General features: G+C 33.2%; 3 protein-coding genes across 3 annotated transcripts; 2 read left to right on the top strand and 1 right to left on the bottom strand.

Annotated features, from left to right (window-relative positions):
* The first annotated feature begins 12455 nt into the window (after positions 1 to 12455).
* On the top strand, positions 12456 to 16171 carry LOC133205754 (uncharacterized). The gene is made up of 5 exons (XM_061341624.1): positions 12456 to 13033; positions 13146 to 13433; positions 13825 to 13940; positions 14097 to 14482; positions 15182 to 16171. The coding sequence occupies exons 1-5, from the start codon at positions 12640 to 12642 to the stop codon at positions 16065 to 16067; spliced, it is 2070 nt and encodes a 689-aa protein (XP_061197608.1). The 5' UTR covers positions 12456 to 12639; the 3' UTR covers positions 16068 to 16171.
* Positions 16172 to 24532: 8361 nt separating this feature from the next.
* On the bottom strand, positions 24533 to 33718 carry LOC133204961 (cyclin-dependent kinase 11B-like). Its single transcript, XM_061340702.1, has 16 exons — positions 33511 to 33718; positions 33210 to 33409; positions 32333 to 32492; positions 31898 to 32052; positions 31522 to 31668; positions 30979 to 31122; positions 30658 to 30741; positions 30232 to 30486; positions 28802 to 28923; positions 28299 to 28404; positions 27953 to 28074; positions 27528 to 27635; positions 27304 to 27420; positions 26460 to 26608; positions 26035 to 26224; positions 24533 to 24933 (listed from the first exon to the last, which is right to left on the bottom strand). The coding sequence occupies exons 1-16, from the start codon at positions 33696 to 33698 to the stop codon at positions 24829 to 24831; spliced, it is 2352 nt and encodes a 783-aa protein (XP_061196686.1). The 5' UTR covers positions 33699 to 33718; the 3' UTR covers positions 24533 to 24828.
* A 15505-nt stretch (positions 33719 to 49223) lies between these two features.
* On the top strand, positions 49224 to 68834 carry LOC133172274 (multifunctional procollagen lysine hydroxylase and glycosyltransferase LH3-like). Its single transcript, XM_061307129.1, has 20 exons — positions 49224 to 49506; positions 50539 to 50627; positions 51671 to 51807; positions 52145 to 52259; positions 53534 to 53585; positions 53940 to 54052; positions 55748 to 55811; positions 55922 to 56019; positions 56157 to 56258; positions 56423 to 56554; positions 58145 to 58266; positions 59621 to 59722; positions 59865 to 59990; positions 62112 to 62244; positions 62576 to 62689; positions 62896 to 62970; positions 63157 to 63261; positions 63435 to 63581; positions 64434 to 64562; positions 66591 to 68834. The coding sequence occupies exons 1-20, from the start codon at positions 49395 to 49397 to the stop codon at positions 66744 to 66746; spliced, it is 2223 nt and encodes a 740-aa protein (XP_061163113.1). The 5' UTR covers positions 49224 to 49394; the 3' UTR covers positions 66747 to 68834.
* The last annotated feature ends 3255 nt before the right edge of the window (positions 68835 to 72089 follow it).

The raw sequence follows: 72089 nt of genomic DNA, 5'->3' as shown, positions 1-72089 counted from the left end.
GGGAACTAGGCTAATTGGATCTGCACATTCAGCCATTTTAAATTTCAGCAACGTTGTTGTGACGTATTCCTACGCACCGTCTTTGATGCTTAAATTAATAATTAAATGAAAGAAAGTTTCATTTTATTATTTTTAAGTCATAATTAAATGATAAGAAATGAAAGTAATATTTTTTTTCTTTGACCGACGTATTAAACAAAAATTTGGACGGAAAACTTTTTCATCAATGCGCTACATTCATTTCTTAAATAATACACGTTTTAGTACACGTACGAGTCTAAAATTTAGGAAATAGATTGTGTAAAGATAACCAAAATGGAGTACCATCGCTTCAGACTATCTGTCACTTAACGCTTCTTTATATTTTTGAATGTTTAAAGTTTTACCCTCATACCCTCCAATCAAAGCTTGATTAGCCGTACGGATTTAACCAAACTGCTGTGGAGGCTGTGTGGCATCAAAAGTAAAAGTCAAGTTGATTATGACTTTTATTTTTTATTGAAAAATGATTTTAAAGGGCAAAAATAGGAAATAAAAGTCAAGTTTAAAGTTGGGCATTTTTTTTAATTAAAAGTGATTTTAGAGAGCAAAAATAGAGAGCAAAAGTTAAGTTTGATGATGAGTAACATTAATAAAAAAAAACTTATAGGTCAAGAATGTACAAGTATAAAGTTTGCGAACATTTTCAAAATTAATTAAGAGAATTAAACTTACAATTTAACACCTATAATTTCCCAGGAACAATGTTTGTACGGGAACTGGTCAATTCATAAGCTGTAAAGACAATCCTGTTAAAAGTTATTTAATGAATGAATTTAATAGCTACCCAAGTTATACTGCATAATCGGGATTGGGGCAATTTTTGGCTTTAAAAACCGCGAAGCGGTTTTTAAAAAGCGAAAACTGTTCCAACCCAGGTTATATCAGTATACCTTGAGTAGCTTTTGAATTCATTCCTTATAATTTAATTTTCCATCATTAAGTGTAGAAAATAAGACAATTTCTCCTACAAAAATGCCTTCAAATTGTACATATTTAAAATGTAACGCCAAGCGGATTGATGCGTTTTTGACGTGTCATTGTGACGTAGGGAACACGGGTTATACGATATAAACAATTTTTTTTTATCCAATATCCATCAAATGACGCGTTAAAACCAAAATCGGGTTTATATATATATATATAGAGAGAGAGAGAGAGAGAGATTTGATAAAACATTTTAAACCCTGGTTTCATGTGCAAAAAAGAGCAATAACGCTACCATGGGTTCAAACCCAAGTGTACACTTGAACGATATCGATTACAATATTGTTGTTCAGAAATGTTCGCCTACTCGTCGAATAAGTATCACTCTCGGTAAATTGATTCATTAAAAATTTTCATGAAATTTTTATTTACTTAAAGCTGCGAGTAAGTGCATGATATTTCGATATATATTTCGATTTTAATTAATTTTCCTAAGAAAAGAAGTGTGAAGATAACGGACAGTGATCATTCTCAAAAGACGATTTCAACAATAAAAATGTGAGCAGAGCAAACACGGACCTCCGAAAACAGAGTTTGGATCAGGTGCCATGGAGGAGTAAGCATTCATTCGCCGTGTGTCCATTGTCATGATCAGGTAAACGAAAAAATCCATAGACAATTTGGCGAGGGAATAGTCACTACCTATGTTTACGTCTTAGGTTTGACGCGGCGCAGAGAAAGAGAATCGAACCTGGGCCTCCCGATCAATCAACGAAGGAATAAACATGAACATTGTTAATTCATAAAACGTTGTTGATATACTGGTATCTAAATATGGAATCGAAGGCCACGCCAAGAGACCTTTTTTTCACGTAGAAGTTTTATAATGAATTTTGCTTCATAAGAATACAAAACGGGTCTGCCAATACTGTGGCACAATTAGTACGGTACCATTGGACATTTTAATAGATTGTTGGAAGAAGTGGTTTCCAAACAACTACATATATATTATCAATGAGAAACTCAGGCATCTTTTTAATATCAACCTCGGAGTACTTATGTGTATAATCAGAAAGGATCATTCTCTATAAGGCCGTTTTGCGGCCTACAATGACTTCAAATTTTCAAATAGTATTTTTTCCCTTAAAAAACTGCATGAGTCAGTAGGCTAATGTTCCAATTTAATGATAAATGTTGATTGGTTAATGATACAAAAGTATTTGTTATGATATAGGGTCACAAAGTAAGGTACTATCGGTCCGTATTAGCATTAGGGTAATGGGAAAACTCAAGAGGGTTGGTGTGTTAGGTAACTCCTACACATGTCATAACCACCTTTAACCAACACCAAAATTTGCATGTAAACTTCTTATGAACATAAGAAGTGACTACCAAATTATCAACTTGGTTAAAGGTGGTTATGACATGTAAATAAAAACTTTTCGCTTCATTTTTACGATATTTGCAGGAAAAGCTAACTACTCACAATGAAGGATATCAGCTTATGTAGATTATTTCTTATTATAAACTTCCACTTAGAGTACATGTTTCTATTGATTTACTAAGAATTAATATAAGCCATGCATGTTTACTCAAAAAAGGTAAACTTTTTACTTAAAAAATCTAAAATCAAAGGACTGAAATGACTGGTTGTTATGAAATTACGTGAAGACAAGTCTCATTGAACTATCTGCTAGAAATAAAGAAATTTTTTTATAGACTATAAGGCATGAATATAAGTTACTTATTATAATTATTATTATTTATAAGGATAGTTTAGTTTATCTATGCTACTTCTTTGTATTTGTATTTCCTTAGGAGTACTGCATATTTGTCATTAGTTCTAGAAATGATAAAAGCTATTTTTGTTGTAGCGGGAAGATGCATTTGCTATTTGTGTTATAAACTTAATTTTTCTATGGGTACACAGTCATGTAACTTTTATAGATAGAGAATTACTGATGGGATGGTTTCATAATGGAAATTCTCGCCTCGACCTTTTAGAAGGACACTTTTCCGTATGAGTGACATAGGATCCATGTATTTTGTTAACTGGGTGTTGAGAGGACTCAATCTATTCATCACACTTCTTTGGTAACATCAATATAAGTTATGAGAACAGTAGTTCTGTCTTAGAAAATAAAACGCCAAGGAGGAAAGGGGTTCCTAAATGTCACGTGATTGATAATTGAATGTTGCTTTACGTCATTTTAGAATTTTTCACCCAGATAAAGAGATCATCCACTTAAGGTGAAGTGTCACAATTTTAATTTATGCATGGTCTCAGTATTGACCAACATCTACCGTGGGACAGGACCTCCTTCTTTAAGATAATATCCAAAAGACCCATGACTTTTACTTTCAATGCTGAGGACTTGGCAAGGAACTGTCACTACCCGTGTTAAACACCTTAGTTCTTGACGCAGCACGGAAAGACAATTTAATCCTCAGGTTTCAAGAGTGCGAAAGGAGTGTCATCTCTTACGGTCCATTTTGTACCTGGGATGTTGTAGAACTCTGTTAGTCCATGGATATACTAAAACTTCTGATATGCGTAGTGGAAGGAACTGTTGAAAATCCACTCCATTTTATGGAGTGCCGTGGGGGGGGGGGGGGGACTCGACTTTTATACATACATTTGTGTATTATAGTTTAGATAGCATTTTAAATTAAATATATTTTTTTACATGCGTAATTAAATTGAATCAAAGCAATTCTTACGATGTTATTTCATTTTACGTCGATATATATATTTTTAATACAACCGTTCTGAGTTTTATGTACTGACTATTAACATGTACTTGCATTAATATTTTCATCCTGTAAATTAATGAATTCTTTTTTTTTTTTTTTTTTTTTTTTTTTTTTTTTTTTTTTTGCAAATGTAGACTATATTTTATAAATTACAACTTAATTTTGATTTAATCACAAACAAAATTCATTCATTGCTTTAAACATTTGATACACAACTTTTATAGTTCAATAGAAACTTAGAAATCTCATTTCTTGCATGGGCATTTTATGCGTAAAATAGGTACCACATCTATAGAAACAATACACAATTACAATATAAACATATATGAAATAATACTTTTAATTAAATGCTAATTAAACATTTTTCAACATCATACGAGGTGCATTTTGTAAAGATTTACGTTCCAAATATGCAAAATGTGAATGCATCAAAATTCTTGCCATAAAAAATATCTTTAGCCTTAAATTAAACAATCTTTGCTTTTATTACTTAAGTCTGATATGTTTCCGACATAAATAAACAATTTTTGATCATTTACATCTAGAAACATGCATAGAAACTTGATGTAAATAGACCTACCCTCAATTTTTCTTTACTTGACGGCCGTTTGTGATCTTTAAATCACGCGACTTAGGTGATCAATGTTGAAAAACAAACATCAAAATCATGAAATACAATGATTAAAGTTACATAAAATCACATTTTTAAGTGATTTTATCGTAGGCCGGAAAATGGCCTTATAGAGAATCATCCTTTTAAACGAAATAAGTTTGCAGATGACCAGTGACAAGGGCAAATTTACAAGCTTCATTTTTATTATTTAAAGAGGTAGTCTATGATTTTTTTTTTTTTAAAAAAGTTGTTGTTAAACAATAATCAATGTTTTCAGCTCAAATCATTTGATCAATGACACTTAAAATATTATACAAATATATGATGAGTTCATTCCCTAGATATAGAGATGTTAAAGAAAACATAAATACCTCGGACGAAGTTTAAGGTTCTTATGATGTTCTATAAGGTCAATTTATTAAGGATTGTGCCGAATTAAAAGGCAATATTTGTTTTATTATTTTTTGTAACAGTTAATGAAAAAGTCTTTAAAATCCATGTATCTAATATAAAGTACATAAACAAGTATCAGGCATTGATACTATCTGTACAGTGTATACGTATTTAGAAGCATTATTTTTAGTTTATATTGAGTATTGTGACGTCAACACAATTGTGGCTTCACAGAAGTTTGTTTCCAATTTAGAAACACTATGTCTGCTGGCTTTTTTACAATCTTAAAATAAAAACACCCAGTCTGTATTATATACTTCATACTTTATTATTTGAGCTAATTTGAGCCAATCTTATAGGTGAGAATGATACAGAAAAATACATGACGTCATTTATTTAGTGTTTTTAATGCTGAAAATAAATCAAACACTATCGGCTTTCTCAAGTGAAGGCCTCCAGGGTAAAAAAAAGTTTTGCAAGCTTAATATTCACTTAGCTTTGAAGGTGCATCATTTTAAAATATTTTCAAGTGAGCAGCACTCTGAACTATCCTCTAAATGAAGGAAATACGTTAAGTGTCACATGCACTCAAAATTATTGTTAGATATATTGTATTTTTTCTTCATTTTCCCAATGCATTATACATGTATGTTTATACTCTCCGTGCAGTTGCTAGAGAGGAGACAAGAAGGTGCATTTTTCGTAATTTTTATTGGTGAATTGATTATTTTTACATTGATTGTGGAGCTTTGTCAGTGCATGCCACGCAAATTTTTATTTATGAATTGTGTAGAAGTCATAAAAAAAACTGGGGAAAATTCTGGAAAGTTATATTAGTATTACTTAATATATTTCTTATTTTTAGATGTTAATTCTTCTGTTTTCGTATAAAAAAAAAAAAATAAAAAAAATAAATAAAAAATAGAAAAAAAAAATTTAAAAAAACAGATTGTTCAGATCGTTAAATAAATTTATTTCTCTTCTTGATGATTACCGCTTGACATACAAGTGCTTTTTGATTTGACCGGAAAGATGAAGATTAGTTATTAATGAATATTTAAAATTTACACTATTATGCATGCACTTGAAGATCAATGAAAGCTTAGTGTATATGGCTATATGAAATTGTTGTAAACTTCATTTCATTCCTCCGCCACCTATCTGATTCATGTTGGGTATTTTTTAAGAGATTCTCAGCAGATGAATAAGTGTCCATTGATTTTAACAAAGAACTTATTCATTTGTTTATTTTCTCTGATTTAATATTATATGCAAATTTCAAAATGACAATTATAGTGACTTTAAAACTTGCATTTTAGTACAGAATGCTATTAAATTATGAAAAATAAAATATTAATTTGTGTTACTAGCACTCAAACTGCTCATATTCCGCATTTGACTAATTTTCATGGGGACCTCACATTGTGAGTAATCAGTATCTTGTGATTTGTCACTTGTATCAATTTTAAAGTGTTTAGCATGAGATGTGGATGCATTACTTTTTTGCAAACACGAATAAATGGAATACTGGCGCGGTAATTATTGTATCTCTTCGACGAAAAAGATTATTTTAATTTTTACCACTTTGCCAACATTCACGGTTTTACTTGGTCAGTCTTGAGTATTAAAGATTGACGGTGATTGGATAGATGTTACTGTTTAATTTATGATTGGACATGTCAATCAAAGTAAAGAAAGAGTTTTATAAATATTTAGTAAAAAAAAAAAAATTAGGTAGGTAGTAGAGAGTTAGAACGAAACAGATCGAGTTAAAGACACATTTAGATTAAGAAGTGTCCGTAAAAGCCGTAACGTTTACCTCATTGTCATAAGGTCTATCTGTCTGTCTGTTTATCTAATTTAAATAGCGAGTTTTCCTATATATATTGTAAGGAGTGAAGAGTAACTGATTCCCCCGATTGTTGTTATATATTTTATTAACTTTAATAAATGTGGAAAATATTGCGCGTGTTAAGCTAATTCCCTAGTAATCGCCAAGGTGGAGAAACACGACAAAACGGGTGGTTATAAGTGGTGGAGAATGCGGGTAGAAGGGAATGTTGGCAGTGAAATGAGTGGCGCTGCGGGCCGGAAGAAGTAGTGCCGTATTCTTAGGGTTCTTCCCGAAAACACATATATATAATAAGTCCAACGAGTAATCTGGTTTCCGAATTTATTTAAAGGTTTGAACGATGGACAACAATTTAAACAATAAAGAAGACACAGACAGAAGTGGCAGGTAATGCGTTTGTCCTCCGAACAGACATATATAATTTCGACACTGGTACATAAAAGAGTTCTTTGACAACAGTTAGTGAATTTTTGAGTAATGAAATGACACGTGTTTAGTAAATTACAAAGTCTGTGAAAACTCTGATAATATGGACATGAAAGAAGGCTAAATTCAATAATTACGTGAATCTTTTAATAATATGTTAGAAAGTGTTGAGGGCAATTTACACTCTGTCCCTTTTGTAGTTCACGACAGTTGTCCACAGTGATTACTATTACCGTGCAAAATTGACTCTTTTTACAAATCTTATTTTGAACTTTTGTTTCCAGTTTAAAAATGTTTTATCGGTTATTTTCCTTGATATGAATTCCAAAACTTGATTTATTCCTGGACTACAGCGCCGCTACTTTATTACCCGGCAACATTCCTTCTTTCCTGTTTGCGCTAAAACAACGGATATAGTTCAAAGAATCATAAGTTTCATATCTTATAACAAAATTCTGACAGGTTATACAACCATCACTTCTGAAGTAAAGTGTTCACGGTAAATGCCCTAAAACTGGTACGTGTATTTTTATGGTGCCTCTTTATTGGGAGAGGTCGCAATTTCCATACAGTTGAAAAACAGTTAGATAAAAGGTTGCAACTTTTAAAAGATAACTTTAAGAAGCTGTGTGACTTTAAGATAGATTTTTTTCAGTTGTTGCAATATGTCCATGTAGTTGTAAAGACCAATATAAAACTTGTATCGCATCTCCATACTTACAAATTGATGAATTTTTAATACAACCGGTGGGTAATATCAACTCAACTTCAAACTGGATATTCCAACTATCAAACACTCAACTGGCCATTTGCATACATTGATAATTTGACTCCAGTTTACATGTACTTTTTCTGTGATCAGTTTCAATTTAGGAATTAAATATGAGAGTTTAACAGGATTTCATACGAATATAAAATATGTCCTGTTTCAGGTGTATATTTTGATGTTCTAAATTGAACTTATCTTAAGTAGGTTTGCGAGAGATAACATTACATAATCTTTGTAAGGAAGCATTCATAACCAGTAGTATAGTCAGGTTTGTTATCGTGAAAAACTTGTTGATGTGTATTTTAAAAGATGTAAATTTCAATTTGAATATATATATATATATATATATATATATATATATATATATATATATATATATATATATATATATATATATATATATATATATATATATATATATATATATATATATATATCCACTACGTTTCATTCGCGCAAAATATGAGTATGTGTCAAAGTGTGTATAAAAATCTGATTTGACACATTCAAGGTATTGATTTTAATTCATTGCAACACTACTTAAAGATCCATATTTTCTTCCGTGTACTTTGTAAAGAAATTTAAAGGGCTTCGTTTTAAAACATATTAGGGTCATTTTATTCAATAAAACTATTCATACCCAGTGAAGTTAACCGTATTCAAAACGTGTTATCAGACATTAAACTTGATATTGAAAACACTGAAAAAAACTTAAACAAATTATATAATGGAGCCATTGATTTATTTGGTTCGATCAATTTTGTGAATACGGTGACGAATATTGTCGGGAATTTGCGCTAAAACAGGTAAAAGAAGGTAAAAATATTAATTGTAAAAAGAAAATATAAATGGGTAACTATTATTATCGAATAAGTATATTCCATATCTATTAGAAGCTATTTTTTATACTCTTTTTACTTAAATGATGAATATTTGCTTTTTTTGTATATTTCTATAATAAAGTAATAAATTATGATTTCCAAAAACAATCTCGACATTCCATATCAAGTTGTATTCACATGTTATCAGATGTTGTACAAGTTACCAATGTTATTTTACTAGTCACACAGGCATAAAGGTTAATCATAAACCACGTAAAAGACGTTTTCATCTAACGGATGTCGAGAGAAAGGTTGAATTTGTATACGATTTAGAACCAGAGTTGGCGTGAAGTAAAACTTCTATTCTAACTCAAGCAGTTTTAATCATTTATTTGTTGGTAAAATGACGGAGTAGAAGGGTACCTGGATTTTTTTTAATTTCTGTGTTAATTAATGTGTTGTATAATCTGTCTCAATTCATCGGAACCAAATTTAACATGCAAAGACTTTATGGCAGTGCAATGATCGATTTACTTATTTAAAGCAATATGAGCTGCATTTTTGAGAATTTTATTTTGCTGTTAAAATGTGCCGTTATGATAAATCCGTATGTAATTTAATCCTTTATGATCAATTAGACTTAAATAAAGTATCAATTTTTTTTCAGAAGAAAGATTTCTGTATAGTGAAATATAAAGTATTATATGAGAAATCAATGTTGTGCAGGATGACAATAACGAATTCTGCTTCAATCAAAGCTTATAAATAGTTCTTTTATCACAAATATGAACAACATTAGTTTATAAACATTCTTTTTTCTGTCGTTGAAAGAGTTAATTACAATATTGCAACAAATATTTCCGACATCAAAATTGCAGCTCATATTGCTTTAAGTTGTCAGTGCATAACAATTGGATACAACAGAGATAAAAAGACATGAAATCAGACATATTGATTATGCAACCGGTTTGACAAACTGCCAGGTTTTCGTTTCATGTTTGGCAAATATAGTTATTATCCCCAAAAAAGTCAATAGTCAGATAAAGTTTTTTACTACCTAATACAACTGATTTTGTTGTTTCATTGAATATGTAGTATTTTTGACTATTTCCTCTGTATGTTCATTCCTTTGAACTATTTAAGGAACTTCAGAGTGATCTATTGACCGCCAATCAATGGTTTGCAAATTTTCGGACCGGGGATCTATTGGACCTGCAGTGCCCATATACTCAGTAAAATATTAGGTAAGAAAACAGTTATTTAGGCCTAATTTCTTAGCAGTCAATATACCATAACATTTTCCATTGGTGATGAGAACAGCTCAATGTTCTATTGCCCTCGGCCGTTGCCCTAAATAACTGTATACTTTCATGCTTTCCTTTGAAACTTTAATGCACCATAATGACACTCTGGAACTCTAGAAGAGAAGACGACTAAAAACAGAGAAAAATGCCCATGGTTTGACCAATGGAAAACGCTGTAAAATACCCAGCCTAGAATATCATTTACATCAAAAAAAAATTCTTGCTGTAAATGTATACAATTTGCAGCAATCCATATATTGAACAGATTTGTCTGTATAAAGTAGAATGCACACGCAAGGCAGGGGACAATTGAACATCGCCATGCTTTATAAAGTAATTCTTATAAGTGCTCCATTTTACTAAATGTACATTTTCAAACTATGAGAACAAATATTGATTTTTTTTTTTTGTCAATAAAAACAGGCAGCACGAACCAACCAAATTATTAAAAACCACTTTTTGATCAATCTTTTGTGAAAATACACATTTGAAGTCCAGATATCCAAGCGTCCTATCACAGTAAGCGTTAAATGCCAATAGTTTTGATTAGATGCATGGCTCACTGACAACTGATAGGAATTTTAGTCTTTAATATTTTTTCACCTTAGAATTATTATGCCGACAGAATCTTTCGTAGCAAAATATTGTTTGAAATAAATTAGTAGCAAACACCTTATTGTTAAAAAAACATTGCCTTCAATACTACCTTAACAAGATTTTTTTAATACAATCACAGTTACGGGCATTTTCTATGCCTTATTCCCCCATGTTCTCTCAGGGCAATAATTATAGTAAACATAGGCAATAATTATACTAAACATAGAAATATTCAGACATGCAAAATCGACTTGGTCATATTTTAAAATTTTAATATCAAGCCTCAGTATGCTATGAACATGTATATTTTTATTAAATCATAGAGTTTTGTTTATTGTTTAAGGTTACTTTAGTGAGCGTTTTGGCCCTTCGGCCACTTTGATATAAAATATATCATTTGATTGTACTTATGTCAACTTTAAGGTATAAACAATTTATACAAAACATGAAATTAGACTTATCTCCTCAGTATAATGTATATTGTTAATCTGGATGTAAATTGCAGTATCAGTGTTTATATTGAACATATAATGTAAACACCTAAGTCCGAAAATAAACCAGATAAAAATGCATGAATGTCGATTTGATATCTTTATAGATGAAAATAAGTGATGAAACTGTTTATCCCGAAGGCTTACTGAAAATGACTGAAGGACTCTTATTTCGAATTACCAGTTGAGATAACTACAAAGACATCACAAAAGTAAGTTTTTTATTAAAATATTTTACTCCTTTTTTGCCTCAAGTGGTAGGTACATGTACATGCATAGTATGTCAAAGAATCTCAAATAAACATAAAGATATGTACTTGTTTTTTGAATATGGGACGCATATTCATGCTTTGGAATGAAAACTTTGTCAAATGCAAATGCTTTGGAATCTGAAAAAAATGTGTTGTCATCTTTTTAAAGTTGTTAAGTTAGAACTCTTAATAATAGTCTTTTAGGCAGTAACAAATGAACTGATATCTTTTTGTTTTTATTAAAAGCATGCATTGTACTGTAATGTAGGATTCACTGCCTGAAGTCTAAAAATTAAAAAAAACATATATTGTCAAAAATGTTGTATACGTTCTCATTAAAAAAAATCGCAAAATTTTATTTTAAAAAAATAAAGAAAGAAAGCGTGTATAATTATTCATCAGAATATACCACATCAATAGTTTTTTAAAATAATTATCAGATACATGCATGGTTTTTTTTCTTTATTCTTTTGAAGTGTGTGGCAGAGGGGCTGGTAGATTACGAAGACCCAACTACATCAGAACAAGTGTATATTCGGAGTGTAGTGCAAAATTACAGGAGCACAACATCGTCCTAATCACAGGAGAAGTGGGATCGGGCAAAACAACGCTTGCTAACGAATTATTTAACGAACGAAAAGAATCAATGGGACATTGCTTTCAGCTACAAACACCAGACGAACTTATTTTTGCAACCGGTGCAAAAACAATTTTGATCGACAATATATTTGGGCAAAACGTAGAGGATGTAGCGATGACCTTAACGTGGTATAAAACCATGCAAAAACTTGAACAAATGAGCAAGAGGGTTGCCTTTATATTGACTTCAAGATCAGATATTTATTTTCGATGTAAGGATCGCATAGGGATTGATTTTCTTAAGAAATGCGAAATTGATATTTCTTCTATAAACCTATCACAAGAGGAAAGAGAAAGAGTAGAGAAAGAGTACGAATTTCCCACAGAATCACAAAGTGATCTTGGGTTGTTTCAGAAATGTGAGGTTTGGATTGCGTTAAGAAACTTACCTTCAACAGAAGATGCCCCTACGATCTCAAAAGCAGCATTAGATGATGTGTTCACCAATATAGCGACACAGAGTAGAGACCAGTACTTTACCATTTTAATAACTCTCGTGTTTGGGAATAAAATTTGTGAAACAGATTTAGCGAAGCCCATTGTTTGCGAGATAGCAAAATGCATCAACTTATATGTGCAAAACAAGAAAAAAATTCAAAATTTGATCAAAACAGCTCTCCAACACTTATCCGACTCTTTGCTAGTGTGCATAGAAGGGACATATTGTTTAAGAAGTAGTATTATATTTGAAGCTGCATGCAAGCATTTCATAACACGTCATCCTGAATTATTCATAAAATACTCTGAGATTGCTTTTTTGGACATGGTGTCGACAAATTTTGATATCATTAACGAAGTTCATATTAAAATCTTGTGCAAAAGGTTATCCACAGAAGTAAGAATGTTGACGGAGAAGAAATTATTCAATTTACTGAAAAATGAGAGAACTCTCCGAGAATTCATTGAAGAATTAAAAGAAAAAGAGGACGAGTTAAATGAATTTTTCAACTCGGACTTCTTCAGATTCACTTGTTGGTCGGACAATGTGTTGACTACAGAATTCCTTTTACGAAGAATGAAAGACAAGAGAATTATCATTGAAAATGCCCTCGATTGCTGTTCGGAGACTGTTCGGAGAGCACTGAAAAAACATCTGAATTCAGACTCATCCGAGGCTACCGCTATTCCACCATCACCGACCATCTATGGGGAACGGCGTATGTTGTCATGAATTCATCAGTTATTCATCAAAATGTTTTGTTTCTTGTTTTCACAGTGCCTGTTTGTAAATTTATGATTTAGTTAATCATCTTAACTTTTCATTTTTAGATGGACCATTTGAAAACACTCTAACCTTTGACGCACTGGAATGCCAATGCCGTGAATTTCCCAGACTCCGATATCACAACAAACTAGTGAGAGGGCTGGCAGATAGATTTGCAAAACTGCAGACAGAAATCTCAGAGCTCAAAATCATAGATTTCATTCACTGGAAGCAAACAAATGAAAATCCTGTTATATATGTTGCTGGAAAAAACCTCGGGAAGAGTTTTTCTTTTGTCTCGAAGCGTCGCGAAGAGAAAATAACCATAAGAGGTATTGAGACAAATCATAACTGTATGTCAATAATGTAAAAAAAAAAAAAAAAAAAGGTCTATCTCTCTCACTTTATCAAATATTAAAACTGATAATGCATTATATATATATATATATATATATATATATATATATATATATATATATATATATATATATATATATATATATATATATATATATATATATATCCAGTAAAAAGTCTCAGTGGTCGGAATAAAATACTTAAAGTAAAGAAGAAAAACACGAAAAACCTCGGTAAAGCTTTACTGAGGTTTTTCGTCTGTACTTATATATATATATATATATATATATATATATATATATATATATATATATATATATATATATATATATATGGGGAGGGGGGTGAGGGGGTGTGTGTGTTCATATAAGAATTTACCTTTTTCAGACCGACGTCTATCTAAGCCGACATTCGCTGATTTTAAGGGAAGATCGCCCTCGTGTATTCTATACGATTGTGGAGATGAAGTATCAAAACAAAATCTTCTAACAGAGATCAGAAAGGTAAATACCCAATTGCTTTAAACAAAAGTTCTCTTCCAAATTTCTTCTATATATATATATATATATATATATATATATATATATATATATATATATATATATATATATATATATATATATATATATATATATAAGTGTTTGGTTTTTTATTTTAAGTTATCTATGAATGTTGCTGCTTCAGCTTTGACTTCGTTTGGCCCATGTGTGATAATCGTCTTGAAACACGAAAAGTATACACTATCACCAACTGATCTTAGAGATATGTCAGTAAATGGTGTTCAAATCGTTGCATCCACCGGTGATAGCGATTTACTAGAGAACTTCACTTCAGCTTTTGAAATCATGATGATAGAATACATCAAACTTCTACAATCAAAATTATGTTTTGAATTCGCACCATCTGCAAAACAAATCAGGTCACTGAAGACAGAATCAGATGCTGTTATAAAGCGGCTTCAGCTAGCTTCAAAACTACCTAAACAGAATACAGACACCCCTGCATCCATGTCCATACCCGAAGCAATTCTGGCAGAGTTAGATAAGTATGTATATACTATTGTTATTTTTAAAGTCCAAGCCATGTAATTGATTGGTATTTCTCGATCTATACATTTAATGCATTACTAGTGTCAGGATCATATTGTTCCCACTCTGAGGCCATTCATTGCCAAATCTTGTCAGCTGATATCTTCAGTTCATGAGCCAAAGTGAAGCTATATAATTGAAGTATACTTCATGCATCATAAGTCCGAATCCAATCTTTCACAATGTAAGACCTAGGATCATGATACCCTACAATTTTGAGCATTGTCATGGGGAAAATGTGTCATATCTCGAAAGTAAGTTATGACCAGTTTGGAAGTACATAGTTACATAATCAGATCATATCTGCATCATACCTTGCTTACGCAGTGAATATCAGAGTAATCAATTATGGTCACTTAAATTACTTATTTGGGGGTCGGTGGGAGATATTCATTGGCGCTCAAAAATATAAGTTACGGTCATCTCATAATTTTGGACTTGCATATATGTACCTACACATATCCAAAGCATGTCCAGATTATACATGCAGATCAGCATGTACACAATACGGCTAAGGATCATCAAACTGTCAGTTTGAAGTGTTCTACTGAAAAGGAGATAATGAAGTCCTCCTGAATGCGGATCATGTCCACTTTTAGTTCTTTTTAATACTTTAGAGCAGTATACAAAACAATATCATTTTTTTTATTTTGCAGCAATGCTGATAAAATATATGGTTATGGATTTCGGCCAGATGAGTTTTATGTCCTGATTTGCGACAGCCTTTCTTCTGTTGATAAAGAGACTTTGCAGAAAAAAATCTTGGAATCAAAAGAAAGTGCTAACTCGAATAATGCTACTTCTTTCCTATGGAATATCAAATTTGAAAATTCAAAAGGCGTTAAAATAATGGAACATTTTGGATCTGGAAGCCCTTTATTACCGGATCAAACCAAACCACATAAATTTGGTACACTTGGAGGTTTTGCTCAAATTAACTCCAAAGATGTTGTTGGACTAACAAATTATCATGTTGTTGGTAAAAATATTGTTGCATACGTTAAAGATGGTGACACTTTAGTTAAACTAGGCAAAAGCACATTTGTTCTCGTTCCTGGAGAGGAATCTTTGGCTGATGTTGCTCTTATTGAAGTTGAGAAATGTGTCTTAAACAGGTGCCAAAAGCCACTTGTTGATGACGAAGACGAACCAAAGAGTGCAACAATATTTTTAGGAACACCAGATCAAATTTGTCCGGCAATAGTTCATAAGAAAGGTGCTTCAACTGGTATAACACAAGGAACCGTGGTGGATATAATGACATACAGAGACGTCCTTGGTGAAAGAGAAACTCAAAGTGCGTTTCTGGTAGAAGACACGGAAAAACCTTTTAGTGCTCCTGGGGATAGCGGGTCTATCGTCTTCCAGAATAGCTTGAGTGCAAGTCAAGAAGACATAGAGGTAGTAGCGATTCTAAATGGAAGATACAAAAGGCATGATGAGGAGGAAGAATCGAGCTACGTTCTTTGCTCAAATATGACATATGTTTATGAGAAACTACATAGGATGGGTAAAAAATTGCAGTTTTTTAAAAAAGACTAGCTACATTTCCGGGTAACCATTATATCTCATTCTTACTAATATAGTCCAGAAATGCTTTATTATCAAGAATAGAGGTGACCGTGCTATAATGTGAGTAAATGCAACATACTAAGTATTTAAACTAAGAAGGTGTTTTTCTATCAAATTGATAAATCGTTATACGTATTTACTAAGCTTCAATATTCGTTTTATAAATACTCTGACTATTGCTTTTATATCCAATCCTTTTTCGTTTGATAACTATTGTAAAAAAAAAAAAAATAATTCCGTTAGGGTCAAACCCTTCAAATATAGGGTTCACTTACATGTTTTTCAGTATTTCATTTTGAGAAAATAGGTTTTAGTAAGTACCAGTTTTTATTTCTTATAGACAGTTTTCGTATCATTAAAATGAGGAACTGAGTAATGAGCAGCTTCGGACCGAAAGTATTTATTAATGGGAAAAGAAGGATGACTGCACTTGATACAAAATTAATTTTCAAAGCGAGCGTTTTCTTATTATTGCAGAGATGGTCATCATCCAATCTGCAACTTTATTTAATTACATTAAATAAAAATTTGTATGTACGAAGTACGAATCTGTTTTCATAGGCAGGGGTACGGTCATTACGATTTCTTCAATCTCCATACGATAACATTAGTTGTATATTTGCATTAATAAATGCAAAAGGAGATTAATAGACAAACATGCGCTTATGGTTTAAAAGAGAAGAACTGCTTCTCTCTCTCTCTCTCTCTCTCTCTCTCTCTCTCTCTCTAGAGCGCTCGCTCCATGATCGGAAGGTCGTGTGTTCGAATCACGGCCGCGCCTCACCTAAGTCTATAAAAAGTAGGTAGCAACTGTTCCTTCGCCAAGCTCTCGGCTCTTTGAAGTGAAAGTTGCGGGTCCTTCGGATGAGATCTTAAAAACCGAGGCCCCGTGTCACGATAGGCGTTGGCACGTCAAAGAACCCCCACTCCTCAATGGCCCTGAGTGCGGAGTAAAGGTCTTAATTTGAAGCCCTTCACCGGTACATGGTGACGTCTCTATATGAGTGAAAAATTCGCGAACGTTACTTAAAACAACATACAATCAATCAATTAATCAATCTCTCTGTTCTAACCAAGTGTTTTGACATGTTGAATATTATAATTCACCACGTGATATCTTACCTCAGGAAACTTTGTGAATACTACATTCCGTCATGTGACATGTAAGGTAGCATGTTTTATGCTAACTAGGACATTGTGTTCGAACACGTTTTAAATGTCGGGTATTGATTTAAAAACATCTGTATCTACATGGATGTGTATTGTAAATTTCGTTTTGACACTTTGGTAAAAACAGAGTGTAGTGTACTTGTGTCACACAAAATACAGAGGGAGATGGGGAAAGAGCGGTCACATATTTTTTCATACATGTCACGGGCATTTATCCTAGTCTAATTTTAGACCGATTTTTAAAATGATAGCCCCACCTCTCATGCTTATATTTATCAACTTAATATTCAATCTAAGGCAGGTAATTGTAGATTCTCTATAATTGGAAAGCAGTTGGGGAAAAAATAGAATTATTTTATTGTATCACAGCATAAAATCATTTTAACATTTAAATTTGGTTCCAAATTGACAAAAAAAATTATTGAATAAATAAAATTGAAAATGAGTTAAGGTATAAAATCAAAAGAAGCGACCGAAAATGACCCAAAACCCTGCGTTATGTGCAGTCATCCTTTGCTGATTTTGAGAAATACATCTGTTACTACTTCACACATATTTTGTACGATTCGTTTTAATTTTACATGGAGTAATAAAGGTTATTTGATTGATTGTTGTTGCTTAACATCCCATTCGAGAATGTTTCACTCATATAGAGACGTCATCGTATGCCGGTAAATGGGCTTCAAATTTAGACCTATACTCTGCACTTAAGGCATTTGAGCAGTGAGGGTTCTTTATCGTACCGACGCCTACCCTGACACGGGACCTCGGTTTTTAAGGTCTCATCCGAAAGACCCCTAACTTTCACTTCTAGTACCGGGCGCTTGGCGAAGGAACAATCACTACCTATATATATGTTTACGTCTTAGGTTTGACACGGCTCGGCGAACGAGAATCGAACCCGGGTCTCCCGATAACGAAGCGAGCGCTGTCCATTAGGCTACCGTGACCGGTGAAGTGTAAGTTGAAAGATGGCCAATTTCTGGAAAAAAAAAAAATAAACTTCCAACCTATATTTCTTGGTGATTTCCTCTAAATTTCCCAGGAAAATAGGGCATGAGATAATTAAAAAGTTTTCATTTGGTTGAAAAAGTGAGAGGGTATATGTTTTCATTACTCTAGATTTGTATCATTTCATCATATGTTAAATATTGCATAGGGATAATTTTATTATGTATGTAACATTTGTTTGAATTATAATATAAGTCTAGATACTGGGTCCATCTTATACGTGTATGTTGCATATCTTGGATGGGCGACTATATTTAAAAGTGTTATAAGTAAAAGTACTCAAAACATCCTCACTGGATATTTGGATAATTTGAATGCATTTTTATATATTGTTGATTGTTCATTTTTATAATTTTTTCATCTTTAAGCTTATGTGTGTGCGCTTCTTTTTACATTCATCTTTTTAAAAAATGTAATTATGTGAGAAAAATGCTGATTTGGGAGATGTGCAATAATGTACTGCAGTTGATAAATCTGGTTGTTTGTTAATTGTTGATAAGGAAAAAGAAAAATAATCTGCTTATATTAAGTCACACTGCAAAGTTTCAAAACGCAGAAATGGCAAGGCATACGATACACGTTTTCTTTCTCATCCAATATTTTCCATATCGAGTCACAATAACTGTGTGAATAATATTACATAAAATTTGTAGATAACGAACAATAATCAAGCTCAGAAGGCCATTGGAACAATTTTTGAGCAAAGCAAACACGGACCTCTAAAAACATCAGAAGTGTATGGAAAGTCATATGGGACCCCCATGCCATGTTCTTTATATTTCATTGAAAATCAATCCTGGCCCGTCAGGATGGCAATCATGACCATGTCAAGATTTCAAACATGACCAAGTCATGATTTTTATCATCCTGACCAAGTCAGGATTTATGCATTCCACAGAAGTGGGTTCAGGTGCCGTGGAGGAGTAAACATCTGTCGACCAGTCAAACCCGGTCAAATGTTTTACACAAAATATAAATTTTAAAGTAGAATTGTGTGATTATCTATTGATAGATTGTAGTTAATAGAAGCTTTTATGTCTGTATATGTAAAAAGAGAAAGAAGATTGATTCTGATTAATTGGAAATCAATTTAGCATTGAATATTGCATGTGTTCTTGTACATGGTACATGTACATGTATTAACAGCTGAATAAAAAAGACTCAACGTTTAAGTGTTTAATTTCTGTGATAAATGGGTCTCTTGTTGAAAATATGAATTATTTTATCTCTTCAAATAAAACTTTGTACTTGTTCTTGCATTTTAAATGCGTGGTTTTTTAAAATAATTTTGAAATATGTATTCTAATTATATACGTAATACATGTAGTAAATTATATTGTAGAGCTCATTTACGCTTAACCGTTAATTTTTTGTGACATAGAGCATCACATATGTGTAGAAGAAAAAGAAGAGAGAAAAAAATAGCTTGAGAAGCCCTGAATGTAAATGGGGAAGGGGTGGGGTCATCACTTGTTATTAGCCACACAAGTTAAATCGAGATATGAATCATTTACTTTGATATACATGCACAATAAAGCACGGTTACAGCGAACACTCTTACAATGAATGTTTAGTCTTTTAGCAAAGTGATTTTTTTTTCCTTGTAAATTTACAAATTCCATTGTTCGTCCATGACAATTAGCTATAAAGATGTTTTACTGATCATTCACTTGAAAAGTAAAAGTCATGGAGGTATAACAACACGTTTGCCGTTTTGTACTACGGTGTGCAAAGGGCTCTGCAAGTTGCATTATGAGTTAGCTTTGGGAAATAAATCAAAAATATACGTATGAGAAAAAGAATCTTCTTGCCTTCCATGTCCAAATGTAAAACAGGTCCAGAAGCCACCGAAGAAACTTTTACACCAGGACAAATGAAAATAGGCACACTTGCGCTCTCTAGTATGCTTGATTGATTGTATGTTAATTGTCCTATTGAGAATTTTTAACTCATACCGAGACGTCACCATGTAGGGCTTCAAATTTAGAACTTTACTTGGAACTCAGTACCATTTAGCAGTGAGATCTATCTTTATTGTGCCGACGCATACCGTGACATGGGACCTCGATTTCAAGGTCTCATCCGAAATCCCCGAAACGTTCACTTCAAAGTGCCGAGTGCTTGGCGAAGGAACAATTGTGAACTATATTTTATTGACTTAGATCTTGAATCCACGGAGCTAGCGCTCAACCGACCTCTTTAGTATAAACTCTTTCTTTAATCAGGTCGACCTGTTAAATCATTTAATTGCTGTTGAAAGTAATATTACTTCGTATTAACTGAACGCAATATCTGGGGAGTCTTAAGGATATCCGATCCTCAGCTAGGAAGGATAACTCTTAAAATAATCATTAAATTTAAAAAGTCTCAAAATTAAGTTTAAAATTGAAATCTTTTCGTGCAACAATTTTTATTTTATGCATCTCATTATGAATCAAGATTCTTTGAAGTCTTAGGAACGGTCTTGGTTTTTTTTTTTTTTTTTTTTTTTTTTTTTTTTTTTTTTTTTTGGTTTGTATGTTGTTTAACGTCCGTCTCGAGAATTTTTCACTCATATGGAGACGCCACCACTTGCCGGTGGAGAGCTGCAAATTTTGTCCTATACTCGGCACTTACGGCCATTGAGCAGTGAGGGATGTTTTTCGTACCAGCACCTACTGCGACACGGGACCTCGGTTTATACTGTCTCATCCGAAGGACCGGTCTCCACGTCCCACAGTGGGATTCGAACCCGCGACGTAAGGATCAACACCTTACTTCGCGACTCTAGAGCAGACGCTCTAACCACTGCGCCACGCGGGCGACGGAACGGTCTTGTAAAAGTTTGCATTTCTACCCCCATGAAGTGCAAAAATAAATGCATTTTTATAGAAATCAAATTTCTTCTAATCTAGCCTTAGATACCAATGTTTTTTAGCATGATATGAAATTAGAAGTGATCTATGATGTCTTACATTGATAATACAAACGTTTTACACTATGTAATTTATATAAGAATTGAACTAAATGGAAGAACTAAAGTACCGAATACGTATGAAATACATGCAATTTTTTTTCAAAATGCCTGGATACCTATAATTTTAATTGTGAGATATGTTTGTTGATCAATTTTAAATAGAGAATGCATAGCAGGTACTTTGATTCGCATTTCCTAAAAAAAAATGTATTTGAGATTTGATAATTTTCCCTACATAATACGATTAACTTTAATGATGAAACGTGAAGAAAAACCATGGGTAAATACACATTATTTTAAGGATTCAGAGACATTTTTGTCAGCATTTTTATAACCGAACTCCTGATTTTCAGGACCTGAGGATCGGACTACCTTAATAATTTTTACAGCTAATTCTGTTTAATTACAGCAGACATACGGTACACAGGAAGGAAATAATTTTACATTTCACTTTATCTACATGTTGTTTGCGTTTTATAAGAGTTATAGCAGGCAGATTCTACAGAGAGAAGATGCTTTATATATAAATGATATCATCTATAAAGGGTTAAACCTTCATCTTTACCCAAGCATCGAATGGCTGAGTTCGCAGCCTCTTAATTTCTTTTTTTTTTTTTTTTTAAAAAAATGCTTCATAGTCTAACCTATTATTTGTATCATTGCTGCGGTGTTTTTCTTTTGATGTCCACTGTGTGTTTATTTTTGATACACCATGACTTACTGTGCTCTAACAACTATGCTCTATTAAGATACATGTAGAACACGCCAGAGTAATGATGCAACAATTCCAATGACCCTTGACCTTACATTTATAAAGAAAAAGAATAAAACAAATTAGCTGACTTTATAAGCAAAAAACAAACACATATAAACGATAAACATAGTGAAGGTATGCCTTTCTTTAGGTCTACATAAAAAAATTCTAAATTTTGCACGTCAATTTTTAAATCCAAAATGGAATTCACACAAGCACATTTTTAAATGAATCTTTTCGTCTCTCATAAATTTGAAGCGTAACAAACCACACACAATGTAGTACAGGGAGCGAGGTGGATATTACTTGTTCTCATTCCAACATAAATCGCTGCATTCAATAATTCAGAGAATCGCTGTTCATTTCGGTGGACATTTTCCTGTGCCGCATGCCACTCCTTGATTGGCTTGAACGTTTAAATTGCCCATTTGGTATTTTTACGATTGTTAAGAATTTTTTTGAGACTCTGTCAAAAGCTGAATTTCATGATCGGACACGTGTACAAACCTTTCATTTTTCGTCTTCGTCTCGACCTCAGGACTGGTGAAATTGACGCACTCAACTCAAGTCTCCATCATGTCTAAAATATCTCCTACATCGAAACCCATTATGATGATAGGTTCAATTTTTAGTTACGGTAGATCAAACGTCATACTTCTCAAAGAATCTTCAACTTGTATCTGGTTTCCTAACTGATCTAAGGAATTTTCCTTCATAATTTCGGTTTCCGTGTCTAAGAATTGCGATAGCATAAAATCACAACCGTTAACCATGGCGTTCAGAATTGAATGGACGACGTAAGTTCAAGAAATACAGCGCGCTATACTTTTCGAATCACGTGCTTTTTTCATTGATCATATAACGGTATGGTGAAATTTTGACAGATCATGGCTAACTCATTGCATGAGAATATAGTTGAATCACGTGCTATTAACGTGAAATTGATAGATTATGGGTAACTCAATAACTGAGAACAATGATCCAAAACATATAGAGTACCTTTAAAGTTTTAACTCGTACAGTGTCCAACCCCCAACCCCCGCCGATCTGCACATCCTCTGCGGGGGACACAAATTCTCTGAATCAGCTTGTTCATTTTTTTAACAAAAACCACCAAAAAAAACCCCTAAACGTACTTACAGAGCACTTGATTATACACGTACACATTTTAAACTGAAGTAAATGAAGCTACATCAAGCATGCCTAATTGATTCGATATAAAACAAGTATTTATCAAATGTATAAAATTCATCTCAATATGAGTAAAATACTGCTTTTCTAGCTTTTAATAGGAGATAACTTTATGAATACACGAGGTTTGATGAGCTCATTTATTTTGTATGGATGAAGTGCAACAAGTAATACAATATGTAGATGAACTTCTTGTTGTTATGGTTGAACCTGAAAAATAAAAATTTATACATGTAGCTTCAAATATTTTGTACTTTTTAGCTCATCTGAGTGAAAGTTCAAGTGAGCTTTTCCGATCACCCGTAGTCCGACGTCCGTTCGTCTGTAAACTTAAAACATTTTCAACTTCTTCTCAAGAACCACTGGGCCAATTTTAACCAGGGTCGGTACAAAGCATCCTTGGCTGAAGGGGAGTTTAAATTATTAGAATGAAGGGCCAAGCCCCCTTCCATTGGGAAAGGGGAGATAATCAAGAAAAGACAAAAATAGGGTGGGGTTATAAAAAATCTGGGGCTAGGGTGGGACCACAATAGGGAATCAAAGTTTTATAATGAAATAAATAGGAAAAAATCTTTACAAAACGTCTCAAGAACCACTGGGCCATAGAAGCTGAAACTTATGTGAAAGCTTTCTGAAGTAGTGGAGAATCTAAATTATTCAAATCATGGCCCCCGAGGTAGGGTGGGGCCACAGTAGGGAATCAAAGTTTTACATTGAAATATCTATAGGAAACATCTTTTAAAATCTTCTTCTCAAGAACCACTGAGCCAGAAAAGCTGAAACTTACATTGCTTCCTGAGGTAGTGTAGATTCTAAATTGTTCAAATTATGACCCCCCAGAAGTAGGGTGGGGCCACAATAGGGAATCAAACTTTTACATTGAAATACATAGGAAAAATCTTTAAAAATCTTCTCCTCAGGAACCACTAGGCCAGAAAAGCTGACACTCATGTGGAAGCTTCATGAGGTAGTGTAGTTTATAAATTGTTCAAATCATGACCCCTGGGGCTAGGGTGGGGCCACAATGGGGAATTGAAATATATACTTCTTTGCAATAACAATAGGCCAGAAAAGCTTAGATTTATATGGAAGCATCCTGAGGTAGAGTAGATTCTAAATTGTTCAAATTATGACCCCCAGAAGTAGGGTGGGGCCACAATAAGTATTACAAGGGGGAAAATCTGGTGAAGACCAGCAGGGCCAAAGTTACTCTTATGAGCACTGTGGCCCCTAGGCCTCTTGTTATTTTTTGCTTTGACTACAGAAATAAAATATTGATTGAATTTACTGATAAGTGCATGCTTGGATCTGCTAAGTATTCAAATGTCTTTAATAAAAAGCTTGAACAAGTAATAAGTAATATTCAATTTTTATTTACCATTTCATTTTTTTTTTTGGCAAAACAGTGCCATAATGTGAATGATTTAAAATGTGACATTAAATTCCTTTTGTCTTTATGATTTTAACTGTATATGCTGTCAAGTACAAAGTAAAGATTCCTAATGATTGGATTCACACAAAGTTGATAGTTCTACCATTTGTTTTATATGCTGGAAAGAGCACAATGCACAAATAACTTAGATATGCAGCTGTACTCAAAATGGCCATAGTTGCTTCATTCATCTTATTGGTAAGCACAATCTGTTTTCCTAGAATTTGAGACTGAACCCTGGCCCAGTGGCAGAAACCCCTTTGGCAGCATTAGTCAGATGAAAACCTGCATCCATTTCTATCATCTTATCATCATCTCCTCCCTGAAATATGAACATAGGGAATCAAAGATTACAAAGCTAACCTCAACAAATATTATCAATAAATAAGGCAAAATCTTACACCAAATAAATACTCTGGTAAAGTGCATCCCCAGATGCAACATCTATGCAAGTTTGGTATGGATAAGATTTGTAGTTATTCCAGGAATGGACCTGCTCCAAAAACTTCAACCTGGTCACTCATCTGGAAATTGTAGGTCAAATCCAGCATCTGAAGCAAGTCCAGTAGTGTGCATCCCCATTTACATATGTACATAACCCATACAAGTTTGGACACCATATTCAATTAGGCAGAATATGTTGGTCAGATTCAGCATCCAAAGCAAGTCTGGTATTGTAAATCCCTAGATGCACCATCTGGGCATATCACAAATGGCCTGTACTTTAATTCCAAGAACAGTGTCAATTTGCTTGAGAGTTTCATATGTTAATTATTATATTACTCATCCACTGGATGTTAGGTTTCAGTGAAATAAATACTGCACCACCAATTAATGAGACCTCCATAGATTCTTTGGCCACTTGTTTGAAGGTTAAGATTGTAATGTTAACATTACTGATATACGTGTAAGCTTACTGCTGAATCTATATGACAATTATCTAATGTACAAATTCATGACCATGTTTAAATATTTTTTCATTCTGTACTGTGAATTTTTTATGATTCATTCTATAATAATAGTTGCAATTCAACTTCAATCTTTTCCCTTAATTAAACTAGAAAATTTACTTGTTTGATCTAGTAACACAGTGGTCTAAAAACTCATACATTACAAATATAAATCTTAAAAAATATTCTTAAACATGTATTCAATGAATGAAAAATGTTTTTTAGATTTATAGGGTAATATATAGCAAAACTCCTGTCTCATTTTCACACATGCTCTGTCTCAAAGACACTAAAGAAATGGCACTTGAACAGTTTCTACATAGTAAATTTTCACTAAAGAAATGTCATTTTCATATGAAATTTTAAAGCAAAATGCAATAGAAACAAAATTCTTCATAAAAGCAATCTATCATTATTTTATTCTTGGCCTACAAAAATCTTTAAAAAGCAAAACCAATAGGTTTGATTCATACCAGTAATTTGGAGTAGGCCTTTCCCCCAGATGGGGGTTTGGGGGAGCTTGTATGTTTCCGTGGTTGCTCACTCTTGGCTGGCCAGGTCGGGAACATGGAGGGATCTACTGGTAGTGGAGACTCAGAAAAAAACTTGTGCTTCAAAGAATCCTCTGCAGTAATTCTCTTTGTAGGGTCATATGTCAGAAACCTGTCATTGAAATTAATTGTATATACTCCTACTATCAAACTGGAAAATAACTGATATCAGAATTAGCAGCTAAGTTCTATGCAATTTAATCACAGAGTAATACATTTCTTTGGTTTTTGAAAATGTATTTTTCAGTTTGTCATTGAACAGAGATCATTTAGATCCCCTCCTGCTCACTGCAACCAAATTAAAAAACTAAATGTTTTCTTTTAGGCATACTTTTCATAAACAATACCTGTTCAAAAGATCAAATCCCAGATCTGTGAGATACGACCCAAACCTCTGTCTGAGTGTGTTATAGGGATGATCGGCAAACGTACACTTCTTCATGCCTGGTAATTCTTTGACCCCACTCCAGATTTTCTCTGTAGGAGTACCCATGTCCTGTAACCAGGAAACAAAATAGTTAGAACCCTATCGAATGCTTTCACAGGAAGATATTTCAGCATTCATTATTTTTTTAATCAAAATTTTATTAATGGATCTCTCTTTTGAACTTTGGTTTCAAAATGGAAAGATTGATAGGTCTTAATAATTTTATATTACATTTTTTCTACTTTTCCGGAAAAAATGTGGGTGCATTGGAGCTATTTTGAAAGAAAATATTAAGTTCCTTTCTTTCTTATCAAATATAATAATACAACAATCAAAGTGTGAAATAAACTTTAATACAAATATACATGTGTATAGTATATATAAATAAAGTTTATATTTTAACTGCATTTACAAAACAAATTAAAGGCTCAATGTTTCTCTCATTTCTGAAGTGTTTTGAATTGATAACTTCCAAATGAAATATTTCTTTTACACTACTGTTGCTGGTAAAATATGTCACATCCAGTTTTAGCTATTTGGGGGAGCATTTTATACATAGATCTTACATTTTTCAGTACACCCCCCCCCCAAAAAAAGTTGGAGGTGTATATATTACACAAGTGCATGATAAACACAAGACTTTATGGTATTTTGAAGAAATTATGATCGAGATTGATGTGATATTCTTGCATTTTCACTTGGTAGTCTGTACCTAATATCACTGGAAAGATAAGTTTACATGTTTACATTACAAATTTCATTACCTTGAATATTCTGTTGAGTTCATCAATTTCAGATTTTCCTGGCCAAAGAGGTTTCATCGTCAGGAATTCAGCAAAGATACATCCTACACTCCACAAGTCTATTGGAGTAGAATATTCCTAGTGCAACAAGAAATAAATTCAATTTTATTTTATGATGTGTTTTTTTCTAGGTTAGTAATTCCTCTCATTACTTTTATTTGACCTTTCATTATGTTTAGTTTTACCTTAATACCCAGTAGAAGCTCTGGTGCCCTGTACCAGAGGGTGACTACTACGGGGGTATAGTGCTTCAGAGGGGATCCATACTCCCTTGCAAGTCCAAAGTCTCCAATCTGTAAGACAACAAAAATTACAATAAACACAAATTATAGGTGTCCTCCAACACCTCAACTACATGTAGGAATTGGTATACTTGAGATTCTCAAATGCAATTTCTATTAATAATCATTAAAACAATGTTGCTTTTTTGTTTGTTTCTTTCTCTCTTTTTTTGGTTGTTTTTCTTCATTCCTATCTGCAAGTTTTGATCTGTCAGCATTCAGAAGTAGATTTTCCAAATAAATGTTTCACAGTTTCAAATATTTACAATGACTGATTTGGTAATAAATACAATTAATCTGCTGGATGGGGGTAATAATTGATAACAAACCTTAAGTATGCCTTTGTGACTGAGAAGAAGATTTGATGTTTTGAGATCTCTGTGTATGATCCAGTTGTCATGGAGATGAGCCACACCTTTTAACAACTGTATCATTAATGTCTTCACTTCACCTGTAGTGTCAAATAATCATCTAAGTTGTTGCAATATACATGCATTTGTATTGTACAGAAAAATACAAAGAATATGCTCTTTTCCTCCATTTTCATTGTATATGTATATATATATTTACATCATTGGTTAAAAAAATCATAAATCATGGCAGTCTACTGAATTTCAATGCATATAATATTAGTTGCATGGCTTATTACATGTGAAACAAGAAAACTACACTTACCCATGAGGAATGGTTGCTTCATAGTTTCCATCAGACTTTTCATATCATGTTCTACATAGTCCATTACAATATAGATTTTGTCCATGTTACTGCCAACGACTATTTCCTGAAAGAAGATATATTTTCATATAAAATACTTCTGTATGGTATGTAATCAAAAGATATTTTTCCCTTTTTTGAGATGGATACCAATCCTCCTTCATTTTTTTTCTCTTCATTTACTACATATTTACTACATATTTAGCTTATGCTGCATGTGTTTAAAAAAAACAATGGTAAGAACAAGATTTTACTTTTGTAATGTAAACTGGTTCCATTCATTGACATTATTATAAACTGTACTGAAAGGGACACAACACCCCTCAAAGAATAACAAACTTGTATCAAGCTTCCTTTCAGTGTCTTTTTCATTTTTTTATGTCATTATTTCAGTGATTCACAAAAAATAACCACACATCCTTTCCCACTATCAACAAAAATAAATTCCAAAGTCTGACACTTACTCTAACTGTCACTATGTTCATGTGCTGAGATTTTAGGAGAGTGTTGATCTCTCTCAGAGAGGTAATGGGAAATCCTTCTTTTTCTTTCTCCATCTTTAATCTTTTCAATGCCACAATTTCATCTAAATTTAATAGATATTTTGAAAAACATGTCCAACATATGATTTTTTTTTTACATTTAGTTTAGGTGCTTACAAAGGATGACTGCACTTAAGGACATGCGAAAATTGCGACAAAATAAACTTTCAAAACAAGCATTTTTCTTTTAATTGCACAAATGGTCAACATCTAATCTACAACTTTATGTAATTAAATTAAATAAAAGTACGTATTTACGAAGTACGAAGCTGTTTTCTAAGGCGGGGGTCATCACAATTCCTTGAATCTCCGTACGATAATGAGGACGCCCACCTTTTCACTGACTTTATACATAGTCAGCGCATGTTTGTCTATTGTTCTCCGTTTAACAGTAGTTGTATATTTGCATTAACAATGTTGTGTCAAAAGGAGATTAATAGACAAACATGCGCTCATGGTTTAAACGAGAAAAAACTGCTTCTTCTTACATCGCTCTCTCTATTGTAACCAAGGGCTGTGACATGTTGAATATTATAATTCACCACGTGATTTCTTACCTCAGGTAACTCTGTGAATATTAAATTCCGTCACGTGACTTGTAAAGTAGCATGTTTTGTGCTAACTAGGACAAAGTGCTCGAACACGTTAAATTGTTAGGCATTGATTTAAAAGATACTTTACTTACATGGACGTCGCTCATATTGTTAATTTCGTTTTTGAAACCTCTGAAAATAGTGTTCTTGTGCCATACAGAATAAAGAGGGAATGAGAAGGAATGGGAAAGAGTGATCTCGTATTTTTTAAATACATGTCATTGTTATTTATCTAGTCTAATTTTAGAGCCATTCTTACAATGTTAGCTCCACCTCTCATGCATACCTAATGTTTAATCAAGGGCAGGTAAGTGTAAATTCTCTACACTTGGAAAGAGTAAGGACAGAAAACATAGAATCATTTTATTGTATAACAGTCTAAGATCATTGTAATATTTAAATTCGGCTCGAAATTGACAGGATTCTTTCATAAATATATGAAAATGAAATAAGAGTTTGATATAAAAGCAACAGAAGCGACCGAAAAAGACCCAAAAACCGGCGTTAAGTGCAGTCATCCTTTTTAAAAGATTGAGTAATCTATATGATGCTATCTTTTACATTATATATTTATATCATTTAAATCTATTTAAACAAATTAAAAGAAAGAAAAAAAATTTACAATATTGGAAAATAATTGGAAAATTTGAATAAGAACCTTTTTCAGTGAACTTTTGATCCTCTCACAGATTGCAGTGGATTTCTAGCTTTCCAAAAAATAAAAAAAGCATTCAACATCAATTTTTCCATTTGACCTACCTGTTTTCTTGTCCTTTGCTCGGTACACTACTCCATATGTTCCCTCCTCAATTCTGTTGAGACAGGAGAACTCCTCAACATTTCTACAGCCCTGTATGGCTGGCAGGTAGGGAGGGAGTTCTGGACGCAGCTCCACAGGAGAGGCTGGGGGTGTTTCATCCATGTACACATCCTCATCTTCCTGCTCTGAGTTTCGAGCTGTGTCTGTACCACTTTCATGATCAGAGTGATCATCAAACTTTGACTTCACCTTGCCTTAAAAAATATTCAAAAATAGAGATGATGCAATTCACATGTGACTTTCAGCTGTTTCCATGTGTTTTTATGATAATATGCACTTATACAGTTTTTCTGCTCTATCAAAAGTTTTGACAGTTGGATATATTCCTGATGTATGGTAAAACTAGTTTCATTATAAGTCTTTACCCATGGATTCCTTGTCTTCTGGGCTCCTTTCTTTATCCTCATGATCCTCACTTTCACTTCCACTGCTGCTCTCACTGTCAGACCCTATTACAGAAAGAACGTAAAACACTTATGTCCAAAGATCATCCTACATGTATTTACAATACAGTAACTCAAAACTAAATCTTAATGCTAAGGAAGATGAAGTACAAACTCAATATTTGCTTTTATGTCATTTTTTAACAGGTTGCAGAAAGAAATTTTTTATCCATCCCTTTATTATTCTATGTGAGTTGTTTAAGTCTCGTAAACACACATACATATATATACGTATATATATACCTGAGTCTGATGCTGATTCGCCACTGTCAGATCCAGCACTTTCATGTTGATCAGCATGTTCTTGATCAGGACTCTCTGGTGACTCTTCCACTTCCTCATGTTCTGGTTCAGGTTCAGGAGAGGAGGGAGTCTGAGGTCTGCGTGCTGCACAAAAAAAATTATACAGGAATTGTTGAATTTGGTATCTCTAATATTTAATGTTTAATAGCATGAAAATCTCAAAAGAAGTCAGTCTTTTTTATCTTCTTATACGTAGAGTGTAAGCTTTGCTACTTCAAAATCTCAGATGTCTTAAAGTTTCTGGCAGTCCTAACATGTAGGCTGTCTACCCTGCTTTCTTTGATTACATTCATAACTTTACAATAACAAAAAAAAATCCGTAAGGCTTCCAACTGGCATAATTATTGTCTTACAATATACAGGTACCAGAATATTCAGGATAACATACACAGTAATTTTTACATCTGATTTCTTTTACTTTTAAATTGTAAAAGAGAAGTTATATGAAATTATGAATGTATTTTTGCCCAACTATTTTCTTACGAGGCTCGGGTGAGCGTTGTTTCTTTGGCCTTGACCTTTCCTCTTTTCTCTCTGGCTGACGATGTCTTTCCCTACTTCGACTTCTACCCTCAATATGTCCATGTGTTTGTTTCCCCATTTTTCTCTCTTTCTCACGTCTATATACATCTGAAAACAAAAAGAATGTGGCAATTAAGCATTTACATTTTCGGATAGTGAAAGAATTCTGCAACTAAATTGTTTCCTTCTTTGCAATTATGTATGTTAACTTTTCCTTTATTTTTTTTGTAATTTGTATGATTTCTCTCCTCTTCACATCAGTCAACAATAGCAGATGTTCATTACTATACCACAAAAAATCAGAAATGCTAGTTACAAACAACAAATTATCAAATACCTTCCATTCTCTGTTGTGCAGCCATATATTTTTCTTCTTCTCGTCTTTTCCTTCTTTCAAGTTCTTTCCTCTCTCTTTCCTCTTCTCGCCTTTCTCTGTCCTCTCTTATCCTTTTCTCTCTCTCCCTTTCCCTTTCAATTCTTTCTAATCTCTCTCTGAAAATAAGAAACATTCAATGCATCAAAATGTGTATCTTTTCAACAATAACATTTTAAGCATTGATCAGAAGCTTTAACATCAATTTCTTTCACTGAAAAACATTTTTTATGAGCAATAGCTAGTTAATTAAATATATGTAGATCTACAGGTACTTAGTAAATTCTTTCAATCATTTCATTCTTTGTTTGTTTACATATTTTATAACTATCTCCATTGTTCAATAGTATGCATGTGAATGTAGTAAATTATATGAACCACTGAAATTTCTTTGTATACCTTTCCCTCTGAGATTTTTCTCGTTTTTCTATTTCTTTTTGAACATTCACTCGTCTTTCTTTCTCTCTATCTCTCTCCTTCTCCCTATGGACCTCCCTCACTTCACGAGACTTTGGCTTCTCACTGTGATGTCCTCTCTCTTCGTGAGACCTCCCTACAGCTTGAAGTAAATTCAAATCATAAATCATAAAATTCTAAGCATTAGTCATATAATTCAAACTGATCACTGTTTAAACAAAACAAGACGCCCATGGGCCACAAGAACACATGAAGCACTATGTCCCAGTAGATTTTTCCACCACATATTCCTAAAAACAATATATGATCATATACTGTGGCCCCCCAAACCTACCCTCTCATGAAAGCTTCATTAAATAGTGTAGATTCAAGTTTGACGTAGTGAGGCTTTCATATAAGTTTCATCTTTTCCGACTCAATGGTTTTTGAGAGGAAGATTTTTGAAAGTTCACTAATTCTTAATCATCTCCCCTTGAAATAGGGTGTGGCCTTTCATTTTCTCCCTTCACCCAAGGATGCTTTGTGGCAAGTTTGGTTGAAATTGGCCCAGTGATTCTGGAGACGAAGACGAAAATTTGAAACATTTATGACGACAACAACAGACAACGGACAAATTTCGATCAGAAAAGCTCACTTGAGCCTTCGCCTCAGGTGAGCTAAAAAATAAAATATTTAAAATTTTCTCCGTTTTACTGCTTATGCTAAAAAAAAAATTTGCTAAAATATATTCTTCTTTTTATAAAGAAGGTGAAATAAAAAATTTTATATTGTGAAGTGTAACTTGTCCAAATTTGTGATAAGATTTATAATTTAAAGCTAAGAATATATAATGTGTATTCTATTATGCTTTCATATTTACCTCTTACATCTTTTACTTCTCTGCCACGCCCACTGTCCTTTACATCTCTACTCCGATCCTTATGTCGGTCGTATGCCCTATGTTCCCGGTCCCTCCTTTTATCCTCTTTATGTCTGTGCTTGTGACTTTTCTCCTTGCGACCTGCTTGATTTTGTGGTGGCTTAATGTTTATACCATCATCCTCTTCCATATGCTCGTCGCTATGAACCAAATTAGAATTGAACTACTTGTTATAACAAAACATTGAAAATCACTTTTTAATCTTTTGGATAAATAATTTGTGTAAAAAATAATAATTTACCCATCACCATCTTCATTCTGAGATACTTCTTCATTTTCGTCCTCGTCATCTTCCTCGTCAATTCCTATCCTTTCTTTTGCAGCCACAGAAAAGGAAATTTGTATGTTCTCTACCACATCCATGTCTGGACTAGGGGGTATTTCTCCATGTTCAAATGGGCTTCTGCTATCATCTTCACTGTCTGACATACTAACTGAAATAAACAAAAAAAGTAATGTCTAGATTTCTGACATGTAGTTTCATTTCAGACCACATGGTGTATACACTATACTTCATCCCTGCTTGTTGAAAATTCTTCAATTTTAAAGCTTTTTAGTTTTGTACCATACAATAAAATAACAAGTTTTCATGTTCATCATAATTGGTTTCCACTATATATACTTCCTGGAGTAAGATTTTACCAACACCAGAACCCAGAACCTATTAACCTATGCAGGCAGATCGAGCTGTAAAGCTAGTTTTAGTGATTTTTTTTCTGGAGCTGTATCACAAAAGAAAACCTCTGTGTGCATACCAGCTGTCCCATAAGACTGTTTGATTGTTTTTACTAATGCATATAATGTACACCTAACTAGTATTTCACCAACAGATCAGAATTATATCATGATAATACAATAATCAAACTATGGGTGTGACCAACCCTTAGGCAAGAGCAGAGAACTCTACTGACTACATGTATGAACTAGATATGGTACTAGAATAAAGAATTGCTAATCTGTTAACCACAAGATGTTCCAACTGATAAACCAGTTACTCATATCAACATAGGTAATCAGAGATTACAGAGCTCACCTCAACGAATGTTGTGTTTAAGTAAGGTAAAGTCCCACACTAAACTAATAATCTAGGAGTGTGCATCCCTAGATGCAACATTTATGCAATTTTGGTCTGATAGGGCTTGCAGTTACTTGGGAATAGACTAATCTGAAAACTTAAAACTAGTCACTCATCCAGAAAATGTAAGTCAAATCCAGCATCCGAAGCAAGTTTTGAGATTGTTCGTCCCTTGATGCATCATCAATGCAAGTTTGGTTCAGATAGGCCTTATAGTTACTTGGAAATGAGATCTGCTCCAAAAACCTTAACCTGGTCACTCATCCGGAAAATGTAACTCAGATCCAGCATCCGAAGCAAATCCAGTAGTGTGCATCCTTAGATGTATCATCCATGCAAGTTTGGTCAATATAGGGTATATAGTTACTTGGAAATGACATCTGCTCCAAAATCTTTAACCTGGTCACTCATCCATAAAATATAGGTCAGATTCAGCATCCGAAGCAAATCCAGTAGTGTACATCCTTAGATGTATCATCCATGCAAGTTTAGTCAATATAGGGCTTGCAGTTACTTGGAAATGAGATCTGCTCCAAAAACTTCAACCTGGTTACTCATCCATAAAATACAGGTCAGATCCAGCATCCGAAGCAAGTCCAGTAGTGTACATCCTTAGATGTATCATCCATGCAAGTTTGGTCAATATAGGGTTTATAGATACTTGGAAATGACATCTGCTCCAAAAACTTTAACCTAGTCACTCATCCGGAAAATGTAGGTCAGATCCAGCATCCGAAGCAAGTCCAGTAGTGTACATCCTTAGATGTATAATCCATGCAAGTTTGGTCAATATAGGGTTTATAGATACTTGGAAATGACATCTGCTCTAAAAACTTTAACCTGGTCACTCATCCATAAAATATAGGTCAGATTCAGCATCCGAAGCAAGTCCAGTAGTGTGCATCCTTAGATGTATCATCCATGCAAGTTTGGTCAGTATAGGGCTTATAGTTACTTGGAAATGACATCTGCTCCAAAAACCTTAACCTGGTCACTCATCCAGAAAATATAGGTCAGATCCAGCATCAGAAGCAAGTCCAGTAGTGTGCATCCTTAGATGTATCATCCATGCAAGTTTGGTCAATATAGGGTTTATAGTTACTTGGAAATGAAATCTACTCCAAAAACTTTAACCTAGTCACTCATCCGGAAAATGTAGGTCAGATCCAGCATCCGAAGCAAGTTCAGTAGTGTGCATCCTTAGATGTATCATCCATGCAAGTTTGGTCAATATAGGGCTTATAGTTACTTGGAAATGAGACCTGCTCCAAAAACTTTAACCTGCTCCAAAAACTTTAACCTGCTCCAAAAACATTAACCTGGTCATTCTTTAGCTGAAATTGCAGCATCTGAAACCTTGACTGGTACAATAAAACACACTAGAAGCATCCTCCATGCATCTCTGACTAATATAGGCTATAGAAGTACTTGAAAAAAAAACTGCTCCAAAAACCTTAACCTGGGACGCCGACGCCGAGGGTATTACATAAGCTCCCCCAACTTCGTTGAGGTGAGCTAAAAATACACATTTTCATGACATTTTTTTTTTCACCATGTTCAAGTAGATCTATTCATATACACAATAGGACTAAAAATGATGTTAGAAGTTAGAAACATTGATTAAGAAATTACATGCATGTATATAAATTTTATTTCAATTTCAATAGACTAGAAAAAATTAAGAAAACTATGAAACATGTCTGAGAAATCAGACATTGATAATTTTTTAGAGCAGATGTCCCACAAGGTCATTCTGTATGGTCACCATAATAAAAACTATGTCTGAACTTTCACTTAATTTAAAATGTTTGTCTAATGATATAATCTTGCATGTGATTAATAACTGTATATTTTTAATGACCACTGCAGCAGTTTGAATGGCATAAGACAATTTTGTCAGCTATAATTACAATGTTCTACATTCAGTATTAAACATTGATGGTCATTTAGCACAATTATTTTTACAAACAGTAATTAAATGACCTCATGTTGATTCCTCCCAACCTTGATGCTCTGAAAGTTTATGCACTGGAGTTGTTACCTCATTTCTTTTTCACATCGAATAATCAAGTAATTATATAAAGCATGATGTTGTCATAAAGTTTTCAAAAATTTTACGTGAACATTTTCGATCCTCTCCCATTCTGGTCATAGTTGAATATTTGAATTCACAGCTCATAAAATATTGAACAATGAGAGTAAAGTATAGTTGGAAAATGAACTATGAAGCAACCTTTCAAATTGTTTCAATACCAAGTCATAGTTTATGTAACCTTTCTTGTTTGTTGTTGATTATAATTGCAATGGAACCAATTATTTTCATTGGTTTAACCTGACATCACTCCTTAAAGGCAAAGTTAGAATAATCTAACTGTCTCTCAGGACAAGCCCTCACCACAGTTAGAATATGTCCCCAATAGTTGTAAATCTTAGCGGATCTGCTACGATATGATTTTGAAGAATACAAAAGGAGCTGCACTGAAAATAACTACCAAATTAAACATAACAACGCTTTTTGAGATTGTATATGCCTTTTAACCTAAAAAATAATCCATATACAGATGAAAATTCAACTCATTATCTCAAAATTTCTCTCGCTTCGAATTTACATGCCATATTGGCATTCGGAACTCTCTGGTTTGTTCATAGTTAATGCACTTGGAGTTATACCCCTCATTAATTTTGCTACATTGCCAAAACAAGGAACAAATTCTATTGTTAAACTGGGTCCATAGGACAAAATCATTTTAACGATAGAACGTGCTATCTTAATTATTCAAGATTAGTATTATTAAGATACTTTATGTGATCAAGCTGTCACGGGTAAGAGAGAGCTATACGTGAACTTTGGACCTTGATTGGAGACAATGATCTCCTGCAGTAGGAATAACATATACGATAGTATAAATTGGTCTCAATTAATCATATCTTATTTTATTCCTGGTCGTCTACATGTTTTTTTTTTTTCTATCGCCTGGAGCCACACTGATCCCCGGGAATATTGCGGTTGCCATTTTGTGGAATATTCAAACATTTCTGGAGACTGGAACACAAAATGACCACTATGCAGGGATAGACATTAACTTTCAGATTCACTTGCCCTTCGGGCAAGTGATCTCAAACTTTGACTTGTCCGAATGCAAAACTTTGTTGCCCAGAATAAGGAAAAAACTTTTGAAAAGAAGAAAATTATTAATTACTGTAAATGTTATGATAAGAAAAAATATGACCAAATACACTACTGTCAATTTGGCAAGTTGAGCTACCTGAAAAAAATTTTGATGCTGCATCTGTACATAAATATATACCACTGTACTTGCGAATTTAACCTTTTAACACACACTTTCATGCAGCAATAACCTTCCGTTTCCTTTTCATAAAATTCATATTTTTGAAATAAATATTTTCGATAGGATCGACCCTCTTGTGAATCGTGACTTTCGGAGATAACTGTGAAGCAACGCTAAAGGAAGATAGTTGCTACGAAACATACATCTTATCTTGATCAGGATACATCGTGTTACACTGTACTTATATTATGTGCGTGAATAAATAATCTAATTTCCTAATAAGAAGTTAACAGAATTTTGTTAGACGTAGAGCGTATTTACTACAAAAGAAAATAACGAACCCGACTTTTAAATGAACGGTATAACCCAGAAACGCTTCCAAGCAAGGAATTCCGAATGCAAAAACATTGTCATCCAGGTGCGTGTGGATATCAAGTGTTCAATTTATTGTGTTATTTATAAATTAATGTAAACTAAATAAATATGTACATTTGTATGAGAAAAATTCACTTGCCCGATCGGACAAGTACGTCGACAATTTCACTTGCCCGAACTGAGAATTTACTTGTCCCGGGCAATCGGACAACCGTTAATGTCGATCCCTGCACTATGAAGAGTTCGAATCGAATTTCCTCTGTTTTTTTTACGTTATTCTATAAATTTCACATTTCTTATTTTATTTTTTCTCACTTATCATATATATTTACTCTGCTTTGCTATATAGTTTAGAATATACAACCATTTCCACCATGCTTACTGAATTGAACAAAGATACCAGTCTCAGAAGCTGCTCAGTACATAGTGTTGCTGTAAAATCGAAGTAATTTAATGTACCTAACGATTAAGCAAATGAAAAAAGAAATCAGGGCAAGTGATAACAGCTCTAAGAACCCAAAGTAAGAATTCTATAAATGCCAAAATTAGCAAATTCGACGTCTTACCCAACGATGCCAAAGCGACCGGAAGTTTGAGTTTTTTCCCTCCTTAATAAAAGAGTTAACAATTCTAATTTACAAATTACATTTTTTTTTTACTTGTGTATTTTTTTTTTTTTTTAACTTTTATTATTTTTATTACCATTATTGTTTTTAAGGTTTATCGATTGAGAGCAGTGAGCACGGACTGAAAATATACTTGTGAGTTGTTTTTGCTTTCATTTTTCTAAGTATTATGGATAAACAGGTTGGGAACAATTCCCCTGTAGAGAGATCATCTCGCTACAGCGCGATTATCCCTCTCTATCGGGAGAAAATACATCTCGGAAACCCGAGATTTATATTCCGATTCCATCTGTAAACGTGTTAACTACCGTAAAAGGAAAATCCGGAAGCATGTCAACCCATTTGTTAAATATTTATTGTCTCATCTCAATATATTTGCTTTAAAATATTACCTCTACTGCTGCATACCTTGGAAATTTGAATAAGATCTTGCACAATTGTATAGACTTTCTACGGAGGACCACAAGTGATAAATATCAGTACGAGTAAACTTGCTTATTGCAGATGTACGTATTTTTTAATAACCCCGTTTGAAAAGCGGGGGATATATAGTGATCAGGTGTCCGTCAGTTAGTCTGTCTATAAAGCTGTCCGTCCGTCCATTACGATTTGGGGTACCCATCTCTTATCAGCAACTCCTCATATGTTTATCGGACAGATATTGGACTTTCCCATTGCAACAAATGGACTTAATCATTATACACATGTGGGAGCAGGAGTTTCATTTCATGAGCTCATTGTTACACTCGTCAATGTTTGCATGATCTTCTATATATTTATTCTTTTGTATATTTTACCCGTGAATGAAAAAAAAAACCATCAGTGTAATTTTCAGTTTCTCGTCCTACATTAATAACTCAATTTAAAAAAAAGAAGAAAAAAAACCATTAGACCATGCTATTGTATTGCTCTCAAGATATAACTGTACATGTTATTTTGAAAAAATCACAAATTTTCGGCGGCGAGGGGAGGGGGGGGGGGGCAACAATTGCAAGGAACAAATACAGTAGGTAGGTTATGTGACTAGATTTCTTTAGATTTATACCGAAGTTCAAAAACAGATGCATGGTAAAAGCTATCAACATTAACCATTTTCAATTCACAGCCCATTTAATTTAAATAGTCTTATGGGTGACCTTCAAGTATGACTCGACTTACAGGAAGCCATATAACCTGCAAATCATTGCTTATACGTGACGGCCCCCCTTGTTAACTCAATAAAAATATAATAATTTTCATTGTAGGAATAATAAAATGTTAATTACGAAGTATTTCACATGGTGTTAGTAAATCTTCCTTCTAAATAAATGCGTATCTTAAAAGCATTTATTCCCTTGGGCACTTTTTATTTATTATTTTGGTCAAATTTTTTGGAAGCCCCCCCCCCCCTCCTTTTTGAAAAAAAAAATCTACGGGCCTGGGTTCTCCTATGCAATCTCTGTATTGGAAAGTATCTGATGCACTATTAAAATTTACATTTGTTATGCAGGATCCCAACATGATTCCCGCGCAAGTGTCCTCAAACGTGGAACTGTTCATTGCCACCGGAAAAAAACGTTAAGAATTTGTCATTGAAGTACATGTACGAACACTTAGGGCCTATACTTCTTCAAACTAACACAACACGTGGAAAGCAGTGATCACTCAACAATTTCGCATTTTTGTTTTCTCTGTGTTATGAAAAAATAATTCATACTAAACTGTTTTGTGCCGTTTATCAGTTATGCTTGACTATGTTCCTATGAATATTGATGAGCTAAGACAACCAATGAAAATCTAGATCACCATTTGACGGTTATTATGCGTCGAGAATATCACGCTTACTGCAAGTCCAAGAGTTACTATATATCAACATTTTGTACTTTGTCAATATCGGTTAGACTTAATTTAAACTTTTTTAAATTGATTTGTTTTCAATTATATTTAATTATTTAATGGGGTATCCAGCTTGTATATATGTCATTGATAGTTGTTTTTTTTTTTAATCATGACTTTTAAACAAATGTTACAACCCTGTTGCGCTTCCGTACTTCTTGTAGTCCACCAAAGATCAAATATTTAAGCAATGGTCATGGGTTTCTGGAGAACGTAATTATTACCTTCTGTGCACGAAGGGAAAGCTAAAACCTTAACGAATATAATTTGGATATCTATTCATATTATATATTGCTTCATAAACATATATAACTGTAAATTTTAAAACCGTTGCAAAAAAATGCACGATTTACACTTGATTTTCGCCTCCTATTCTCACATGCAGCAGTGATTGTCTTAAATTTCTAGCCCAGGTTATCAGTTTTATGTAGGAAATTCAAGCTTCAATGCAGCGTTCTCCCGGATTTTTAAAAAGCACGAGATTTTTGATTATTTTGTAATCAAAACAACAAAACACCTGTTTATGGTAATGTTTATTATACCGCTAGAGAGGGATAATCGCGCTGTAGCGAGATGATCCCTCTACAGGGGAATTGTTCCCAACCTGATAAAGTTTACTTTGTGAAAGTGCAAGGATATGTGTCAATCAAGCGTATCCCGTAAATCGGAGTTTTAATTATTTCCAGATAAAAGAATTTTCTTAACACGCTTAATATTTTAATATATTTTGGTGTGAAATGCTCTAGTAACATATCAGTCATGACATTATTTAGAAAATTTTAAATAATTGTGTCCCAGTCCCTTTAAAGCGACCTGGGGGGCATTTGACCAGAAGCATGAGAAGGGAATAAAGAATACTACGAACTACAAGTATTCTTTTATTTTTTTAAATATTCCGATCAATATATAAGCGCACTCGTGTATACTTCATACGTTCTTGATCCATGCACAATTTGCTGGATAAGATGTCTTGTAAAGTCATACTTCATTAAGCAAAATTGATCGCATACATGTGTTTGATACGTAGAAGGAAATACAAGATATATTATGATGGCTTTGAGTTTAGCTAATTTTCTTTCCTTTATACATATTCTACGATGCTTTGATACCGAAAGTACAGGTAGGATTTAAAGTTCATTTGTAATCAGTGAAATTGAATAGAAGAAACAATACTGATTTATATTGGTCAAAAATTGTTTTGTCCATCGTTATTTGTTGATTAGTTCCGATGACTTTTTTATAAATAATTTGGTTTACTTTTTTGTGTACAAATTACTTCATTTTCATACATATTCACATGTCTACCAGTTTGAATAAGTATACTTTACTGATTTCTTAAAAAAAGTCTTTGTCCTCAAGCATTTCTTATTAAGCCCAATCCGACTGCAATGTGTTCGTACAAGGGAACTGTACATTTTTCTGTTTATTATTTGGCTCGAGAAATTCGTATAAAGTACATACGTGTACATGTACTTCGTGACTTCAATATTTTCAACAGAATTCTGGTTAGACTTGCTGTTTATAATGTGTTGAATGGTGGTTTAATACAAGTATTGCTAGAAACACATGCGCAGATCAAGGAACTTTCCAAAAAAAAAAAAAGGAGGGGGGCTCACATCAACTTTAGCAGACGTCAGACTGAATTTTTTTTTTTTTTTTTTTTTTTTTTTTGACAAAGAAAAAAAGTTGCTAGCGCTCAAACCTGAAAAAAAAACCTATTTCGTGGTGGTTTTTCTTGGGGGGGGGGGGGGGGGGGAGAAGACGATTTCCTTATTAGTCAATTTCCTTACCGGCATGATACATGACTATCCTTACCATTTCAAGAGGGGTCCGTGTTTTCGGGGGGGGGGGGGGCATGCAATGTCTAATTCTTTTGTCCCTTTTACATAGAAATTTGATAAATTTAATAACTCTGATATCCCAGGGGTTACGGACACCCCACAAATCCATCCAACCCCATCCCCTGTAGATTCGCGTATGAAGCAGAGCAAGGACGAGAGATGAAAACTAAGAGCCTGTTGGATGAGACCCTGATCTGCCATCTGGTTGAATTTCTTTGAAGGTATGATGAAATTGAGTATATATATGCAGTTTCAAGTATTGAACTAGATGCATGAGGAATTGCAAAGAAAGAATAGTCCACGAGTCGAGACGATATTGCACACGTTCAAAAGAGATGAGGACGATTGAACTGTCTCTGGTTATTCAAAACTAGATAGAACGAGTTACAAACTAGTAAGAAAGGGTTTGGACAAATGCTTGGAAACTTCAAATTTACTGACACGATCTGACTTGATATGAACTGGCTGGGGGCGGGAAAGGGAGGGTACTATGAGCCAAACAGAATTTTCTCCGGATGAACAAAATTCTACATGTGTGAAGAAGCATTAAATATTTTATTTGAAAGGGCAAGCATTTTCATATTTCATAAGGAATCTTTCGAAAGATCATTTTGGGGGAATATCTTTATCTTGAAAGGTTTCTTACTTCCTAAATATGATAATATTGAAAATCTTTAGCGGGGTTCGAGCTTCTATGTCATTGTTTTGAACAATTCAATTAATTAGTTTATTTACCGATTAAGGGCCCTCATGGGGCAAAAAGCAAGTACATTGTGAATTAATATTTATATATAGTCATATACATGTAATACAATATACATACACACAAGAGAGAAAGAGTTGCGTGATTGATGGGAGAAAGACATAAAAAGAAGGAATAAACCAGATAGTTTTTTATACATATACATGTACATAAATTCTGCACAAATAATATCATACATAATATATATGCAAATTTACATATTTATATCATACACATATTAAAGTACATATTTTTTGCATAATATATCATAAAACAGTTCACATGCATCAGACTTGACTTACGGTAATGCTTTTTGTAAAAATCTTCCAAGAGAATTCAAAATTTCTAATTCTTCACAGTGTAGAATCCAGAATAATTTTTGTTTATCAGGCAATTTTGTAAAATGTTTTACTTTGGATGAGATTAAATTAAATAGGTCTTCTCTCTCCTTTGTGAATTTGCTACAGCGAATAAGGAAATGTTCTTCATTTTCAGTTGGATTAAGCATACAATTTTTACATATTCTTTCTGTTCTAGGTGTGTTATTATATCTGCCTAATTCTATAAAGAGTCTGTGTGCTGATACACGTAATCTGCAAATTGGCTTTCTGTATTCAGGTTTAAATAAAATTGGATATTTTTCTAGTCTGAAATTGTTCTTCAGAAACAAATAAGTGACAAGTTTACCCTCTTTTAGTGTTTCATTTAAGAACTGCCAATCCAATAAGTATTTTTTTTTTATCTGGGATTGTTTTAATGAAGTTACAAATTTACTCTTAGTATATGACATAATGTTTGGAATATTAAGAATTCTTAATAATTTTTCTATTGAGGAATACCAAGTTGTTCATTTGGCGAGATGAAGTTCCTTACTACATATGAATGCATCTTTTAATAAAGGAAAATTTGATGTTAAATTTTCTAGTCTGTAGCAGTATTATAAGTAATCTATTGACAATATCATAATGTAAAGGATATCTACCCAGTTCTGAAAGAGAGGCATGGTTCATACTTTTCCTATTCAAACCTAATATATTTTTACAGAATTTGATGTGTAAATTTTCACCTATAAAGTTTTTGTAGCATAGTTGCATCAATACATCATCAGATTGTTTTATTTTTGAATTATTAACATTAAATATTCCCCATATTTCTGAGCCATAAAGTAATATAGGTTTACTAGTGTGATCAAAGACATTTAGACTGGTGGATATCCCAGGATTTAAGCTAAGGAAATCTTTTCGTAGTTTGAAGAACGCTTTTAGTCCCTTTTTGTATAACTCAAGTTTAGCCACTGAGAAAGTCCCCGAGGCTGTGAAATGGATGCCTAAGTATTTATAACTTGATACACATTCAATATTGAAATTTTTGTAATGAAATTTATGTTTAATTGTTCTCCCAGATTTATTAAAAATAATAATTTTTGTTTTATTAGAATTTACTATCATACCCCATTCATCACAATATTTCTCTAAAGAGTTTAATCTTTGCTGAAGTCCTTGTGGTGATGATGAAAAAATTACTATATCATCTGCATACATTAAACAATCTATATTTTTTTAGTGTAACTTGACAGAGTCTATACAACTTTGTAAATATGATGGCAAATCATTTATAAACATTTTAAATAAAGTAGGGCTCAAGTTGAACATATTTTATTGACATAAGCAAATGGATCGGAAACAAGTTCTTACAACTTACTGGTTCCTCTCCGTAAATAAAATGTATGTTCTAGATCGTTTAATTAAAGAGTGAAAGTGTGTCGGGATACTTGAAATTCAGTGAATATCCTCTTAACCAGATATTATTCTTTTCAACAATGAGTATCGTTCATGTATTTTTGCATCTCTAAATTCGATTAGTGTCACCAACAAATTGTTTAGCAAATCTTAAAAAAGCTGAAAAGGAAACGACAAAAAAAAAATGAAATTTAATTGACGCTTACAGTATCCATATAAATATATATTATATATATATACAGGCCCGTAGGAAGCAATTTCAAATTGGGGGGGGGGGGGGGGCACAGCCGTACATTTTCAGTTGAGGGGCACTATCTACTACCAAAAATTTCTTGACAAAAAAAAAAGGGGGGCATCAGACGTTTTTATTGAGGGGGCACAGGCGTATAGTATCTATGTTTTCTATAGTAATCTATATATCGGCAAAATTATTGGGGGGGGGGGGGGGCACGGCCCCCCGTGCCCCCCCCCCGGTTCCTCAGGCCATGTATATATATATATATATATATATATATATATATATATATATATATATATATATATATATATATATATATATATATATATATATATATATATATATATGTATATATAAAATTGAATTTTCGTGAATTTTATAGTGGATGATCTATGCAATGGAAATGTATGTGAAGATACTAAAAATTTTTGTGGACGACATGTGAAAGATAATCATTATCTCCAAGGTAATGTATAACAACTTGGACCCAGTGGAACGCCACATTAACATTACCTCAAATATTACTGCATGCCTTAATTCATTTTAAAGATAGTAACAATTAAAATAGAGTTCGTTATATGAAATGTGGATGTGTTGAATGGAAGATATATATCATTAATTAAAAAGTTGCTCTCTCTAAAAGAATTGTTACGGACGTTAATTGGATTAATAATATCATTAATGCGATTGAAGATAACAATAATTGGTGTGTTCCCATTTCGTCTTAAATGTGTAATACTGGTGAGAAAAGGTTAAAAATCACTCAGGCTAAGTGGGAATTTGAAAATTCCCTTGTAAAATCAACAATTCTAAATTGATGAGAAGATGTTTTTTTCTAATTAGACATTTATTTAGTTAAAAGGCAATATTTTGGAAAAACAAATATTTAGACTTACTACCTAAAAAATTTAGAACAATTCTAATTAAATTAAGAACTGCAAATCATCGTCTCCCAGTTGAGACTGGGAGATGGTTTGGAATTCCCAAAAATGATAGACTCTGTAATATCTGTAATAATGGACAAATAGCAGATGAGTATCACTATATTTTAGAGTGTCAATTTTTCTCAGAATACAGAAAAAAGTATCTACCTAGTAAATATTGTAATAGACCAAATTTCTACAAATTTTCAGAATTGGTGTCAACTGCTAACTCCAAGGTATTAATCAAACTATGCAGCTACATAGATAGGGTATATGAACAAGTCTGTCCTCCATTATTATTTTTTTTTGTTACTTAATAATTTGAATGTATTTCCGCTTTTTCACGTGTATCTTGTATATTGTTTTTGTATATATTGTACATAGAACCTCATGTACCATTAATTGGTTAGAGTGAATAAATTGAACTTGAACTTGGATGGAAAATAAAGCAGAGTCTAAAATTTTCACTATTTTGTCTCCAATTTTTCAATTATAATAATTCAATTATTGCGTTCAATAATTTAATTGTTTGCTATATCCTTAATTGAATTATTAATTGTGTGGATCATTTCAGTTGTTGCTTTCATTAATACCCTTCGACGAGAGGAACAATTATTACACGCAAATTGTGAAATTGATCAATAAATTATTACATGTATCATCATTGCTCGCAATAATATACAATTGAAGATGCCATTATTTGAAGAGCACTTTATATGATATTGCAGATGGTAGTGGCGTAGCGCCCTTTGCGCAGCAACACAAAGAAATACACCTAATTTTCAACGACAAAAAATGATATTGAAAGTTCGATAATATAGATGAAAACTAAAAATTATGAAATTAAAAAAAAAAAAGAAGACTTTCCAGATTTTTTTATTCCTATATATATTGACCATAAAATTTTCAGCTTTTATGTGGATCTTTGATATAGTTCATTTTTTTCATTTTTTTTTTCATGTGGATCTTTGATACAGTTCATTTTTTTCATTTTTTTTCTTTTTTTTTTTTTAGATATTAAAAGTCAATTTCCATTAAAATATCAATTTAAAGCCGTAGAAAATTTATTTAAATATGTTATCTACTAATTTCCCTGATAATTTTAATACCCAAATGTACTGTCTTGCACGAGTACTATAATTTCAAAACAATTGATAATATTAAAAATATATACATGTACAAGCATTTTACATCGTTTTAAATGTAGGGTATTCGATGTTTTGTTGTTGTATATCGCACTCATGAAAATTATATATATATTTTTTTATTTCACTTGTGAAATATACGCATGCCATATCAAACATTGAATTTTCTGTTTATAAATTTTCTTATTTGTTTTTTCTTTAGTCCCTACCTCCTGTCTTTTTATTAATTATTGCGATGAAGTCATGGATGTAGGTGCATTTAAAAACCTTAATGTGGTATTCTGAATGTCAAATGGGAAAGATTTAATTTGATATTTTTTGTAAATTGATTTTAAAAAATTCGAAGTCGTACTTTGCATTGCTTGTTGTAAACATAACACCTATGAAAAATGTCGATTTTATTTCAATTCAATTCACTTTATTGACAATTACCATGTCGGCATACAGTCATGACATAAAACGAATTAACAAGAATAATACATACATATACAAAATGACAAATGTGAGTTGAACAAAATAATGTAGAGTATATTCACATATCTCTAAGTATTCATTGCTGACTTTCTTTTCTGGTGTCAAAGCACTTTTTCAAAAAACAACATATCCTTCTAGCAGTTGTAATATTTGTAGGATTGACAATTTTTCTAATGGGATTATCACTAGTATATGTGTTTACATTAAATATATCAGTATAATTGCATCTAAATTGGTCATACTTTGAACAGTATAGAACAAAATGTTTTTCATCTTCAATAAATAATTTACATGAATAGCATAAACGTTTTTCTCTAGGAATAGGGGGTTTACAGTATCTGCCCGTTTCAATATACAATGGATGGGCACTGATCCTTAATTTTGTTAATACAGATCTAAAACTTTTCTTTAAAGGCAGCTTTAAATAACTTTGCAATTTGTGTTTTATTTAATGGATGATACGATTTGCAGCATTTCACTGTTGAAAATGCAATATCTCCATTATACTGGAAATGCATTTAAAGAAACCGATTTAGTGGAGCTAAAAGTATTGTCAAAACTCAGTTTTTCTTTCATAAACCATGCACACAGTGGAACATCGAATATTTTAGGACAAATTTTTATGTATGAATCAAAACCATGGAATTCCAGGACCTTCCGATGGCGTTACCCATGGACTACCACCAGGGCTCTGTTCATGGTAGACCGACTGAGGGCCTCAAGGCGGCCCCAAGTCGCCTTACAGTAATTTTTTGCTAATGTTTCTGTTTCACAATATATATAACAACGCGTCAGCTACAAACCCCCAGATAAAGTCCCACGGGGGCCCATCCTAACGCTCCATATTGTATCCATACATGGGCAGATCTGGATGGGAGTCGCCGAACCCCCCCCCCCCCCCTCTCCCGGAATTTTCAGAGTTATTAAATTTCTATGTAAAAGTAACAAAAAAATGACCTTGGACGAGCCAAGGAAACGCGGATCCCTATAAAAATGGTAAGGATATGGGATATACAGTGGCGGATTCAGGAATCTTGAAAAGGGGGGGGGGGAGTTTTGGGTCGGGGTAGGGGCCTACGGTCACACAAAAAAATGATTTGTTAAATCTTATGTATATTTTGGACATAAAAGGGAGGCCCGGGCCCCCTGGCCCCCCCTCTAAATCCGCCAATGATATAGAAATTCATCTATCAGAAGAAACTTTACTTAAGACCCACCCCCCAAACGGAATTTGGGTCGGTTGTTTGTGTGTGGGGGGGTTCGTTTTTTTTTGGGGGGGGGGCATGTTAAAAGATTTCCCAGGTGAGATGTGGAACAGCCCACCCCCACCCCCCAACCCTGAAAAAAAAATCCTGGATCTGGAGTCACGCTCTTCCGTATCATTTGTCAGATAGAATCATTCTACATTCAGGATATTGTGTATATTAACATAAGTAGTTACATAGTTCATTGTTAAATTTTTGTAACAGTCAGGAACAACCATGCAACATTCCAACTACTATTACACATTTCCGGATCAGACACAAAGACCATTTGATTTTTACGTAGCAATCGTCTCTCGGTACTCCTCTAATGTTATAAATGCAATTTAAACCCTAGAGTACTTCCGAACGAACTTTCGGATTCCAAACAAATGCACATGTGGGTCAAAGTTGAAGTTGGAATATTCGGCTGTGGTGTCGGGTTACATTGCTGGAGAAGCTAGTGGGTTGCCACATCATCGACTTTGAGGAACCGGATTGGATTGAATATATATACAATGAATTAGAAAAAGAATTATAGATGTATACATCGATGCGTTTCAACATGGAAAATACGAAGAAAATCAGTTTATATATCAACGCGCTTATCTTGATTTATGGCTCATATTCTGTGGCTTCCTTGGAAGATAAGGGTGAGAATAATGGTCTACGTGACATAATGCATCTTCACGAATTCCGAATTTATCTATTCTATCTATTGTACTTTAAGACAAAGGATATAAGGAAAGAAAGACAGATTTTTTTTGTCTTCTACGTACATGTATTTGGTGGAAATCATATTTTAAATTATATTCAAACCTTTATTTTCCTCAAGAATTCTCAGCCCTAAGACCAGTAATTCGATTTACACGATTTAGCTCCAGACTTGTGTTGAACATGTTGAATGAGTGTTTTAAGTTTTTACTTTTTTATATTGTTTGAATTACATTTTTAACACTAATGTGTATAAAAGCTGTGAAATGATATTTATTAAGCTGTTCAAACTTTATATTGCTCAAAAGAGTTAAGTTAAACCCCCTATCTTGAACTTGAAGGGACAAAGAAAAAAATGAGATATCCAAGGAAATGGCTGAAGAATAATTGGTTGGGACTTCCAAATCATTTTGACATATCCATGATATTCGACATATCAGATTCCAGATACCAAAGTTCAACTATAATTTGTTACTCTAAAACAGGGATATTTTAGAGTATAAATTATATACATGTATTTAAGTCATTTGTCTACAGAGGGATGCATATTGTAATGAAACAATATCTTCATTATAACCTAACCTACTACATAAATTGAAATATTAGACATACTACTTACATTAGGCACTTATTCATGGCTACTTGGGCTTGTGAAACTGTTTTCCCTTGACAGTGTGGAAAATCTGGGAAGCTGTTACCAAAGCTTCAGACAAATTGTTACTCTCCCGGGTCTTCCTCTCAACGTTGGGAAAATGGTTTGACTGCTTCCCAATTGTCATCATGGTCATGAAATAAGTGTATGCTGTTCCTACCTTCAAGAGATATTACAGAGCTCTGCTAGATGACTTTTGTAATAATCATGCTAATTGTTCTTAAATTGGTTTCAAACTAGACAAGACAAAGAGAACTCAAAGACAAAGATTGCGATTATATATTGTGGTTTTTTAACTGTTTCTATTTAAATTCAACAGAGCTGAAGCTGATAACAATAGCCACAGATGTTACAGATGGACTTAGAAGATATCTCAGATCAACAAATAAATATGGTTTGGATGTGGAGGTACTTATGTCATTCTATATTATTTGAAATAAATTACATATTACATTGTATAACAATTTGATTGAAAAATGAATGCACTTGTATTCCTATGCAGTAAGTTAAAAAAGCAAAACCTATTTCAAACCCCTGACACTAAAGCTGATGAGACAGCTGATGATTGGTATTCAGGTCAGATAATCATTTTATAGGTACAAGTACCAAGAACAAACTTATTAAAACCCATATCAGTCAGAGAGAAATTAAGTGGCTCAGTTTACATTCTGAAGTGAAACATGTATCAGAGATTGAAGTAGCAATTTGAGAGAGTTAAACCTATTTTTAGAGCATAAATTTAAAAAATGTTGGCTTTCCCTGAAAAGCTTGTCAATGAGTGAGTCAATATGCATAATCATTATTTTGGACAGATTTGTCAGTAATGACATTGACATTGGCATCAAAACTACTGGACTTCTGAGCCAACAGAATTAACTTACTGTCCTTTGAAATTAGCTCAAGTCTGTGCATTTTCAAAATTACATGTTTAAATTTTGAACTGAGCTAAATTTTGTTGTAAACATCATTCTTACAGAATGTTTCAATAAATCTGTTGTCATAAAGGGATTGAAAGTACATGTATGTGAAATAGCATTTTGCCCAGTAGCTGTTTCACCATAGCTTACCATGCATGATCATACACTGTAGCATGTACTTTTTCTAGATTTCAAAAATTTTCTGCCCATAGATGAAGAGTCAGATTGAAATAATTTCAAATGTTATATTTTCTTTAGCAACTGTATAATTTTCCTAAAGCATCAGTGTTGAATTTTTTTATCTGAAAAAAAAATATATAATTAGCTCCTAGCTCAATTATCATCATCTGTACAATACCTTTCAAACTGTGACAGAATACTTGTTTATTAGTAGGTACATGTACTCCAAATTCTTAAGAATCCATGGCACTTACATGTATTATTATGTTAATACAGCAGGTCCTCAAAGAGTGATATATAATTTTATAGAAAATATTTCTGTTAAATTTCTTTGATTCCTTTGTGTTTTGTCAGGTTTTTGGAATGGGACAAGATTGGAGGGGTGGGGATGTAGCCAATCATGCAGGAGGAGGTCATAAGGTCAATATTCTTAAAAAAGAGCTGGAGAAATACAAGGCCCATGATGACCTCATTCTTATGTTTACAGACAGGTAAGTGCTGCTTTATTTCACTGATATCAAGTCATTTCTGGTTAATTAATTATTTATATGTATTTGAATACTGTGCGTACCTATCTAATATCTTTAATCATAAATATGTCTTACTGAATTGTGAAAACTTACATGTAGATTATATGCATTGAATGAAATGATATGCATTGAATGTAATTTATACATTTACAGTACTTATGAATGTCTTTATAATTTTATGAAAAAAACATATGTTTTACACACTTTGTTAACATGCTGCATTAGTTTTACAAGTTTTATTAGTTTATCGGTACAACAGCTGGGTGTAAAATGTTCACAGAGAGATTTATTTTTATAGCTATGATGTTGTCCTGACTGCTGGGAAGAAAGAAATTTTGGGAAAATTCAAGAAATTAAATGCCCGGGTTGTATTTTCTGCTGAGGGATTCTGCTGGCCAGATCCATCACTAGCTGTATGTCCATCTATTGACTGATTTCATATTGTGTCACAAAATTTCATTGAACAAAGTGATAAAGCTTGTCATGATAAAAACCATAAATATATTTCATTTTTAAGCTTCTGTTCTAAGTAAAAGACACAAACATGCCTTGTTTACATATTTACTAAAAGAAAGATACTAGATTGATGTACAAGTCACTTGAAATGAACAGAGATTTTCATTATTTAATATTAAGACCGCGGAACATTAACTGGCAAAATTAGAAATATGCAGCTTACGTCATTTCCATCTGTTACAGTCAAAACATTTAATGATAGACAATGAAATGGGCGGGTACAATTCGACACGGACGTCCGAGAAAACATTGGATTGAAATTCTAGTTTGAAGTTCATTTTCAATCCACCTGAGCTGTTTTCAAACCTGAGGTGTGAATGTATGATCCAAAAGACAAATAATTTCAATTCCCAAGTACATGTTGTTTGAAATTCATATTTATGTGAGTTTTTAGCCTATAATTTTAAGGACACATAAAAGTATAGAAGGCAGTGATTATTTTTTCAGGGGACAGCTATTTGATTCTAAAAAGGGGGGTGGGGGGGGGGTCAAAAATTGTGAAGTCAGATCATGCCTTCTCATGACAGAATAAACATGTATTCTAGGATGACAAGAGTCTTTTTTTTTTTAGTTTTGTCTTCACTGAAAAATGTTGAACAAACAAAAAACAGGGAGGGATTGTTCAAACTAAAAGAAAATTAACTTTCTTATTTTATTTCCAAGATCGTTCAGCCCCTCCCCCCCCCCCCCCCCATCCCTCCAGCACACACATACACATACCAAACAGAAATCAAATATTTGTCCCTTTATATTTCTTTAAAAACACTGGACAGAAAATTCTGATTTATATAAATTTCAAACTCTCTCCAAAATTGAAAATATTTGTCTTCTGGATCAATCAGTAACACTGTGCGTTCTAGAGTAACAGAGGTGGATTGAAAATGAATTTCAAACTGGAAATTCAATCCAATGTTTTCTCAGACGTCCGTATCGAATTGTACCCGCCCATTTCATTGTCTATCTTAAATCTTTTCACTGTAACAGATGGAAATGACGTAAGTTGCATATTTCCAATTTTGCCAGTTAATGTTACGCAGTCTTAGAATAACAACTTTTAATTAGTATTTAGATATTGTGATGCAGTATTAGAGTGTGTGTACTGGTATTTATTTTGAAAGAAATTTCGAGTAAGAGTTGGCTATGAAATATATTTATTGGGTCTTTTTTGTAGACATCATATCCTATGGTAAAGGAAAACGAAAAACGCTACCTAAATTCAGGAGGTGGGTTATCATACTGTAAAAAATGTTTCAGATTAACAGAAGTAGTGTGTAATGAGTTGTCCCATATTCATTCTCAACTACCATATATGTAGTAAATTTATCATAATGTATGTAAGAACACTTTTCAGTTGCTATTTGAAATTAAATGATAATAAGCAAAAAAAACAGAGAGCATTAAAAAATTTTAATCCAATTTTGTTTCATCATTTAGAAGAAGTTCTTGTAATAATTCTTAATGCCTAATATGTAACCATGGTAACAACATGCATTAACTGATTTATTGAAGAGCAGCTTGTCAGAATATTTACATATATATAAGTAATATAATATTATACCATGATAATGTGTTGACAGGATACATAGGTTATGCTAAGGACCTTTATGAGATAATCACCCTCCGTGACATAAAGGATACGGACGATGACCAACTGTATTTCACCAACATCTTCCTGGACAACACACTAAGGGTGAGTCACTGGTCAGTGCTGACCACTTCTTCTGCTACTTTGTGTTTACTTAAATCTATAAATAGGATGTACATGTTCATGAATGAATGATACATCCTTATGTATAGTGAAATAAGCAACTGTACCTAGTGCTCAAAATACAGTAAAACGCACTATTAAATATAGCGAAAATGAATTGCTGCTTACAGCAAAGTTATTTTCATTCCCTATGCCTTTTAAAGATGTAGTGAACTTAATGGATATAACGAATTACATTTATAGTGAATCAAAATCCGAAGATCATCTGTCCCTAGCACTTTGCTATAGGCATGTTTTAGTGTAATTTAATTTTTGTGTTCTAGCTAATCTTTTCCACTTGTTTCAAGCTCATTAATGTGATTTTTTTTTTTTACATACGAGGGGTTGTCAAAAGGTACGTGGACTGGTCTCCATAAAATTAAAACCACTTAGAGTACATTAATGAATTTTTACATATTTATTCAGCATCACCTTTTCTGTCTACAGAATAAACTATTAGACATATGGTTTATATGTGGATAAATTGTCAATATTTTTTGAAGCAGTGGTATGACCAAGTGGTGCAATCTCAAAATACAACATGTTTTTTCAGCATGTCTAATATTTTGATATGAGGCATTTGTCATCCAATTTTCACGTTGATTCACTTATGTGATGTGACAAAATTTGCTCCGTAAAATTTGCAATTTTTATCTTATTTTTCATTTCTGTGTGATCTCATTGTAAATTCAACAGTGAGTCAAAAAATTTACAGGTCAAAAATGCCACCGGAAAAAAGGGGAGGGCTGTTTGTCTTTTTCCACATTTTATTCTAAGTTCACTTAGGAAAAATTTACATAGACTTTGGAAATGTTTGAACAGGCCAGAGAGAGACAAAATAAGTCCAGATTATCTGTTTTTAAATGAAACAAAGTTTTTTGAGAGTAGAGAAACACATTTTAATGCTGATTTGCTGTCTGGGTGTCCAGAGTCAGTCTCATCGAAAAGTAAGGTTGCTGGTGTGTGATAGAAATTGAACTCAGACAAGTGGATTAAAGTGCCAATTTCAAGAGAGGATTTTTACCTTTTGCATAAATCCACTTACAATATTGTGTTTTGAAATCAACCATTCAGGAAATTTTAAAGTCATATATATATATATATATATATATATATATATATATATATATATATATATATATATATATATATATATATATATATATATCAAGGTGGGTTTTGGTCAGTGTTTAACACCATGGTATCTTGCCCAGAAAAATATATTAGGCAGAGTCAAGCATACATTGAAAATCAATGATGTTGTCGAACATTATGTAACTCAACGGTGATAACACCAGATTACTGTATGAAATCTTTTGTATTTAATGATAAGTTGGCAAATTATTAATGTATCAAGCTAAAATTTTCAATACTTCTTAAACTTTTGATTTTTATGTTCCTTATAAATATTGTAGGCACAGCCTATGTAGTATTTATTTTATCGCTTCAGTCCACAAACTTTTTGATAACCCCTTGTATAAATGGAATGTTTGTGCAGATACATTGCCATAGATATACATAATAAATTTCTATTTGTCCCAAAATGTGCATATCTGAAAGGTTAATTGCTATAAATTGATACTGGAATTGTGCAAATCAAGTGCAAACTAATTTGACCTTTTTTACCTTGTATTTCAGAAAAAATGGAACATGAAGCTTGATGTAAAATCAGATCTTTTCCAAAACTTGAATGGAGCTTTAGGTAATGAAGAGCTGTTCCCCATCCTTAAATGAAATTCTTTTGCTCCTTTCTTATGCACCTTTTATCACATACTTGAGTTTCCTGACAGAGAGTTATTGTTTCCCTTTTAGATGATGTTACTATCAAATTCAAGAGTGACCACAGTTTTGCCTACAATGTTAAAACTGGGACTACTCCGATTGTGGTGCATGGAAATGGCCCAATCAAGGTAAGACAACCAACATCGGTTCAAGCCATCTACATGTCTCTGCTGATTTGTAGTAAAATAGAGTATTTTCAAAAGTAGCATTAAAAACTGGTATTACTAAATATTTAATTTTGCCATGTTTGGTCATCCTTTTTCAGCCTCAGTTTAACAGAATTGCTAATTATCTGGTAGATGGTTGGACCTCACAGAGTGGATGTCTTTCCTGCAAGGAAGAAACCATCAGCATCAAAGATTTAAAAGTAACCTAATGAATATAAATTTTCATTTCTTTTTCCTTCTTTGTGAGATGTAAAAGAAGTTAGTCTTCTCTAGTAAATGGGCAAATTGGTATGTTAGATAATTTTTTAATCAATTTTATATTTTTATTGGCCATTTGATATACATTTTATCTGGTATTTTTCAGGATGAAGAATTCCCTACTGTTTTATTGTCACTTTTCTTTGAACAACCAACACCATTTGCAGAAGAGTTCCTGGAAAGAATAGCCGAACTGAAATATCCAAAGTCAAGAATGGACCTTTTCATTCATAATAATGTATGTGATACAGTTATTATAATTTTTTTTCTTAACACTTTTTGAATTATGTTTTTTGATTTAGAGTTTTTTTTATTCCTTTAGTAAAAAGTATTCATTTAAAGAGGAAAAATAACACTACAAATAAGGTAATAGCTTTTTAATCTCATAAAGCGATTTGCTCAGCACATCAAAGAATTTAACTGGCTGCTTTCTCTGTGTTGCTACACAGTACACGCTGGGCGAGGATTGCTGAGATTGCTTATTATTCAATATTGAATGAAAATATTTTTTCTATTGCATCAAGGATCAGGTAAAAATGTAACTATAAGAAAAAAAAATTTCTGTATTTTGGCTTTGTGATGATGATCTATCAGTTTGCTTGCAGAATAATTTCAGGCATGAATGCATTCAGCATTTATGCAAATTATCACACAAGCAAACTGATTGATCATAACATAAAACCAAAAAACTAGACAGTTATTTCTTAAACAGATTGTTCTACATTTTATCAGGGAATTCATGAAATCTGAAAGGTGTCTGTGAAATTAGATTTATTAACAAAATGTGCCAATGGTAACAAGATTTTGTACAGCTGAGATGAAAGTTAACGAAAAAAAAATTATTGTGAAAATAAACAAAAAAAGTAATAAAAATATTCTCTCTCCCTCCCGTCACACCACACCCAAAACAAAAATAAATTTGAATAAAGTTATTAAATTATCAAATATCTGATACTTGAATTATATTAAAGTCTAAAGTCTTTGTATCACATAGCGCATCAGATGTATTATAATTTCAAGATATTAATTCACAAGTAAAATGTATTCACATGTTTCACTAGTCGCTCTGAAAGGAACTCTTGTTGTTTCCCGCCACCACTTGCTGATCCTTCCCTTTGACAAACAAGCAGGCGGACAATTGACTACCTTCTCCAACAGGATGCAAATCTCCAACCTAAGCCCCGGACTCCATGGTCCCCCACTCCCGGTTGAAACGAATGTAGTTCGTCCCTACACTTAAAAAAAAATCCATTTTTCAATACCCACATGCCTCTCCTTAATGTTGGTTCTCGTCACACATGACTCTGAACTGTTCCCCATTAAGAAAAATGTACCAAACGCCCCTCATGCACTGAAAATATTATACATTTAACTAACCTCAAAATCAAATTTATACATAGAAAAACCATATCAAATTTGCATACTTACAAATTTACAAACTGAACAAAATAAACATGCTTACTGCATAGTCAGATAGGGAAAATAAATATATGCCAGTCTAACAATTTTTCCATATTCCAATGGCCACCCGTGTAGTGAAGGGGTTAGTAGTCCTTATAAGTGAAATATTAACCAACTTTAGAAGGTATAGAACCTGCAAGAACGTGGCATCTGGCTCCCTAATCTGACCACTCTGGCCTAACCAGTCACTTATATACTCATCTGTATATACTCCTTTTAAAAAGGCTAACTTTCCATACACCTCTATGGTAACCCAATGTAGACATAATTAAATCCACAAAACTAAACCGAAATCAAATTTAAACAATTGAATCAACTTTATTACAAATATGTGTCAGTGTAGAATAAGATTTATCTCCCTTGATAGGTGGAGTTCCACAACAAGGATGTGGCTAATTTCCTGGAAAAATACAATGACCTGTACAGATCTACCACTGTGTTAATGCCATCTGATGGAATCCATGAACCTGCTGCTAGAAACTGGGCCATGTAAGAATTTATTTTAAACAGTATACAGTCGAACCTCATTATCTCGAACTCAGTGGGATCGAGAAAAAACTTCGAGATATCAGAGGAATCAAGATATTGGGGTAAAATACTTGTAAGTGGTTGGGACTTCTAAATCACTTTGACATATCCCTGGTATTTAGTGTTTGAAATATTGATGTTCAACTGTATATAACTATAATGCATCATGTGTTAATGATGTACTGTGCCAAGGCTCAACATTAACTAAAATATCCACTTATCCATTGAACGAGTTGCCAAAAAATGTAACATGTCCGAATGCTTTCTTAACTTGTCTGATTCTGAACAGATATGAAGTAGGAGTGAAACGGTTCACCGCGGTATCGATTCACCGCGGTATTTTTTCTCGGTTTGATACACGGTGCAAAATCTCTAATTTTCGGTTCGGTTCATTTTTCGGTCGGGATCGTTATTCAGTCGGGTTTGGCATAAGGTAAAACACGTTACTCAGTATAAATAAGTATAGAAAACGTTAATTTTTGATGACTGATAGCTTGTAAAATAATTTTTGACAGTCAAATAATTTTAATCAATTTCTTCTAGTCAATTTGCAAATAAAATTCGTAAAATATGTGACTAGATTTAGAAAAAGAAAGCATAAAACAACGTTGAATTTGTTTCCTTCTATCAAAATGTATCATATCGAAAATAATCGAACCGAGACAAAATTATACAATACGTATCGAACCGTGAAGGAGGTGTATCGTTTCACCCCTAATATGAAGAAAATTGTCGAACTCTATTATGGTTGAAGTAGCAGTAAAACAAACACTGACATAAAAAATTTCATTCAAACCTCATTATCTTGAACTCCATGGGACCTAGAAAAAGGGTAAAATACTAAAGGAATATGTGGTTGAGACTTCCAGATCACTTCGACATATCCATGGTATTTGAGATATTGGTGTTCGAGATACCAAAGTTCATCTGTATTTAAACAGAAAAATAAATCTGTTACAGATATTGCATATTGCATTGTATGAATTCTGTGGGGATTTATTCACACGATTCCATAATGGTAAAAAAGTTACTTGTCTGATCAGGCAAGTGTTTGGAGTTATACTTGTCCAATCACTAAATGAACCAGACAAGGACAATTGTTCAAACGTTAATGTTGAGCCCCGTGTGCCAACTGTAATCTAAAAGTTAGAGAAAATTTGCTAAGTCTACTATAGTCTATTGTTTCAATCTAGAAATAAAATATATGATCTTCTTATTATATTTTGAAATTTGATTGGCTTTATGATTAAATAATGAAGATCTTGTTTAGTAGATGGATTTTTCTTCCAATAAAGAAAAGTAATGTTTATTTCAGTGAGGTGTGTAAACAGAAGAATGACCAATATTTGTTTTCTGTGGATGTCTATGCTCAAATCACTGACCCAGATACATTGATAGATCTTATAGAGCAAAACAGGTAATCCTTGGAGACATTGTCAACTGTAAAACAATAATTTTCAGCCCTTTTCACAAAATTATCCATCAATGCAATTTTTAGAAATACTGTAACACTAACAGAAAGATTAAGTCATTCATATTGCCTTATTACCTGTATTTAGGACTGTTTTGGCACCCATTTTGACCCGCCCTTACAAACTGTGGTCCAATTTCTGGGGAGCTGTGGACAGAAATGGCTGGTATGTGAGATCTGAGGACTACATAGACATTGTGGAAAAGAGGAAAATGTAAGATAATGCATAGATATGTGTTTGTCAGTTTTTTATCTAGATCATTTATTGTATCTGTATTTGGTGAAGAGTGTGAAGTAATATTATAGATAATCCTACAATAATCCTTAACATATATAAACAGTTACAGGCATACTTGTAAATACAGTGAATACAGTTACATGTAATATATTGCATATAACAAGAATGAGACTTGAATATTCATGGAAGAGTTAATTATACCCCCGCTCCGAAGGAGAGGGGGGTATACTGTTTTACCCTTGTGTGTCTGTCTGTCTGTCCGTCTGTCTAGCTGTCTGTCTGTCTGTCTGTCCGTAACAAATTTTGGTCGCAGTTTTCTCAGCAACTACTCATTGCAGGTGCTTGAAATTTTAGCACTATGTTTGTTTAGGCATGCCATATGGTGGGATTCATTTTTGTACGAATTCGATGTCAACTTCCTGTTTTTCCGTGTGTCTGTCCGTATCATACATAACAAATTTTGGTCGTAGTTTTCTCAGCAACTACTCATCGCAGATGCTTGAAATTTTAGGACAATCTTTGTTTAGGCATGCCATATGGTGGGATTCATTTTTGTACAAATCTGATGTCAACTTCCTGTTTATCCGTGCGTCTGTCCGTACCATACATAGCAAACTTTGGTCGCAGTTTTCTCAGCAACTACTCATTGCAGATGCTTGAAATTTTAACACACTCTTTGTTTAGGCATGCCATATGGTGGGATTCATTTTTGTACAAATCGGATGTCAACTTCGTCTGTCCGTACCATACATAGCAAACTTTGGTCGCAGTTTTCTCAGCAACTACTCATTGCAGATGCTTGAAATTTTAACACACTCTTTGTTTAGGCATGCCATATGGTGGGATTCATTTTTGTACAAATCGGATGTCAACTTCCTGTTTATCCGTGCATCTGTCCGTACCATAGATAACAAATTTTGGTCGTAGTTTTCTCAGCAACTACTCATCGCAGATGCTTGAAATTTTAACACACTCTTTGTTTAGGCATGCCATATGGTGGGATTCATTTTTGTACTAATCCGTTGTCAACTTCCTGTTTATTCGTGTGTCTAACCGTACCATACATAACAAACTTTGGTCGCAGTTTTCTCAGCAACTACTCATCCCAAGTGCTTGACATTTTAACACACTCTTTGTTTAGGCATGCCATATGTTGGAATTCATCATTTTTGTACAAATCCGATGTCAACTTCCTGTTTATTCGTGTGTCTGTCCGTATCATATAGAACAAATTTTAGTCGTATTTTTCTTAGCAACTACTCATCGCAGATGCTTGAAATTTTAGCACAATTTTTGTTTAGGCATGCCATGCCATATGGTGGGATTCATTTTTGTACAAATCGGATGTAAACTTCCTGTTTATCCGTGCATCTGTCCATACCATACATAACAAATTTTGGTCGTAGTTTTCTCAGCAACTACTCATTGCAGATGCTTGCAATTTTAGCACAGTTTTGTTTAGGCATGCCATATAATGGGATTCATTTTGGTACAAATCTGATGTCAACTTCCTGTTTATCCCTGCATCTGTCTGTACCATACATAACAAATTTTGGTCGCAGTTTTCTCAGCAACTACTTATCGCAGGTGCTTGAAATCTTAACACAATGTTTGTTTAGGCATGCCATATGTTGGGATTCATTTTTTACTAATCCAATGTCAATTTCCTGATTATCACTGTGTTTGTCTGTAACTGAACTTGTGTATTCACATCAGAGCGGGGGTATTATTAGTGAGCATTGGCTCACAGACTTCTTGTTCTATATGACAAGTTATCTGACTCATGAATGATTATTTACTCAGTATAACTGATGATTACGGTTAAGAATTTCTTGACGAGTACGGTTATGCATTCCTATACATGTACAAGGTCATAGGAAGTCAATATATGGTACATGTTTTGTGTTTGCACATGTTTAAAAGTAAGTTGAAATGAGATTGACATTTCTGCTATAAACACCAGAATGTAAAGTACATGTATCAAACACCATATTTTCTTTGGTTCATGACACCTTTAAATTTGCTGTGAGATGTTAGAGGAATAAATGTTTAATGCTTGCTATAGATTTCTACAGTGTTCTGTTACTGATGTTTCAGAGGATTATGGAATGTTCCTTACATCACTGGGTCCTATCTCATTCATGGCTCTCTAATGAAAGATCTCCGGGATATCTTTGTGGCAGAGGGAAAGGAAGCTGACATGGCCTTCTGTGGAGGACTCAGGCAAAGGGTTTGTGTTTTTTGTACAGTTAATTCAGGTATTGTTTTTCTTTTTATAAATTACTAAATAGAAATGGTGAATAAAGAGAAAAAATAACAGTTTGTGAAACAGATATAAACTTTAAAGTGTTTGAATCACATTCTGACAGATGTACATGTGTATACAATAAAACATTTTATAGTGAAGTGCCAGTGAGGAATAATTTTGATTCATAATATTCGGTACATTAATAAATTTGCTTTAAAACTACAGGGAATGAAAATCACTTCACTGTAAGCATGAATTCAATTTAATTATGTTCATTATAACCATGTTTTACTGTATGTATATTTCTTTACAGGGTATTTTTATGTATGCCACCAACAGAAAAATCCATGGTCATCTTGTTGAGTACGATGATATGGAGACTTCTCATCTTCACAATGACCTCTATCAAATCATTCAAAACCCCTACGTAAGCATACCAATTTATTATTTTGGTGAAAAACTACCAAATTCTTTGTAGGTCAAGTATAGGATTTCAGTCATTTATGTGTTAAAGACACCCTATCTTGTTTCTGATTATTGCATTTAAGAAACTTAAATCACATAAGAATTCAATCTGATTTCTAATTGTGTCTGTAAGAAATTTTAAATAGATACTTTCTTAATTTATTTCAGGATTGGGAACAGAAGTACATTCATGAAAATTATTCCAAAAGTCTAGAAGTTGAGGGTATCAATCAACTGGTGCAGGTATTATAATATTACATTATTACAAAAAAAATAATGTTTATCATGAATATATACCTATTACATTATTACAAAAAATAATATTCATTATGAATCACCCACTTTTAAACTCTTATCAATAAAAATACTCTAAACTATTTTATCACTAAATTCATATCAAGTTTAAACCATTTGTTGAACTCCTTTCAGCCCTGTCCAGATGTTTTCTGGTTCCCCATTGTGAGCAACAGGTTTGCTGATGATCTCGTGGCTGAAATGGAGCATGCTAATCAGTGGTCAGGTGGCAAAAATGAGGTGAGTACCACAATAAAGTAATTCAGGCTAATTATAGTACCCAGACCTCATAGTTATTCTGGGAGATGTGTCTCTTCATGTTAACTCTCGGGAAACACTTTTTAGTCCAACATTGTCTTGTCAAAGTTTGTTTGTTAAATCTGATTTTATATGTTTTTTCCTCCCATCTATAGGATCCCCGTCTGGCTACAGGGTACGAGAATGTCCCCACCGTAGACACACATATGAACCAGATAGGACTGGAGAAGCAGTGGTTACACTTCCTTAAGGTGTATGTATCTCCTCTACAGGAGAAGGCATTCGCAGGATACCACAGTGATGTAAGTCTGTGTCTAGTGTAAACATTTAGTCAAAGATGAAAGAAGAATAAAAATCTGACCAAAATAAAAAAACAAACAATTTCATGTAAGTTAATACATTAATGATCAAGAATTTTGATGCTCTCTGATTGGTCCACACTCTCTTTCCTCAGAGTTAGTTCACCTCAAAATGAAGTTTCGAGAGGTTTACTCTGGTTTTCTGTCTTTACCAACCATAGATTTGCTTACAATTTTATCAACCAATGAAATTTTTAAAGCATGTGTTGTCGTAATGTGAATAATGCAGACACCAGTATCGAAGAGACTAAGTTCCTTTAATAGTTAATGATTGTGTATTTGCAATATAATATTATTCACCATCTTGATAAACAGTCGTTAATCCGATGAAATGTATGTAATTATGATATGTTGCAACAAAACATTTTATATCATGACTATTATTTTTGATTGAGACAATATCTATAGTGTTAAAAATGAATAACAGATGTAAAATTCCTGATTTTAAATAAAATGGTTATTGACTTTTTAATTCGGTCTACTCATGATTAGACCTGGTCAGGTAATGTTTAACCGAGGCAGAAGGCCGAGGTTAACCAATACCTGACCAGGTCCATATAGTCACGAGTATATGGACCAGGTCGGGTGTTGGTTATGCTCAGTCTTCTGCCTCGGTTAACCAATATCTGACCAGGTCCTTACAGTCACGAGTAAACTTTATCAAAAGTCAATAATTTTATAATGTTCAGTACTTACCACAATAGTTTATTATGATGTTTACCATTCACAAGAGTTTTGCAAATTAAAAGTATGCACATGTGGAATGTTTTGTAAAGATTTCTGTAATTTTCTCAGCCTCCTAGAGCAATAATGAACTTTGTGGTACGATATAGACCAGACGAGCAAGACAGATTACGTCCACATCATGACTCTTCAACATTCACCATCAACATTGCTCTTAACACACCTAAAGTGGACTTTGAGGTCAGTATAATGTACAGTATATTTTACATGGTAAAATTGATATTATAATTGGCCTGCCTGGTACCTATCTTCAAATAACTTCTTTGAAGGACAGCAGACAAAAGCATATCTGAATAAGTATATTCAGGTTAGATTGTAATAGTGCAGGCGATGTAGCTGTTGATATCAGTTTATCAAAAAAACTTATAATATGATGCTTAGATTAATTTTCATTAAAGATTTTAAAAATATACACTGTACATGAAGATTTTTAGCTCACCTCGACGAAGTCGAGATGAGCTTATGCTATACCCCCGGCGTTGGTGTCTGCGTCGGCGTTAGCGTCGGCATCCCGGTTAAAGTTTTAGGAGCAAGTCCCATTCCCAAGTTACTGTAAACCCTACCTGGACCAAACTTGCATGGATGATGCATCTAGGGATGGACACTACCACACTTGCTTCGGATGCTGGATCTGACCTAGATTTTCCAGATGAGTGACCAGGTTAAAGTTTTTGGAGCAGATCCATTCCCAAGTAACTATAAGCCCTACCTGAACCAGACTTGCATGGATGATGCATCTAGGGATGGACACTACCACACTTGCTTCGGATGCTGGATCTGACCTAGATTTTCCAGATGAGTGACCAGGTTAAAGTTTTTGGAGCAGGTCCATTCCCAAGTAACTTTAAGCCCTACCTGAACCAAACTTGCATGGATGATGCATCTAGGGATGGACACTACCATGCTTGCTTCGGATGCTGAATCTAACCTAGATTTTCCAGATGAGTGACCAGGTTAAAGTCTTTGGAGCAGGTCCATTCCCAAGTAACTATAAGCCCTACCTGAACCAAACTTGCATGGATGATGCATCTAGGGATGGACACTACCACACTTGCTTTGGATGCTGGATCTGACCTAGATTTTCCAGATGAGTAACCAGGTTAAAGTTTTTGGAGCAGATCCATTCCCAAGTAACTATAAGCCCTACCTGAACCAAACTTGCATGGATGATGCATATAGGGATGGACACTACCACACTTGCTTCGGATGCTGGATCTGACCTAGATTTTCCAGATGAGTGACCAGGTTAAAGTCTTTGGAGCAGGTCCATTCCCAAGTAACTATAAGCCCTACCTGGACCAAACTTGCATGGATGATGCATCTAGGGATGAACACTACCACACTTGCTTTGGATGCTGGATCTGACCTAGGAGTGACCAGGTTAAAGTCTTTGGAGCAGATCCATTCCCAAGAAACTATAAGCCCTACCTGAACCAAACTTGCATGGATGATGCATCTAGGGATGGACACTACCACACTTTCTTCGGATGCTGAATCTGACCTAGATTTTCCAGATGAGTGAATTTTAGCCATATTTTAATCAAATTAGCATGGACGATTTATCTTAGGATGGACACGTTCAGACTTGTTTTTGGATTCTGAATATGACCTACATTTTCCAGATGAGTGACCAGGGTAATGTTTTTGGAGTAGCTATATAAGATTATGGCATGTTATGATCATTAAACTTGCATGGATGGTGCATCTAAGGATGAAAACTTCCAGATTTGCTTTGGATGTTGGAACTGACCAAAATTTTCTTGATTAGTAAACAGGTTAAAAGTTTTTTGAGCAGGTTTATTTCCAAGTAATTATAAGTCCTTCTTAAACCAAACTTGTATAGATATTGATCTTGGGATGTACACTAACTAGAAAAAAATATGATGTGAGATTTGCCTTACTTATAGATAACCTTTGTCGAGGTGAGCTTCGTAATCTTTGATTACCTATGTTTTATACATGTGTTTCTCAAAATTCATTTCCAAAATGTATATGTTTTCCTTTTCTTATCTTGAAAGAATATATGGCAAACTAAATACAGTTGAACTTCGTTCTCTTGAACACTGATATCTCAAATATCAGGGTTATGTTGAAGTTATTTGGTAGTCCCAACTTCTTTTTCTTTACATTTTTAAACCGATGTATTGCAAGAAATTCAGAACTAGAAGTACAGAAGTAAAGAAATAACTTTTTGAATTTCCAATATAGGGAGGAGGATGTCGCTTTATACGATACAATTGCAGCGTGACAGCAACACGAAAAGGATGGATGTTGATGCATCCGGGACGACTAACTCATTATCATGAAGGCCTTGTTGTTACCAAAGGGACGCGGTATATCATGATTTCATTTGTGGATCCTTAATAAACAACCGCATTTTTTTAGATGTGTCATTTCTTCAAAATTCATCTATAGTGTTGTACAGTTTGTTGAGTGCACTGTTAACATGTAAATGTATGCTTTATACTTGAATAGGTGAAATGTAGAGTGAATGATGTTAACATTTTTTTTTTCATTGAATTACAACATAGGGGAAATTATCTGAATTTATTTCTTACAAAAGCAAGTTACATGATATTTGAAAATTTGATGTTTTGATACAGTGTTAGCTGAGTTTAACACTATTTACATGGAATTATGAGTATGGAAATACTTGTATATGTAACAGAAGTAATGTGATATAAAAGCCAAAAAAAAGTCCTCTGGATAAAGAAAATCCACTGAAAGAGAATGACTGCAGGAGTGTGGTTTTTGATTGTATGTTTGAGATGCCAGTTCAAATGATTTTAGCTCTCCTGAGCCAAAGGCTCAAGTGAGCTTATCTGATCGAAGGGAGTCTGTTGTCACAAACTTTTCACTTTTTTATCTTTTTCTGCAGAAACACTAGGCCAATTTTAACCAACATTGCCACAAAGCATCCTTGGGTGAAGGGAGATTCAAGTTTATGTTCAAATGAAGTGCCATGTCCTCTTTCAAGGGGAGATAATTAAGATTTAGTGAAAATTTAATGGGATCTTTTTAAAAACCTTTTCAAGAACCAGTGGGCCAGAAAAGATGAAACTTAAGTGAAAGCTTCATTACATTGTGTAGATTCAAGTTTATTCAAATCATGACCCCTGTGGATAGGGTGGGGTCACAAAAGGCAATCAAAGTTTACCACAGGAGTATATAAGAAAAATCTTAACAAATCTTCTTCTCAAGAACAGCAAAGCCATGATCTTAGTCATATTTATATGGAAACATTCTCAGGTGATGTTCAAATGATGACCCCTGAGGGTAGGGTGGGACCAAAATTGGCAGTCAAAGTTTTACATGATAATATTAGGAAAATTCAATCTTCTTTTCATAAACAGTAAAGCCATGGTTAGTCATGTCTTCACTGAAATATATTCAGGTAGTTTAGATGCAAGTTGTTCAAATTTTGAGAAGGACAGAGCCACAATTAGCACTCAAAGTTTTATGGAGGAATATACAGGAGAAATCTTATTTTTCAAGATTACAGCTTGCCATGATTAGTCATTTTCATATGGAAGTATCCTCAGGTAGTGTAGATTCAAGTTTCTTCAAATCATGGCCCCTTTGGGTGTGTAGGAGTCACAATGGGTGATCAAATTTTGACATGGGAATATGTAGGAAAAATCATTTCAAGAAGAGCAAAGCCATGACTAGTCATGTGTATATGGAAACATATTCAAGTAGTATATTCAAGTTTGTTCATATCATGACCCCCTAGGGGTAGGGTAGGGCCACAATGGTTTATCATAGAATTATATGGGGAAAATCTGTTTATGAAAAGCAGGGCCATAGTGACTTGGTGAGCATTGTGGTCCATGGGCCTCTTGTTTAAATCTTCCCCTGATTTGCTGATAGTTTATCTCAAACAAAATAGACATGTATCATATAATATGGTGCTTTATCATCTTTATACACTATGAAAGACTATTTACTAGTATTCTGTATATATGTATAAGCAGTCTAAATGTGAAAAAATTGTTTTATTCCTATTTAAGTGACAGCTTTAATTCAGTTTATTTTTTTCAATCGACGAAGCTTTTAATTGTATATACATGTAGCAACAACAGTTTTAGTAAACAATGTTATCTAGTCATTATGAAGTGTCATAAATATCTCAGAATTTTTTGAATGCATTTGAAATAGAAAGAATGTCCAAAATTGCCTTGGAGGGATGCATGTATAGCTTATATTGTTTTGAAAGGTCTTGTCGGTATTTTTTTGTTAATGAAGAATATTTTTTACATAGTTATACATGTACATCTAACTTCAAGGAGTAAAGATACTAGGTCTAATTGTGATTACTGGAGTACAAGATCAGTTTTTTAATTAATAATATTACTGAAATTGTCTGTATGATTATATGTTTTACTTTAAAGTTAACTTTTGTTAACTCAGAATGAATCTCAAATGTGATAAATCTATAAATGGTCTTTCATGTTCTTAAACACATGATAAAAAAAGAAGCTATTAAAAACTTGGAACAAAATTTTGTTTTAATTATTTCTGTGAATTAATATCAAAATGTTAACTACCAGAGTTGAACAGGATCTAGTATGATGCATCTTCCAAGATAAATGCAACTCAGTAGGGATAGGCTGAAGCACTTTTTTTAGCTCGCCTCGACGAAGTCGAGATGAGCTTATGCTTTACCCCTGGTGTCGACGTCTCGGTTAAAGTTTTAGGAGCATGTCCATTCCCAAGTAACTATAAGCCCTACCTGGACCAAACTTGCATGGATGATGCATCTATGGATGGATACTACCACACTTGCTTCGGATGCTGGATCTGACCTAGATTTTCCAGATGAGTGACCAGGTTTCTGGAGCAGGTCCATTCCCAAGTAACTATAAGCCCTACCTGGACCAAACCTGCATGGATGATGCATCTATGGATGTAAATTACCACACTTGCTTCGGATGCTGGATCTGACCTAGATTTTCCAGATGAGTGACCAGGTTAAATTTTCTGGAGCAGGTCCGTTCCCAAATAACTATAAGCCCTACCTGGACCAAACTTTCATGGATGATGCATCTAGGGATGTACACTAACCAACCTGCTTCGGATGCTGGATCTGAGCTAGATTTTCCACAAGTGAATTTTAGCCATATTTTAACCAAATTAGCATGGATGATGTATCTAGGGATGGATATACTTCCAGACTTGCTTTGGATTCTGAATCTCACCCACATTTTCCAGATGAGTGACCAGGGTAATTTTTTTTCGAGTAGCTATATAATATCACCTGTTATGATTAAATTGCATGGGTGGTGCATCTATGGATGAAAACTTCCAGACCTGCTTTGGATGTTGGAACTGACCAAAATTTTCTTGATCAGTAAAGAGGTTAAAAGTTTTTTGAGCAGGTCTATTTCCAAGTAACTATAAGTCCTACTTAAGGGTGAATTAAAAAAAAAATGACCAAACGCATATTTATCAACCCACACTAAAAATACATGCAATGAAAATAGATTTCTATGTCTCAGCATATGTCTTTAGATAGTGTCTAAATACCTGCCAAATATCTCGTTGATATCTCAATTAACAAAAAAGTTATGCCCAAAAATGATGCTAAAATTGTCAGGAGTGCAACACCTTTTTGTGACATTTTGAAATTTCAATATTTTTTGGAGATCTGTGAAATAAAAAATAATGCTTCATGTTGAAAATAAAGACTTTCCTGATAATATTCAAAGTATTGAGCTTTAAATGTGGACTGTCATAACTTTTGTTTACTCAAGTTGTGGTCGTGGCTGATGTTTAAAAAAATGTTATACCATGTCAGGAGTGCAACAGAAAAAATGTAGTGTTGCCAAAAAAACATCAATTGTAAAATTCTCATAGAAAATTAAGACAAAAAAGAATTTTGGAAGTGTAAAATAATAACTGATATACATTTTAAAACTTAAAAATGTTATATAAATCACAAGCAGCATTAATGAGAGTCAAGTATATGTGGATACCCAAAAATGTCAGGAGTGCAACATTTGATGTTTTGCTCCCAAGCATGAAAAAACTATTATCATTATATGATTTTCTGATTTTTATTCTGGAAAACAAAGACACTAAGAACATTTTTACCAAATAGATTTATCAATTACAGGATCTGTCTGTGCTTCAGATCCATATTTCTATGGTCAGGAGTGCAACACATTTTTTTAAAGATTCAAGTTGTGTGAAGAAAAGATTTCTATTCATGCTTAGAAGTATTCATTAATTAATAATGATCTTTTTGTATAATTTAATGCTAAATTATTGACAGTTTTATTATTAAAATCCTTCCTTTTTCAATTTTATCAATTCAGATGTGTTTTTATCTTTTTTGTGATTTATTTAATGAACGTTAAAAATAAACACACTAAAACATTGTCATAAAATTCAAGAAATTCCTCCTCAACTTCACTGAAACAACAGAACAAGTTCTTATGTAATTTTCACTTCACAATTCTACTTTAAAGGCCCCAATGCTTTTGGTCAGGAGTGCAACAAATATGTTAGAATTATAAATCATCCAATAAGAATAAAAATAAAGAAAAAATGATGAGTAGAATTTTTCTGGTGGGTTACTGTGTTTGTCTTCTAAAGGAAAATATGCTTTAAAATATATTTTATCTTCTAAATATACATTTAAGCTAGTTTTTTGGGCATAAAATAGGGTATAATTCCAGATAAAATGTGAATTTTAAATACTTTCATCTGTTTAATTATGAAGTATTGGACTATAAGTATTGCACAATTTCATTACCACTTGATGTTGCCAACACTTTATGAATTTTTGTGTTCTATGGTTTTAATTTTAAACTTTACTGCAGTCAGGAGTGCAACAAAACTGGTTCATAATTACCGATGCTTTTTAACTATCTTTGCTAAAAAATAAGTTGAAAAAAAATGCTTGATACTATTTGATGTTCAAAACACTATGTCTATCAACAAATTACAGAAAATTTACAGTCAATTCAGGGAATATTTTTCATCATTTCACATATATTTTAAATACAATTTATATATATTACACTTTGCAAATAATCATGTTTTAAGGTCTTCAAAATATGAAAAACCTGCTGTAAACGATGAAAAATATCAACACGATAAATTGATTTACAAAGTAAGAATGGGTTATTGTGTGTTATAATTTTTAAAACAATGTTAAATAAAATACATATCAGATGTCAGGAGTGCAACACAATAATGTAACATAGGGTCACTTCAAAATCTAGTATTTTTTGTAAGAGAACTAGTATATAACAGTTCTTTTTTGGCCTAGATTTAAAGAATTGACTTGAACGGACAAAAAAGTGAACTTTGGGGAATTTTATTGCTTCATATTTTTTTCATATTAAAACTTTTCAAACCAGAATTGAAAAAATAATGTAAAATAACAATCAAAAAGCCAATTTTTTGTCACATGTACAAGAGAAGATACTCATTCAAGGTATAGATTTAATCATTTATACCATTTTGAAGCATAAAAAACTATAATTTCTTGTGATTATGTATTTTAGAAAGTCTTTCAAGGTGTAATGATATTTTCTTTTTTCAAAAGAAATTTTACTAATAAAAATTCTGAAACTTTTTAATCCAATTGTCTATTCCATTGCCACTTCAGGATTTTAAACTAGAATGCATTTGCAATATGATGATATAAGTGAAAAATATGTTATAAGTAGTTGAATTTTGCCAAAAAAATTCAGTTTG

The sequence above is a fragment of the Saccostrea echinata genome, unplaced genomic scaffold (assembly GCF_033153115.1).
Source record: "Saccostrea echinata isolate AGI-Se365-2 ecotype Australia unplaced genomic scaffold, CSIRO_AGI_Sech_v1 ptg000054l, whole genome shotgun sequence".
NCBI lineage: Eukaryota > Metazoa > Mollusca > Bivalvia > Ostreida > Ostreidae > Saccostrea > Saccostrea echinata.
The sequence above is the reverse complement of the archived record's forward strand: the minus strand, read 5'-3'. Positions and strand labels throughout refer to the sequence as shown.

Bases quoted from the DNA above. Each gene is read 5' to 3' on its own strand.
- LOC133172274 (XM_061307129.1), top strand. From the start codon at position 49,395: ATGTATACATCGATGCGTTTCAACATGGAAAATACGAAGAAAATCAGT. The intron at 51,808-52,144 runs GTAAGTGCTGCT...TTATTTTTATAG, and splicing joins ATTCTTATGTTTACAGACAG to CTATGATGTTGTCCTGACTG. The intron at 62,245-62,575 runs GTTTGTGTTTTT...ATTTCTTTACAG, and splicing joins GTGGAGGACTCAGGCAAAGG to GGTATTTTTATGTATGCCAC.
- LOC133205754 (XM_061341624.1), top strand. From the start codon at position 12,640: ATGGTGTCGACAAATTTTGATATCATTAACGAAGTTCATATTAAAATC. The intron at 13,941-14,096 runs GTAAATACCCAA...TTTTATTTTAAG, and splicing joins TTCTAACAGAGATCAGAAAG to TTATCTATGAATGTTGCTGC. The intron at 14,483-15,181 runs GTATGTATATAC...TTTATTTTGCAG, and splicing joins ATTCTGGCAGAGTTAGATAA to CAATGCTGATAAAATATATG.
- LOC133204961 (XM_061340702.1), bottom strand. From the start codon at position 33,698: ATGTCAGACAGTGAAGATGATAGCAGAAGCCCATTTGAACATGGAGAA. The intron at 28,405-28,801 runs GTAAGTGTCAGA...ATCTTCTTTCAG, and splicing joins TGAACATAGTGACAGTTAGA to GAAATAGTCGTTGGCAGTAA. The intron at 26,609-27,303 runs GTAATGAAATTT...TCCTGGTTACAG, and splicing joins AACTCAACAGAATATTCAAG to GACATGGGTACTCCTACAGA.